The following is a 72,089-nucleotide window of genomic DNA, read 5'->3' as shown; positions in this document are numbered from 1 at the left end:
CATACACCAACATACAAGCACCTGCATCTATATATACACGCGCTGACAAATGGACATACACCGACGTACCCACACTTGCATCTATACATATATGCACTGACATCTGGACATACAAGCACCTGCATCTATACATACACGCGCTGACACCTGAACCTACACTGACGTTCCCACACCTGCATCTATACATACACATTCTGACACCTGGACATACACAGACGTACCCACACCTGCATCTATACATACACGCGTTGACACCTGGACGTACACTGACGTACACACACCTACATCTATATATGCATGGATGCAAATGTGGGTACGTCTGTATACGTCCAGTTGTTAGCATGTGTATGTATAGATGTTAGGTGTGGGTACATCAGTGTATGTCCAGGTGTCAGCACATGTATGTATAGATTCACATGTGGGTACGTTGGTGTACGTTTAGGGGTCAGCGTGTTTATGTATAGATGTTGGTGTGTGTATGTCAGTGTACGTACAGATATAGGTGTGTGTATTAGAGATGAGCGCCGGAAATTTTTCGGGTTTTGTGTTTTGGTTTTGGGTTCGGTTCCGCGGCCGTGTTTTGGGTTCGACCGCGTTTTGGCAAAACCTCACCGAATTTTTTTTGTCGGATTCGGGTGTGTTTTGGATTCGGGTGTTTTTTTCAAAAAACCCTAAAAAACAGCTTAAATCATAGAATTTGGGGGTAATTTTGATCCCAAAGTATTATTAACCTCAAAAAACATAATTTACACTCATTTTCAGCCTATTCTGAACACATCACACCTCACAATATTATTTTTAGTCCTAAAATTTGCACCGAGGTCGCTGTGTGAGTAAGATAAGCGACCCTAGTGGCCGACACAAACACCGGGCCCATCTAGGAGTGGCACTGCAGTGTCACGCAGGATGTCCCTTCCAAAAAACCCTCCCCAAACAGCACATGACGCAAAGAAAAAAAGAGGCGCAATGAGGTAGCTGTGTGAGTAAGATTAGCGACCCTAGTGGCCGACACAAACACCGGGCCCATCTAGGAGTGGCACTGCAGTGTCACGCAGGATGTCCCTTCCAAAAAACCCTCCCCAAACAGCACATGACGCAAAGAAAAAAAGAGGCGCAATGAGGTAGCTGACTGTGTGAGAAAGATAAGCGACCCTAGTGGCCGACACAAACACCGGGCCCATCTAGGAGTGGCACTGCAGTGTCACGCAGGATGTCCCTTCCAAAAAACCCTCCCCAAACAGCACATGACGCAAAGAAAAAAAGAGGCGCAATGAGGTAGCTGACTGTGTGAGAAAGATAAGCGACCCTAGTGGCCGACACAAACACCGGGCCCATCTAGGAGTGGCACTGCAGTGTCACGCAGGATGTCCCTTCCAAAAAACCCTCCCCAAACAGCACATGACGCAAAGAAAAAAAGAGGCGCAATGAGGTAGCTGTGTGAGTAAGATTAGCGACCCTAGTGGCCGACACAAACACCGGGCCCATCTAGGAGTGGCACTGCAGTGTCACGCAGGATGTCCCTTCCAAAAAACCCTCCCCAAACAGCACATGACGCAAAGAAAAAAAGAGGCGCAATGAGGTAGCTGACTGTGTGAGAAAGATAAGCGACCCTAGTGGCCGACACAAACACCGGGCCCATCTAGGAGTGGCACTGCAGTGTCACGCAGGATGTCCCTTCCAAAAAACCCTCCCCAAACAGCACATGACGCAAAGAAAAAAAGAGGCGCAATGAGGTAGCTGTGTGAGAAAGATAAGCGACCCTAGTGGCCGACACAAACACCGGGCCCATCTAGGAGTGGCACTGCAGTGTCACGCAGGATGTCCCTTCCAAAAAACCCTCCCCAAACAGCACATGACGCAAAGAAAAATAAAAGAAAAAAGAGGTGCAAGATGGAATTGTCCTTGGGCCCTTCCCACCCACCCTTATGTTGTATAAACAAAACAGGACATGCACACTTTAACCAACCCATCATTTCAGTGACAGGGTCTGCCACACGACTGTGACTGAAATGACGGGTTGGTTTGGACCCCCACCAAAAAAGAAGCAATTAATCTCTCATTGCACAAACTGGCTCTACAGAGGCAAGATGTCCACCTCATCATCATCCTCCGATATATCACCGTGTACATCCCCCTCCTCACAGATTATCAATTCGTCCCCACTGGAATCCACCATGTCAGCTCCCTGTGTACTTTGTGGAGGCAATTGCTGCTGGTCAATGTCTCCGCGGAGGAATTGATTATAATTCATTTTAATGAACATCATCTTCTCCACATTTTCTGGATGTAACCTCGTACGCCGGTTGCTGACAAGGTGAGCGGCGGCACTAAACACTCTTTCGGAGTACACACTTGTGGGAGGGCAACTTAGGTAGAATAAAGCCAGTTTGTGCAAGGGCCTCCAAATTGCCTCTTTTTCCTGCCAGTATAAGTACGGACTGTGTGACGTGCCTACTTGGATGCGGTCACTCATATAATCCTCCACCATTCTATCAATGGTGATAGAATCATATGCAGTGACAGTAGACGACATGTCCGTAATGGTTGTCAGGTCCTTCAGTCCGGACCAGATGTCAGCATCAGCAGTCGCTCCAGACTGCCCTGCATCACCGCCAGCGGGTGGGCTCGGAATTCTGAGCCTTTTCCTCGCACCCCCAGTTGCGGGAGAATGTGAAGGAGGAGATGTTGACAGGTCGCGTTCCGCTTGACTTGACAATTTTCTCACCAGCAGGTCTTTGAAACCCAGCAGACTTGTGTGCGCCGGAAAGAGAGATCCAAGGTAGGTTTTAAATCTAGGATCGAGCACGGTGGCCAAAATGTAGTGCTCTGATTTCAACAGATTGACCACCCGTGAATCCTTGTTAAGCGAATTAAGGGCTCCATCCACAAGTCCCACATGCCTAGCGGAATCGCTCTGTCTTAGCTCCTCCTTCAATGTCTCCAGCTTCTTCTGCAAAAGCCTGATGAGGGGAATGACCTGACTCAGGCTGGCAGTGTCTGAACTGACTTCACGTGTGGCAAGTTCAAAAGGTTGCAGAACCTTGCACAACGTTGAAATCATTCTCCACTGCGCTTGAGACAGGTGCATTCCACCTCCTATATCGTGGTCAGTTGTATAGGCTTGAATGGCCTTTTGCTGCTCCTCCAACCTCTGAAGCATATAGAGGGTTGAATTCCACCTCGTTACCACCTCCTGCTTCAGATGATGGCAGGGCAGGTTCAGGCGTTTTTGGTGGTGCTCCAGTCTTCTGTACGTGCTGCCTGTACGCCGAAAGTGTCCCGCAATTTTTCTGGCCACCGACAGCATCTCTTGCACGCCCCTGTCGTTTTTTAAAAAATTCTGCACCACCAAATTCAAGGTATGTGCAAAACATGGGACGTGCTGGAATTTGCCCAGATGTAATGCACGCACAATATTGCTGGCGTTGTCCGATGCCACAAATCCACAGGAGAGTCCAATTGGGGTAAGCCATTCCGCGATGATCTTCCTCAGTTACCGTAAGAGGTTTTCAGCTGTGTGCGTATTCTGGAAACCGGTGATACAAAGCGTAGCCTGCCTAGGAACGAGTTGGCGTTTGCGAGATGCTGCTACTGGTGCCGCCGCTGCTGTTCTTGCGGCGGGAGTCCATACATCTACCCAGTGGGCTGTCACAGTCATATAGTCCTGACCCTGCCCTGCTCCACTTGTCCACATGTCCGTGGTTAAGTGGACATTGGGTACAGCTGCATTTTTTAGGACACTGGTGACTCTTTTTCTGAGGTCTGTGTACATTTTCGGTATCGCAACCCTAGAGAAATGGAACCTAGATGGTATTTGGTACCGGGGAAACAGTACCTCCAACAAGTCTTTAGTTGGCTCTGCAGTAATGATGGATACCGGAACCACGTTTCTCACCACCCAGGATGTCAAGGCCTCAGTTATCCGCTTTGCAGTAGGATGACTGCTGTGATATTTAATCTTCCTCGCAAAAGACTGTTGGACAGTCAATTGCTTGGTGGAAGTAGTAAAAGTGGTCTTACGACTTCCTCTCTGGGATGACCATCGACTCCCAGCAGCAACAACAGCAGCGCCAGCAGCAGTAGGCGTTACACGCAAGGATGCATCGGAGGAATCCCAGGCAGGAGAGGAATCGTCAGAATTGCCAGTGACATGGCCTGCAGGACTATTGGCATTCCTGGGGAAGGAGGAAATTGACACTGAGGGAGTTGGTGGGGTGGTTTGCGTGAGCTTGGTTACAAGAGGAAGGGATTTACTGGTCAGTGGAGTGCTTCCGCTGTCACCCAAAGTTTTTGAACTTGTCACTGACTTATTATGAATGCGCTGCAGGTGACGTATAAGGGAGGATGTTCCGAGGTGGTTAACGTCCTTACCCCTACTTATTACAGCTTGACAAAGGGAACACACGGCTTGACACCTGTTGTCCGCATTTCTGGTGAAATACCTCCACACCGAAGAGCTGATTTTTTTGGTATTTTCACCTGGCATGTCAACGGCCATATTCGTCCCACGGACAACAGGTGTCTCCCCGGGTGCCTGACTTAAACAAACCACCTCACCATCAGAATCCTCCTTGTCAATTTCCTCCCCAGCGCCAGCAACACCCATATCCTCCTCATCCTGGTGGACTTCAACACTGACATCTTCAATCTCACTATCAGGAACTGGACTGCGGGTGCTCCTTCCAGCACTTGCAGGGGGCGTGCAAATGGTGGAAGGCGCATGCTCTTCACATCCAGTGTTGGGAAGGTCAGGCATCGCAACCGACACAATTGGACTCTCCTTGTGGATTTGGGATTTCGAAGAACGCACAGTTCTTTGCTGTGCTTTTGCCAGCTTGAGTCGTTTCATTTTTCTAGCGAGAGGCTGAGTGCTTCCATCCTCATGTGAAGCTGAACCACTAGCCATGAACATAGGCCAGGGCCTCAGCCGTTCCTTGCCACTCCGTGTGGTAAATGGCATATTGGCAAGTTTACGCTTCTCCTCCGACAATTTTAGTTTAGGTTTTGGAGTCCTTTTTTTTCTGATATTTGGTGTTTTGGATTTGACATGCTCTGTACTATGACATTGGGCATCGGCCTTGGCAGACGACGTTGCTGGCATTTCATCGTCTCGGCCATGACTAGTGGCAGCAGCTTCAGCACGAGGTGGAAGTGGATCTTGATCTTTCCCTAATTTTGGAACCTCAACTTTTTTGTTCTCCATATTTTATAGGCAGAACTAAAAGGCACCTCAGGTAAACAATGGAGATGGATGGATTGGATACTAGTATACAATTATGGACGGACTGCCACGGTTAGGTGGTATAAAAAAACCACGGTTAGGTGGTATATATTATAATAATAATACAATTATGGATGGACGGACTGCCTGCCGACTGCCGACACAGAGGTAGCCACAGCCGTGAACTACCGCACTGTACACTGGTTGATAAAGAGATAGTAGTATACTCGTAACAACTAGTATGACACTATGACGACGGTATAAAGAATGAAAAAAAAACCACGGTTAGGTGGTATATATTATAATAATAATACAATTATGGATGGACGGACTGCCTGCCGACTGCCGACACAGAGGTAGCCACAGCCGTGAACTACCGCACTGTACACTGGTTGATAAAGAGATAGTAGTATACTCGTAACAACTAGTATGACACTATGACGACGGTATAAAGAAAGAAAAAAAAATACCACAGTTAGGTGGTATATATTATAATAATAATACAATTATGGATGGACGGACTGCCTGCCGACTGCCGACACAGAGGTAGCCACAGCCGTGAACTACCGCACTGTACACTGGTTGATAAAGAGATAGTAGTATACTCGTAACAACTAGTATGACACTATGACGACGGTATAAAGAATGAAAAAAAAACCACGGTTAGGTGGTATATATTATAATAATAATACAATTATGGATGGACGGACTGCCTGCCGACTGCCGACACAGAGGTAGCCACAGCCGTGAACTACCGCACTGTACACTGGTTGATAAAGAGATAGTAGTATACTCGTAACAACTAGTATGACACTATGACGACGGTATAAAGAAAGAAAAAAAAATACCACGGTTAGGTGGTATATATTATAATAATAATACAATTATGGATGGACGGACTGCCTGCCGACTGCCGACACAGAGGTAGCCACAGCCGTGAACTACCGCACTGTACACTGGTTGATAAAGAGATAGTAGTATACTCGTAACAACTAGTATGACACTATGACGACGGTATAAAGAAAGAAAAAAAAATACCACAGTTAGGTGGTATATATTATAATAATAATACAATTATGGATGGACGGACTGCCTGCCGACTGCCGACACAGAGGTAGCCACAGCCGTGAACTACCGCACTGTACACTGGTTGATAAAGAGATAGTAGTATACTCGTAACAACTAGTATGACACTATGACGACGGTATAAAGAATGAAAAAAAAACCACGGTTAGGTGGTATATATTATAATAATAATACAATTATGGATGGACGGACTGCCTGCCGACTGCCGACACAGAGGTAGCCACAGCCGTGAACTACCGCACTGTACACTGGTTGATAAAGAGATAGTAGTATACTCGTAACAACTAGTATGACACTATGACGACGGTATAAAGAATGAAAAAAAAACCACGGTTAGGTGGTATATATTATAATAATAATACAATTATGGATGGACGGACTGCCTGCCGACTGCCGACACAGAGGTAGCCACAGCCGTGAACTACCGCACTGTACACTGGTTGATAAAGAGATAGTAGTATACTCGTAACAACTAGTATGACACTATGACGACGGTATAAAGAAAGAAAAAAAAATACCACAGTTAGGTGGTATATATTATAATAATAATACAATTATGGATGGACGGACTGCCTGCCGACTGCCGACACAGAGGTAGCCACAGCCGTGAACTACCGCACTGTACACTGGTTGATAAAGAGATAGTAGTATACTCGTAACAACTAGTATGACACTATGACGACGGTATAAAGAATGAAAAAAAAACCACGGTTAGGTGGTATATATTATAATAATAATACAATTATGGATGGACGGACTGCCTGCCGACTGCCGACACAGAGGTAGCCACAGCCGTGAACTACCGCACTGTACACTGGTTGATAAAGAGATAGTAGTATACTCGTAACAACTAGTATGACACTATGACGACGGTATAAAGAATGAAAAAAAAACCACGGTTAGGTGGTATATATTATAATAATAATACAATTATGGATGGACGGACTGCCTGCCGACTGCCGACACAGAGGTAGCCACAGCCGTGAACTACCGCACTGTACACTGGTTGATAAAGAGATAGTAGTATACTCGTAACAACTAGTATGACACTATGACGACGGTATAAAGAATGAAAAAAAAACCACGGTTAGGTGGTATATATTATAATAATAATACAATTATGGATGGACGGACTGCCTGCCGACTGCCGACACAGAGGTAGCCACAGCCGTGAACTACCGCACTGTACACTGGTTGATAAAGAGATAGTAGTATACTCGTAACAACTAGTATGACACTATGACGACGGTATAAAGAATGAAAAAAAAACCACGGTTAGGTGGTATATATTATAATAATAATACAATTATGGATGGACGGACTGCCTGCCGACTGCCGACACAGAGGTAGCCACAGCCGTGAACTACCGCACTGTACACTGGTTGATAAAGAGATAGTAGTATACTCGTAACAACTAGTATGACACTATGACGACGGTATAAAGAATGAAAAAAAAACCACGGTTAGGTGGTATATATTATAATAATAATACAATTATGGATGGACGGACTGCCTGCCGACTGCCGACACAGAGGTAGCCACAGCCGTGAACTACCGCACTGTACACTGGTTGATAAAGAGATAGTAGTATACTCGTAACAACTAGTATGACACTATGACGACGGTATAAAGAATGAAAAAAAAACCACGGTTAGGTGGTATATATTATAATAATAATACAATTATGGATGGACGGACTGCCTGCCGACTGCCGACACAGAGGTAGCCACAGCCGTGAACTACCGCACTGTACACTGGTTGATAAAGAGATAGTAGTATACTCGTAACAACTAGTATGACACTATGACGGTATAAAGAATGAAAAAAAAACCACGGTTAGGTGGTATATATTATAATAATAATACAATTATGGATGGACGGACTGCCTGCCGACTGCCGACACAGAGGTAGCCACAGCCGTGAACTACCGCACTGTACACTGGTTGATAAAGAGATAGTAGTATACTCGTAACAACTAGTATGACACTATGACGACGGTATAAAGAAAGAAAAAAAATACCACGGTTAGGTGGTATATATTGTAATACAATTATGGATGGACGGACTGCCTGCCGAGTTCCGACTGCCGACACAGAGGTAGCCACAGCCGTGAACTACCGCACTGTACTGTGTCTGCTGCTAATATAGACTGGTTGATAAAGAGATAGTATACAATACATACAACAATATACTACTATACTGGTGGTCAGGCACTGGTCACCACTAGTCACACTGGCAGTGGCACTCCTGCAGCAAAAGTGTGCACTGTTTAATTTTAAATTAATATAATATTATGTACTCCTGGGGGCTCCTGCTATAACAACCTGCAGTGCTCCCCAGTCTCCCCCACAATTATTATAAGCTTTGCCTTTTATACATTGATGTGCAGCACACTGGGCTGAGCTGAGTGCACACAGACTGAGTCACACTGTGTGACTGGCTGCTGCTGTGTATCGTTTTTTTTCAGGCAGAGAACGGATATAGCAGAGAACGGATATATTATATTAAAATAAATAAAAGTTAACTAACAACAACTGCAGTGGTCACTGTGGTAAACTCTGTCTGACTCTGCACAATCTCTCTCTCTCTTCTAATCTAATTTCTAATGGAGAGGACGCCAGCCACGTCCTCTCCCTATCAATCTCAATGCACGTGTGAAAATGGCGGCGACGCGCGGCTCCTTATATAGAATCCGAGTCTCGCGAGAATCCGACAGCGTCATGATGACGTTCGGGCGCGCTCGGGTTAACCGAGCAAGGCGGGAGGATCCGAGTCTGCTCGGACCCGTGAAAAAAACATGAAGTTCGTGCGGGTTCGGTTTCAGAGAAACCGAACCCGCTCATCTCTAGTGTGTATGTATGTATGTATGTATGTATATGTATAGAGGAAGGTGTGATACATACATATAACACATACATGATAGATACATACATATATCACACACACGATAGATAGATAGATAGATAGATAGATAGATAGATAGATAGATAGATAGATAGATAGATAGATAGATAGATAGAACACATACCTACAAGATAGATACATACATACATACATGATAGATACATATATACACACACATACGATAGATAGATAGATAGATAGATAGATAGATAGATAGATAGATAGATAGATAGATAGACAGATAGATAGATAGATACATATATATATATATATCAAAAAATAGGGGAGAGTTTATTGCGCCACTTGTGTACAACACCAAATAATCTAGAATCCACGTAAGAATTAACGACACTCCCTAGGAATTAGCACAGGGCGTCAGCTGTCCCCCAGAAAACACAGGGATGGTAGTTCCCTGAAACAACGAGTAATGCACACAGGGGGGTGGGGGATATAGCGACCGTCGGTGTCTTAAAAATAGTTCAGAAATTGTGGAGTTAAAATCGTATCTAAAATGAGTAACCAGATCTAGAAATTATTTAAAAAAGGGGGGTGATGTTTATTTAAACACTAAAACAGACAAATTAATTACATACAATCTCTAAAATTTAAGCAGCAACAATTCTTAAAAAATGGGATAAAAACAATAAACACAATGCTATAAATACCAGTTAAAAGATATAAAACAATTTTAACTTAACTTGGTATGAGGTCACTGCCAGGTAGCGACCTCATACCAAGTTAAGTTAAAATTGTTTTATATCTTTTAACTGGTATACTATTTATAGCATTGTGTTTATTGTTTTTATCCCATTTTTTAAGAATTGTTGCTGCTTAAATTTTAGAGATTGTATGTAATTAATTTGTCTGTTTTAGTGTTTAAATAAACATCACCCCCCTTTTTTAAATAATTTCTAGATCTGGTTACTCATTTTAGATACGATTTTAACTCCACAATTTCTGAACTATTTTTAAGACACCGACGGTCGCTATATCCCCCACCCCCCTGTGTACATATATATATATATATATATATATATATATATATATGTATCTATCACAAACATATATGATTCATACATATATCACACACACATACATGATACATACATGAGAAAGACCTGGGATGGTGATGAGGCCCGGGCCCCCTGCTGATGTTGCGTTGAGGAAGGCAGTGTTCCAGGGCGGATGCCAGTCGGGGAGAGCGCCGCGCAGCCCGGGAAAAATACTGCTGAGGAGCTACATCTGGAAGAGCCCCAGGGAGGGAGAGTGTCACATGCCCCATCCTGCGCGGCACACTCTGCAGGCCTGCACATGGGAAGGGAGGTCTCTGGCCACACATACTCACCCTGCTGCTGAAGCCCCGCTGCTGTCCCCATCAGCGCTCTCCAGCGGGGAGCGGGGCCAGGATGAACCTCAACCTGTGAGAACTATCTTCATGATCAAGAGATCTCATATGCAAGATAAGTATGTGTTGGGAAAGGGCTGGGGAGGGCGGCTGCTCGGGCACACCCTCGTCAAGTTAAGGAGATTTAACTGAGGAAGCACAAGGGAACTCTCGTCTGGGGACAACAACTGCAGGGAGACCACATCTTTTCAGATGAACATGGGAGGGCGGAAGGCTGCCTAATACTGAAGCACCCTCAGACATTAAACCATATGCAACAACTATTGCAAGCATTCCTGGGGGAAGGTCTGCAGCAGACGGATTTGCATTCGGTGATGTCATCCAAGCAGTGGGCCAAAGTTGGCTGGAACCCTCATCTGTATATGAAAAGAGAAAAGGGGCATGCGGGGCATGGCGGTCTTTTGCGGCGCTTGGATAACCCCAAGTTTGCATTAAACACCCCCACCCTCCTTCGGTGTGGGGCTCATGTTGGCCATGCCCAAGCCCCTGAAGCATTCAAGCTGATTTCTTGCAGCAGCTGGGCACTGTAACAGCTTCAGAGCTGCTCTACAAGACAAGTAAAAGGGTGTGGGCCCTGCAGCACCACCGGTAGTTTGCATACACACATATATAGGACAGCATCTCTTATATGCCTCAGGGTCAATAAAATAGTATCCTTGTCTAGGCTATCCATCCCCTCAGATAAGGCATTTGTCCATGCCGCTACAGCACTACACACTAGAGATGAGCGCCTGAAATTTTTCGGGTTTTGTGTTTTGGTTTTGGGTTCGGTTCCGCGGCCGTGTTTTGGGTTCGAACGCGTTTTGGCAAAACCTCACCGAATTTTTTTTGTCGGATTCGGGTGTGTTTTGGATTCGGGTGTTTTTTTCAAAAAACACTAAAAAACAGCTTAAATCATAGAATTTGGGGGTCATTTTGATCCCAAAGTATTATTAACCTCAAAAACCATAATTTACACTCATTTTCAGTCTATTCTGAATACCTCACACCTCACAATATTATTTTTAGTCCTAAAATTTGCACCGAGGTCGCTGTGTGAGTAAGATAAGCGACCCTAGTGGCCGACACAAACACCGGGCCCATCTAGGAGTGGCACTGCAGTGTCACGCAGGATGTCCCTTCCAAAAAACCCTCCCCAAACAGCACATGACGCAAAGAAAAAAAGAGGCGCAATGAGGTAGCTGTGTGAGTAAGATTAGCGACCCTAGTGGCCGACACAAACACCGGGCCCATCTAGGAGTGGCACTGCAGTGTCACGCAGGATGGCCCTTCCAAAAAACCCTCCCCAAACAGCACATGACGCAAAGAAAAAAAGAGGCGCAATGAGGTAGCTGACTGTGTGAGTAAGATTAGCGACCCTAGTGGCCGACACAAACACCGGGCACATCTAGGAGTGGCACTGCAGTGTCACGCAGGATGTCCCTTCCAAAAAACCCTCCCCAAACAGCACATGACGCAAAGAAAAAAAGAGGCGCAATGAGGTAGCTGTGTGAGTAAGATTAGCGACCCTAGTGGCCGACACAAACACCGGGCCCATCTAGGAGTGGCACTGCAGTGTCACGCAGGGTGTCCCTTCCAAAAAACCCACCCCAATCAGCACATGATGCAAAGAAAAAGAAAAGAAAAAAGAGGTGCAAGATGGAATTATCCTTGGGCCCTCCCACCCACCCTTATGTTGTATAAACAAAACAGGACATGCACACTTTAACCAACCCATCATTTCAGTGACAGGGTCTGCCACACGACTGTGACTGATATGACGGGTTGGTTTGGACCCCCCCCCCAAAAAAAAGAAGCAATTAATCTCTCCTTGCACAAACTGGCTCTACAGAGGCAAGATGTCCACCTCATCTTCACCCTCCGATATATCACCGTGTACATCCCCCTCCTCACAGATTATCAATTCGTCCCCACTGGAATCCACCATCTCAGCTCCCTGTGTACTTTGTGGAGGCAATTGCTGCTGGTCAATGTCTCCGCGGAGGAATTGATTATAATTCATTTTAATGAACATCATCTTCTCCACATTTTCTGGATGTAACCTCGTACGCCGATTGCTGACAAGGTGAGCGGCGGCACTAAACACTCTTTCGGAGTACACACTTGTGGGAGGGCAACTTAGGTAGAATAAAGCCAGTTTGTGCAAGGGCCTCCAAATTGCCTCTTTTTCCTGCCAGTATAAGTACGGACTGTGTGACGTGCCTACTTGGATGCGGTCACTCATATAATCCTCCACCATTCTATCAATGTTGAGAGAATCATATGCAGTGACAGTAGACGACATGTCCGTAATCGTTGTCAGGTCCTTCAGTCCGGACCAGATGTCAGCATCAGCAGTCGCTCCAGACTGCCCTGCATCACCGCCAGCGGGTGGGCTCGGAATTCTGAGCCTTTTCCTCGCACCCCCAGTTGCGGGAGAATGTGAAGGAGGAGATGTTGACAGGTCGCGTTCCGCTTGACTTGACAATTTTGTCACCAGCAGGTCTTTCAACCCCAGCAGACCTGTGTCTGCCGGAAAGAGAGATCCAAGGTAGGCTTTAAATCTAGGATCGAGCACGGTGGCCAAAATGTAGTGCTCTGATTTCAACAGATTGACCACCCGTGAATCCTTGTTAAGCGAATTAAGGGCTGCATCCACAAGTCCCACATGCCTAGCGGAATCGCTCCGTGTTAGCTCCTCCTTCAATGCCTCCAGCTTCTTCTGCAAAAGCCTGATGAGGGGAATGACCTGACTCAGGCTGGCAGTGTCTGAACTGACTTCACGTGTGGCAAGTTCAAAGGGCATCAGAACCTTGCACAACGTTGAAATCATTCTCCACTGCACTTGAGACAGGTGCATTCCACCTACTATATCGTGCTCAATTGTATAGGCTTGAATGGCCTTTTGCTGCTCCTCCAACCTCTGAAGCATATAGAGGGTTGAATTCCACCTCGTTACCACTTCTTGCTTCAGATGATGGCAGGGCAGGTTCAGTAGTTTTTGGTGGTGCTCCAGTTTTCTGTACGTGGTGCCTGTACGCCGAAAGTGTCCCGCAATTCTTCTGGCCACCGACAGCATCTCTTGCACGCCCCTGTCGTTTTTTAAAAAATTCTGCACCACCAAATTCAAGGTATGTGCAAAACATGGGACGTGCTGGAATTGGCCCAGATTTAATGCACACACAATATTGCTGGCGTTGTCCGATGCCACAAATCCACAGGAGAGTCCAATTGGGGTAAGCCATTCCGCGATGATCTTCCTCAGTTGCCGTAAGAGGTTTTCAGCTGTGTGCGTATTCTGGAAAGCGGTGATACAAAGCGTAGCCTGCCTAGGAACGAGTTGGCGTTTGCGAGATGCTGCTACTGGTGCCGCCGCTGCTGTTCTTGCGGCGGGAGTCCATACATCTACCCAGTGGGCTGTCACAGTCATATAGTCCTGACCCTGCCCTGCTCCACTTGTCCACATGTCCGTGGTTAAGTGGACATTGGGTACAGCTGCATTTTTTAGGACACTGGTGACTCTTTTTCTGAGGTCTGTGTACATTTTCGGTATCGCCTGCCTAGAGAAATGGAACCTAGATGGTATTTGGTACCGGGGACACAGTACCTCCAACAAGTCTCTAGTTGGCTCTGCAGTAATGATGGATACCGGAACCACGTTTCTCACCACCCAGGATGCCAAGGCCTCAGTTATCCGCTTTGCAGTAGGATGACTGCTGTGATATTTCATCTTCCTCGCAAAGGACTGTTGAACAGTCAATTGCTTACTGGAAGTAGTACAAGTGGGCTTACGACTTCCCCTCTGGGATGACCATCGACTCCCAGCGGCAACAACAGCAGCGCCAGCAGCAGTAGGCGTTACACGCAAGGATGCATCGGAGGAATCCCAGGCAGGAGAGGACTCGTCAGACTTGCCAGTGACATGGCCTGCAGGACTATTGGCATTCCTGGGGAAGGAGGAAATTGACACTGAGGGAGTTGGTGGGGTGGTTTGCGTGAGCTTGGTTACAAGAGGAAGGGATTTACTGGTCAGTGGACTGCTTCCGCTGTCACCCAAAGTTTTTGAACTTGTCACTGACTTATTATGAATGCGCTGCAGGTGACGTATAAGGGAGGATGTTCCGAGGTGGTTAACGTCCTTACCCCTACTTATTACAGCTTGACAAAGGGAACACACGGCTTGACACCTGTTATCCGCATTTGTGGTGAAATACCTCCACACCGAAGAGCTGATTTTTTTGGTATTTTCACCTGGCATGTCAACGGCCATATTCCTCCCACGGACAACAGGTGTCTCCCCGGGTGCCTGACTTAAACAAACCACCTCACCATCAGAATCCTCCTGGTCAATTTCCTCCCCAGCGCCAGCAACACCCATATCCTCCTCATCCTGGTGTACTTCAACACTGACATCTTCAATCTGACTATCAGGAACTGGACTGCGGGTGCTCCTTCCAGCACTTGCAGGGGGCATGCAAATAGTGGAAGGCGCATGCTCTTCACGTCCAGTGTTGGGAAGGTCAGGCATCGCAAACGACACAATTGGACTCTCCTTGTGGATTTGGGATTTCAAAGAACGCACAGTTCTTTGCGGTGCTTTTGCCAGCTTGAGTCTTTTCAGTTTTCTAGCGAGAGGCTGAGTGCTTCCATCCTCATGTGAAGCTGAACCACTAGCCATGAACATAGGCCAGGGCCTCAGCCGTTCCTTGCCACTCCGTGTGGTAAATGGCATATTGGCAAGTTTACGCTTCTCCTCCGACAATTTTATTTTAGGTTTTGGAGTCCTTTTTTTTCTGATATTTGGTGTTTTGGATTTGACATGCTCTGTACTATGACATTGGGCATCGGCCTTGGCAGACGACGTTGCTGGCATTTCATCGTCTCGGCCATGACTAGTGGCAGCAGCTTCAGCACGAGGTGGAAGTGGATCTTGATCTTTCCCTAATTTTGGAACCTCAACTTTTTTGTTCTCCATATTTTATAGGCAGAACTAAAACGCACCTCAGGTAAACAATGGAGATGGATGGATTGGATACTAGTATACAATTATGGACGGACTGCCACGGTTAGGTGGTATAAAAAAACCACGGTTAGGTGGTATATATTATAATAATAATACAATTATGGATGGACGGACTGCCTGCCGACTGCCGACACAGAGGTAGCCACAGCCGTGAACTACCGCACTGTACACTGGTTGATAAAGAGATAGTAGTATACTCGTAACAATTAGGATGACACTATGACGGTATAAAGAATGAAAAAAAAACCACGGTTAGGTGGTAGGTATATAATAATAAATAATACAATTCTGGTCGGACGGACTGCCTGCCGTGTGCCGACACAGAGGTAGCCACAGCCGTGAACTACCGCACTGTACACTGGTTGATAAAGAGATAGTAGTATACTCGTAACAATTAGGATGACACTATGACGGTATAAAGAATGAAAAAAAAAACCACGGTTAGGTGGTAGGTATATAATAATAAATAATACAATTCTGGTCGGACGGACTGCCTGCCGTGTGCCGACACAGAGGTAGCCACAGCCGTGAACTACCGCACTGTACACTGGTTGATAAAGAGATAGTAGTATACTCGTAACAATTAGGATGACACTATGACGGTATAAAGAATGAAAAAAAAACCACGGTTAGGTGGTAGGTATATAATAATAAATAATACAATTCTGGTCGGACGGACTGCCTGCCGTGTGCCGACACAGAGGTAGCCACAGCCGTGAACTACCGCACTGTACACTGGTTGATAAAGAGATAGTAGTATACTCGTAACAATTAGGATGACACTATGACGGTATAAAGAATGAAAAAAAAACCACGGTTAGGTGGTAGGTATATAATAATAAATAATACAATTCTGGTCGGACGGACTGCCTGCCGTGTGCCGACACAGAGGTAGCCACAGCCGTGAACTACCGCACTGTACACTGGTTGATAAAGAGATAGTAGTATACTCGTAACAATTAGGATGACACTATGACGGTATAAAGAATGAAAAAAAAACCACGGTTAGGTGGTAGGTATATAATAATAAATAATACAATTCTGGTCGGACGGACTGCCTGCCGTGTGCCGACACAGAGGTAGCCACAGCCGTGAACTACCGCACTGTACACTGGTTGATAAAGAGATAGTAGTATACTCGTAACAATTAGGATGACACTATGACGGTATAAAGAATGAAAAAAAAACCACGGTTAGGTGGTAGGTATATAATAATAAATAATACAATTCTGGTCGGACGGACTGCCTGCCGTGTGCCGACACAGAGGTAGCCACAGCCGTGAACTACCGCACTGTACACTGGTTGATAAAGAGATAGTAGTATACTCGTAACAATTAGGATGACACTATGACGGTATAAAGAATGAAAAAAAAAACCACGGTTAGGTGGTAGGTATATAATAATAAATAATACAATTCTGGTCGGACGGACTGCCTGCCGTGTGCCGACACAGAGGTAGCCACAGCCGTGAACTACCGCACTGTACACTGGTTGATAAAGAGATAGTAGTATACTCGTAACAATTAGGATGACACTATGACGGTATAAAGAATGAAAAAAAAAACCACGGTTAGGTGGTAGGTATATAATAATAAATAATACAATTCTGGTCGGACGGACTGCCTGCCGTGTGCCGACACAGAGGTAGCCACAGCCGTGAACTACCGCACTGTACACTGGTTGATAAAGAGATAGTAGTATACTCGTAACAATTAGGATGACACTATGACGGTATAAAGAATGAAAAAAAAAACCACGGTTAGGTGGTAGGTATATAATAATAAATAATACAATTCTGGTCGGACGGACTGCCTGCCGTGTGCCGACACAGAGGTAGCCACAGCCGTGAACTACCGCACTGTACACTGGTTGATAAAGAGATAGTAGTATACTCGTAACAATTAGGATGACACTATGACGGTATAAAGAATGAAAAAAAAAACCACGGTTAGGTGGTAGGTATATAATAATAAATAATACAATTCTGGTCGGACGGACTGCCTGCCGTGTGCCGACACAGAGGTAGCCACAGCCGTGAACTACCGCACTGTACACTGGTTGATAAAGAGATAGTAGTATACTCGTAACAATTAGGATGACACTATGACGGTATAAAGAATGAAAAAAAAACCACGGTTAGGTGGTAGGTATATAATAATAAATAATACAATTCTGGTCGGACGGACTGCCTGCCGTGTGCCGACACAGAGGTAGCCACAGCCGTGAACTACCGCACTGTACACTGGTTGATAAAGAGATAGTAGTATACTCGTAACAATTAGGATGACACTATGACGGTATAAAGAATGAAAAAAAAACCACGGTTAGGTGGTAGGTATATAATAATAAATAATACAATTCTGGTCGGACGGACTGCCTGCCGTGTGCCGACACAGAGGTAGCCACAGCCGTGAACTACCGCACTGTACACTGGTTGATAAAGAGATAGTAGTATACTCGTAACAATTAGGATGACACTATGACGGTATAAAGAATGAAAAAAAAAACCACGGTTAGGTGGTAGGTATATAATAATAAATAATACAATTCTGGTCGGACGGACTGCCTGCCGTGTGCCGACACAGAGGTAGCCACAGCCGTGAACTACCGCACTGTACACTGGTTGATAAAGAGATAGTAGTATACTCGTAACAATTAGGATGACACTATGACGGTATAAAGAATGAAAAAAAAAACCACGGTTAGGTGGTAGGTATATAATAATAAATAATACAATTCTGGTCGGACGGACTGCCTGCCGTGTGCCGACACAGAGGTAGCCACAGCCGTGAACTACCGCACTGTACACTGGTTGATAAAGAGATAGTAGTATACTCGTAACAATTAGGATGACACTATGACGGTATAAAGAATGAAAAAAAAACCACGGTTAGGTGGTAGGTATATAATAATAAATAATACAATTCTGGTCGGACGGACTGCCTGCCGTGTGCCGACACAGAGGTAGCCACAGCCGTGAACTACCGCACTGTACTGTGTCTGCTGCTAATATAGACTGGTTGATATTTAAAGAGATATTAGTAGTATACAACAATACTATACTGGTGGTCAGGCACTGGTCACCACTCCTGCAGCAAAAGTGTGCACTGTTAATTAATATAATTGTACTCCTGGCTCCTGCTAACAACCTGCAGTGCTCCCCAGTCTCCCCCACAATTAATTATAAGCTTTTAATTTATACATTGATGACTGTGCAGCACACTGGGTTGAGCTGAGTGCACACAGACTGAGTCACACTGTGTGACTGACTGTGCTGTGTATCGTTTTTTTTTTCAGGCAGAGAACGGATATAGCAGAGAGAAGTGAACGGATATATTATATTAAATAAAAGTTAACTAGCAACTGCACTGGTCACTGACTGTGGTAAACTAACTCTGTCTGCGACTCTGCACAATCTCTCTCTCTCTATCTAATCTATCTCTATTCTAATGGAGAGGACGCCAGACACGTCCTCTCCCTATCAATCTCAATGCACGAGTGAAAATGGCGGCGACGCGCGGCTCCTTATATAGAATCCGAGTCTCGCGATAGAATCCGAGCCTCGCGAGAATCCGACAGCGTCATGATGACGTTCGGGCGCGCTCGGGTTAACCGAGCAAGGCGGGAAGATCCGAGTCGCTCGGACCCGTGAAAAAAAACATGAAGTTCGGGCGGGTTCGGATTCCGAGGAACCGAACCCGCTCATCTCTACTACACACCCTGGTCGACGCAATTGCCGGTCTGAGTAAGGTACCTGAATGTGTATAAATGGACTTCAGGGTAATCTCCTGTTTGCGGTCAGCACACTCTTTGAGGGTAGCCGTATCCTGGGACGGGAGGGCTACCTTCTTGGATAAGCGTGTTAATGCTTTGTCCACCCTAGGGGAGGATTCCCATCGTAACCTATCCGTTGATGGGAAAGGATACGCCATAAGAATCCTTTTGGAAATCTGCAGTCTTTTATCTGGAGATTTCCAAGCTTTTTCACATAACTCGTTCAGCTCGTGTGAGGGGGGAAAGGTTACCTCAGGCTTCTTTCCCTTGTACATATGTACCCTCTTGTCAGCGACAGGGGGTTACTCTGTGATGTGCAAAACCTTTTTTATTGCCATAATCATAAATCGAATGGATTTTGCCAATTTTGGCTGTAACTTTGCATCATCGTAATCGACACTGGAGTCAGAATCCGTGTCGGTATCTGTGTCAACAAACTGGGATAGTGGGCGCTTATGAGACCCTGACAGTCCCTGCAACATAGGATCAGGCATGGGTTGAGACCCTGACTGTCCCAAAGCTTCTGCCTTGTCTAATCTTTTGTGCAATGAGTTTACACTAGCATTTAAAACATTCCACATATCCATCCAATCAGCTGTCGGCGGAGACACCACATTCATTTGCTCCCGCTCCTCTCTAATATAGCCTTCTTCCTCAGACATGTCGACACACGTGTACCGACACACCACACACACAGGGAATGCTTTTTCTGAAGACAGTTTCCCCACAAGGCCCTTTGGAGAGACAGAGAGGGAGTATGCCAGCACACACCCCAGCGCTATATAACCCAGGAATAAAACAGTAACTTAATGTTTGCCCAGTAGTGCTGCTGTATGTAATTTGCGAATTATGTGCCCCCCCCCCCCCCCTCTTTTCAACCCTCTTGTCTAACGTGGTATAAGCAGGGTAGAGTCCGGGGAGCTTCCTCTCAGCGGTGCTGTGGAGAAAAAATGGCGCTGGTGAGTGCTGAGGGAGAAGCCCCGCCCCCTCAGAGGCGGGCTTCTGTCCCGCTTAAACTGTAAAATTGGTGGGGGCTCATACATATATACAGTGCCCAGCTGTATATATGTTATATTTTTGCGAAAGAGGTTTATATTGCTGCCCAGGGCGCCCCCCCTGCGCCCTGCACCCTTACAGTGACCGGAGTATGTGAGGTGTATGGGAGCAAAGGCACACAGCTGCAGTGCTGTGCGTTACCTCAGTGAAGATCATGAAGTCTTCTGCCGCCTCTGAAGTCTTCTTTTCTTCTCATACTCACCCGGCTTCTATCTTCCGGCTCTGCGAGGGGGACGGAGGCGCGGCTCTGGGACGGACGGCGAGGGTGAGATCCTGCGTACCAATCCCTCTGGAGCTAATGGTGTCCAGTAGCCTAAGAAGCAGGACCTTGCAACTCAGAGAGTAGGGCTGCTTCTCTCCCCTCAGTCCCTCGATGAGGGAGTCTGTTGCCAGCAGTGCTCCCTGAAAATTAAAAACCTAACAAAATACTTTCTGTCAGAAAGCTCAGGAGAGCTCATGAAAAGCACCCAGTCTCCACTGGGCACAGTATCAAACTGAGGTCTGGAGGAGGGGCATAGAGGGAGGAGCCAGTGCACACCCAGAACTAAAGTCTTTCTTAAAGTGCCCATGTCTCCTGCGGAGCCCGTCTATCCCCATGGTCCTTACGGAGTCCCCAGCATCCTCTAGGACTTTAGAGAAAATAGGATTTTAATACCTACTGGTAAATCCTTTTCTCTTAGTCCGTAGAGGATGCTGGGCACCCGTCCCAGTGCGTACTGTGTCTGCAGTTATTAAATGGCCCTTAACTCCAGAACATTTATGTGGAGACAACTTTCCTGACTTGACCATCTTCCTTGGATGTTTTCCCCCTGTGTGACCGCTCCCCAGCCTCGGAGGGTTGCATCCGTGGTCCCTAGGATCCCGTCCTGGATCCCAAACCATCGCCCCTCTAGGTGGTGAGAACTGTGCAGCCACCAATGGAGTGAGATTCTGGTCTTGGAAGACAGGATTATCCTCCGGTGCATGTGTAGGTGGGATCCGGACCACTTGTCCAACAGGTCCCACTGGAACACTCTGGCATGGAGCCTGCCAAACTGAATGGCCTCGTAGGCCGCAACCATCTTCCCCAGCAACCGAATGCATTGATGGATTAACACTCTTGCTGGTTTCAGAATTTGTTTGACCAGACTCTGGATCTCCAGAGCCATTCCACTAGAAGAAAACCTCTTCTGTGTCCAGTATCACTCCCAAAAACAACAACCGCGTCATTAGGACCAACTGCGATTTTGGCAAGTTTAGGAGCCAACCATGTTGTTAAAGAACTGTCAGGGAGAGTAGATGTTTTGCACCAACTGGTACCTGGATCTCGCCTTTATCAGGAGATCATCCAAGTACGGGATAATTGTGACTCCTTGCTTGCGAAGGAGAACCATCATTTCCGCCATCACCCTGGTGAAAATCCTCGGAGCCGTGGACAGACCAAACGGCAACGTCTGAAATTGGTAATGACAATCCTGAATTGCAAACCTCAGGTAGCTTGATGCAGTGGCTAAATGGGAACATGTAAGTAGGCATCCTTTATGTCTACCAAAACCAGGAAATCTCCTTTATCCCCCGGACTGGAGATCACTACCCTGAGAGATTCCATCTTGAAATTGAATTTCTTTAGGTAGAAATTAAGGGATTTCAGATTTAAGATTGGTCTGACTGAGCCGTCCGGCTTCGGGACCACGAATAGGCTTGAATAAAAACCTTCTCCCTGCTGACTAAGGCTGATTTGAACAATCGGTGAGGGGGAACTTCTTGAAACCCCAGTTTGTACCCTTGGGACACTATTTGTAAAACCCACGAGTCCAGGTCCGAATGAATCCAGAACTGACTGAAGAGTTTTAGACGTGCCCCCCAGTGGTGGAACTAGCGAGCAGTGGGCCCATGTGCGACAAAATGGCTTGGGCCCCCCCCCCCCCATCCCTTCCCATCCAAGTCCACCCCCTCACCCCTGGAGAGGATCTGGTGAGGGGGGCCTGCTCAGGGAAGTGGATACCTAGCAACAGTGCCGTAACTAGACATTTTAGCAGTGTGTGCAAGAAACTGCATTGGAGCCCCACCCCTGCATGCAAAACAGGGGCAGTGCGCGCTGTAGGCGCGCGCAAAAAAACATAGTGGCGTGGCTTCGTGGTTAAGGGGTGTGGCCACAAAATAATACCAATTCATAAAACGGTGCACAGTAGTCTCCATTATTCAAATTACGCCGCACAGTAGCACCACTACACCAGGTAGAGACCCTTTTACACCTCACGGCGGACAGATTCCTCTTTTTACACATTACAGCAGACAGCGTCCTCTTTTTACACATTACAGCAGACAGCGTCCCCTTTTTACACATTACGGCAGACAGCATCCCCCTTTTTTACACAACGGCAGACAGCGTGCCCTTGTTACACATAGCGGCAGACAGCGTACATTTTTTTCACATAACGGCAGACAGCCTGCCCTTGTTAAACATAGCGGCAGACAGCGTACACTTTTTACACATAACGGCAGACAGCCTGCCCTTGTTAAACATAGCGGCAGACAGCGTACACTTTTTTCACATAACAGCAGTCAGCCTGCCCTTGTTACACATAATGGCAGACATCGTACACTTTTTACACATTACAGCAGACAGCTTGCCCTTGTTACACATTACAGCAGACAGCTTGCCCTTGTTACACATTATGGCAGACAGCGTGCCCTTGTTACACATTACGGCAGACAGCATCCCCCTTGTTACACATTACGGCAGGCAGATTCCCCCTTGTTACACATTGCGGCAAGCAGATTCCCCCTTTTTACACATTGCGGCAAGCAGCTTCCCCCTTTTTACACATTGCGGCTGGCAGATTCCCCCTTTTTACACATTGCGGCAGGCAGTCCCCCTTTTTACACATAGCTGCAGGCAGATTCCCCCTTTTTACACATAGCGGCAGGCAGATTCCCCCTTTTTACACATTGCGGCAGGCAGTCCCCCTTTTTACACATAGCTGCAGGCAGATTCCCCCTTTTAACACATAGCTGCAGGCAGATTCCCCCCTTTTACACATAGCTGCAGGCAGATTCCCCCTTTTTACACATAGCGGCAGGCAGATTCCCCCTTTTTACACATAGCGGCAGGCAGATTCCCCCTTTTTACACATAGCGGCAGGCAGATTCCCCCTTTTTACACATAGCGGCAGGCAGTCCCAACAAAGAAAGAAAGAGTAGAAAGAAAGAAAGAAAGAAAGAAAGAAAGAAAGAAAGAAAGAAAGAAAGAAAGAAAGAAAGAAAGAAAGAAAGAAAGAAAGAAAGAAAGAAGAATTATACTTACCCTCTCCGCTGGCTCAGGCTTCTCGTGCAGCTTGACGATTCCCGGGCAGTAGAGAAGGAGGAGGAGGGAGGTGGAGGAGGGAGCCGCAGCAGCGCTGTCTTATTGGTGGAGGCGCTGCTGCTGCTGCCCCTCTGCTTCACTATAGGCTGTTCTCGGAAGACAGCCTATAGTGAAGCAGAGGGGCAGCAGCAGCAGCGCCTCCACCAGTAACAAAGCGCTGCTGCGGCTCCTTCCTTCACCTCCCTCCTCCTCCTCCTCCCACCCGTGCCGCTGCTCCTCTCATCTCCAAGCGACCCTCCTCCCTCTTCGTGTGTTACAGAGGCGGCAGCGTGTCTGGTGCTGCGGCTGCTGCCCGTAGTGCCCTGGCCTGATCTGTTCGTTACGACGGGCGGGCGGCGGGAGTCGCAGGACGCATACCTGACGGGAGCGCTGGTGTGCGGCTGCGGCATGATACAATGAGTCATTGTGACTCATTGTAATGCCGGCGGCTGTGGGCCCTTGAGTGCGGCGGGGCCCCAGTGCAATGCACTGCCTGCCCTGCCAGTAGTTTCGCCCCTGGTGCCCCCCACTGGTGTGGGCTCCTGCAAGAGAGCCCCAGCGTCATGCAGTGGATTTGGCAGAAGCAGAGGACTCTGCTCCTGCGATCTTGAAGAGGCTTCTTGGAGTCAGCATCAGCATTCCCTTGGTGAATCCACAATGCCCTCCTATCCGAGACTGCCATGAAATTGGCCCGTGAGCACTTGTGCCCGGTGTAGGATTTTTAAATATGTGTAGTTTACTGTATGCAAGGGTTTAAAACCTTTTAGGAACTGAGATCTAAGGTGTATTACATGTAGTTTAAAAAAAACAAAAAAGGTTTATTTTATGGCAGTAGTTTCCAAACTGGGGTTCTTGCACTGGTAGCATAGTTTGGTGGTCCAGGACCAATTAAAATTATTTATACTTTATTAAATTGGCAAAACCATTCCCTCACAACATAACTGAACCTGAGGATGACATGCTATAAACACAATTTACTTAATTTTATATTTTTTTCTGAATTTCTCAATAAAAAAAACTTTGGCCTAGGGGTGCCGTGAAACAAATTTTGATACTATTTATTTATATAGTGCTCTTTCTCCAACAGGACTTGAGATATGGCTTCTGGAACTGAACACAGGATTCTAAATGTGGCTGTACCAAGGACCTATACAGTGGCATTACAGGTTGAGTATCCCTTATCCAAAATGCTTGGGACCAGAGGAATTTTGGATATCGGATTTTTCTGTATTTTGGAATAATTGCATACCATAACGAGATATTATGGTGATGGGACCTAAATCTAAGCACAGAATGCATTTATGTTTCATATATACCATATACACACAGCCTGAAGGTCATTTTAGCCAATATTTTTTATAACTTTGTGCATTAAACAAAGTGTGTGTACATTCACAGAATTCATTTATGTGTCATATACACCTTATACACACAGTCTGAAGTTCATTTAATACAATATTTTTAATAACTTTGAGTATTAAACAAAGTTTGTGTACACTGAGCCATCAAAAAACAAAGGTTTCACTATCTCAGTCTCACTCAAAAAAGTCCGTATTTCGGAATATTCCGTATTTCGGAATATTTGGATATGGGATACTCAACCTGTATTACTTTTTTCTGCTACTGGTTCTTTACCTATGCAAACAAGCATCTGACTTGCCTTTCCTATTGCTTTGTTACATTGCTCACCTGAAATAGTAATACTTAGATAGCTTTCCTCTTGCCATTATAATGCCCTTAATATTATAGTTAGCCTTTGTATTTTTGAGACGTGTATGATTTTGCATTTTTTGGCATTAAATGTTGCCATGTTCTTGACCATTCCTCTAGTCCAGGGGCGGAACTGCCAGAGACAACGGAGTCAGTTGCCGCCGGGCTCCAGCCCTAAAGGGGCTTCCTCCATTGCCCTCCGGCTGTTACGTGCCCTTCCTACTAAATAGACAAAGGCGCTACCAGCAGGGTCTCGCAGTTTGTACATTCCATGCCGTAACACCCTTCTTTCCACCTTTTTCAAGACCCAGCCCAGCAGCCTCGCCGCTGCCACCACCGCTAGCTGCAGCACTGCCAGCGGTGGGGTGCCCCTGCTTCTTCTCACACCACAGATAGCTGGGCAGCACTGCAACTGCCTGCCTGATTGCTCCGCCCCCTTCCGGCTCCCAAGCACCTCTGCTGCCCAGTGATCCAGGAGCCTGCTGCTAGGAAGAAGTGGCCGAGCTTCAGCAAGCGAGTCTGGACACTGGCGGAGGAAGCCATGATAACCAGATAATGGGGAGTGGAGAGCCAGTTCCAAGGTAATACTTTATACAGCTGGTTGAGATCCTGGTCGGTGGATATGGATTCCAAGAAAACCCTGGAGGTGCTTCCTTTCAAGGGAGACACTCTCTTTGGAGAAGACCTCAATAAGATTGTAGCTGATCTGGCTACTGCTAAAACAGCTTGCCTACCTAGTATGACTCCTACCACGCAGAAGGCTAAAAGTACTTTCCCTTGGCCCTTTCATCCTCAAGGTAAAGCGTACCCAAGGTCAGGCATACCCAAAGCAAGCTCATGCTTCCAGACCTGCCAAGCCCAGACTGAAGCAAGCCTGGGCTGCCCATCAGCCTGCTTCCAAAACGGACAAGCCTGCCGCATGACGGTGCAGGCCTCCCTCTGGGGGATCCCAGGGTGGGGGGCCCGACTTCTAGGTTTGGCATAATTCTAAGCTAGAGAATTCTGTTTGGAGCTCACCTTGTACTTTGTGAAGAAATAATCAGCATTGTGGCTGAGCAGATACATGTAGTGTGTGGCTGCAAACTGCATGGATCTCCTGCGTTGTAATGCTGATACTTTTTTTTTCAAAGTACCAATAGCTTCATATAATGTTCACAATTTTTATGCAGGATCAAATAGCTCAATAGGTAGGGTGTTTGATTAGAATTCAACAGGTTATAGGTTTGAATCCTGGGTATGGTAGTTTGAGATGTGTTATTTAATAAAGTATGTTGTTCTGACTGCCGGCATCCTATCACCTGGGATATCATACTAAATAAATGGAGTTGATCAATTTTTTTTTATTTTTTTTTTAAACTAGGGACAATTTCCAGATACTTTTCTTTATAACTGAGATTGCCCCCTGGAACTTCACATCAGTTGACAACTATGCATGAGTGAGCAGTGCTTGCTCTGGATCTGCCCACCCATTTATGTGCCGTCATAAAAGAAAGCACAACTGACAGTTATCCTGGGCGTACACTACACAATTATCTGTCAGGCTATCTATCCAGTCTGGATGGATGGAATGAAAATCTGGTAATGTATAGGAGCAAATGTCAATTAACCATTTGCTCCCAAACACTAGAAAAGTGGTCAAAAATGGTCATTACACAAATTGGTTAAACCCAAAATTTAACCAATTTGTTTAGGGGACCATTTTTGTCCATTTTCTAGTGTTTGAGAGTAAATCGTTGATGGTCATTTGCTCACATAGATAACCGGATTTCTATTCCAACCAGCCAGTGTTGGAGATATGGTCTGCCAGATTACATAATGCATACCAGAGCCATAACTAGACTTTTTGGTGCCCTGTGACAGATAATTATATGCCCCCCCCCCCCTCCCCATTTTTGCAATATGGACAAAAGGCGCATGCCTTGTGGGGAAGGGGCATAACAAGATTGGTCTCAGAGAAAGCACATGAGATATGAAGATATATCTAGTATACTTGACACTCAATGGTTTGTGGTATTGCCGGGGTGCCCTCCTTAAATGCATATACAGTCACACATGGCGTGTTTGTGCAAATGGCATATCAGCAGTCAGCACTAACTGGTGACATGCCATTTGTACAAGTAAGCCATGTGTGACTAATATATAAACATACTTTATTAAATAACACCTCAAACTATCATACCCAGGATTCAAACCTATAACCTGTTGAATTCTAATCAAATACCCTACCCATTGAGCTACTTGATCATGCATCTATTCTAACCTCCAAAAACAGATTCAGTTGCATTTTCCAGCGTGTTTTGTTTGCGCCTTTGCAAATGTCTTACATCGACAAACTTATTTAGTACTATTTTGCAAATAGGGTTACATTGTCGCAACATTGTGTTCCCTAATTGCTTGATTTTTTTAAATGCAACAATTGATAAAGACACCTGATAATTGCTCTGTGGAGTCTTATTTTGTGTCTACTTCTTATCTACATTTAATCAAGGCATTTTTAAATGCTGGGGGCTGCCAGGACGTGAGGCCTACCTAGACTTTAGATCTGAATTTGAATGTACTTGTGAACTAACTTAATTTCCTACTTCTAAATTCATTCCTAAATTCACTACTTACATGAATCCTGTAGTTGGGCATTTTGGGACTTCGATTGTGGGCATTGTTTTGTGTCCAGACCAGCAGCAGGTGGTGTGCATTTGCTGGAAAGGCATCGAAGACCTCCGATATGCTGCATCTCCTGATGTGTGTCTCCCTCAAGTGGCTGTCAGCAAATGCCTGCTAGACACCCCATTCCAAGCTGATTGTGACATCACGGTACATGCATCATAGAACAGGCATGCTAGAACATGGGTCTTCAACCTGCGACCCTCCAGCTGCTGTGGAACTACACATCCCAGCATGCCCTGCCTCAGTTTTAGCATACCTTAATAGCAAAACTGTGGCAGGGCATGCTGGGATGTGTAGTTTCACAGCAGCTGGAGGGCCACAGGATGAAGACCCATGTGCTAGAGCCAAGCCGCAGGTACATTGAATGCTAGCAAGCTGAATATTTAAATCCTTTTTGTTCCGCAGCATTCCAATGTGGAAGATTCCATGGAACCAGAGATCCTTCCATTGAGAAGGACATGCTGCCTGGATGACTACACTGTGCAAATTAAATCACGGAGCCAGTTGGTTTGTGGGTGGCTCTGGTGACTGGGTGGTTGGGTGGGTGGTGTGTCGGAGGTGGAGCACATGCAAATGATTGTGTATCATCCAGCTAGTGAGAGAGAAAACTCATGCAGGAGTGTGCCTGCTTGTCAGTGGGTTATGCACCTTGCCAGACGTCAAATCTACATAGAGCAGCTGGAGGGGACAAGAGCAGGTTTGCAAAATATAGATAGAAGAGCATATATGCTGGCACATTCTCCATGATTGTGTCAGCTTATGTTTTGGTGCACTGCACTTTCCTCCACTAAGTTTTAGCCATTTTTGTTAAGCTCAAGTGTAGTTGCTTCTCGGCCTTTTGGCTGTGATCTTGTATCGTGGTTGAAGGGTCTGCTGGAGGGAGGGATTGTTTTCTTCATTGGCGAAAAACCAAAGATATTCCAGGATGGAAGGCTATCCGTTTTTCAGTTGTGGAAGAGCACAGAGGTCGGATTAGACTACATTCTATAGTAAAGGATACCTTTCTATTTATTGCCCCTCCCCTTATATGTGTCTGTGTTACAATAAAGCTTCGGTCTTGTGATTCCCTCACCCTCTTACACTCCACACACATAGCCTTATTAACTGTTGTATTATTGTATAGTTTAAATGTATAGTGCAGTTCATGATTTATAGTGTAGGCTGGCCTGTGCTGTAGTTCTTGAACTGTACTATACCGACAGCATTTGTATTGTGTTTTATCTGTGCTGCAACACAGTACTTATGTGTGTAATGTTTATGTATGTTTTTTTGCTTCTTTATGTCAATAAAGACTGCTTTTTCAATCCAATATCTGAAAACAATCAATGTTTATCTTTGATGGCAATAGAAGTGGTATGATATTTGCTGCTTTTGAAAGGCAATATCTGATATGTCCCCTATCTGGGAACCATATATTAAATGGCTTTTCAGAAAAGGGAGATGGTAGAAGAGCTTTCAGTACTTGTAGGACCGATGCACATTTCCTATTCTAGCCTCCAAAAACAGATTCAGTTGCATTTTCCAGCGTGTTTTGGATGCGCCTTTGCAAATGTCTTACATCGACAAACTTATTCAGTACTATTTTGCAAATAGGGTTACATTGTTGCAACATTGTGTTCCCTAATTGCTTGATTTTTTAAATGCAACAATTGATAAAGACACCTGATAACTGCTCTGTGGAGTCTTATTTTGTGTCTACTTTTTATCTACATTGAATTCTCTACCTCTAATCAAGGCATTTTTAAGTGCTGGGGGCTGCCAGGACGTGAGGCCTACCTAGACTTTAGATCTGAATTTGAATGTACTTGTGAACTAACTTAATTTCCTACTTCTAAATTCATTCCTAAATTCACTACTTACATGAATCCTGTAGTTGGGCATTTTGGGACTTCGATTGTGGGCATTGTTTTGTCTCCAGACCAGCAGCAGGTGGTGTGCATTTGCTGGAAAGGCATCGAAGACCTCCGATATGCTGCATCTCCTGATGTGTGTCTCCCTCAAGTGGCTGTCAGCAAATGCCTGCTAGACACCCCATTCCAAGCTGATTGTGACATCACGGTACATGCATCATAGAACAGGCATGCTAGAACATGGGTCTTCAACCTGCGACCCTCCAGCTGCTGTGGAACTACACATCCCAGCATGCCCTGCCTCAGTTTTAGCATACCTTAATAGCAAAACTGTGGCAGGGCATGCTGGGATGTGTAGTTTCACAGCAGCTGGAGGGCCACAGGATGAAGACCCATGTGCTAAAGCCAAGCCGCAGGTACATTGAATGCTAGCAAGCTGAATATTTAAATCCTTTTTATTCCGCAGCATTCCAATGTGGAAGATTCCATGGAACCAGAGATCCTTCCATTGAGAAGGACATGCTGCCTGGATGACTACACTGTGCAAATTAAATCACGGAGCCAGTTGGCTTGTGGGTGGCTCTGGTCACTGGGTGGTTGGGTGGGTGGTGTGTCGGAGGTGGAGCACATGCAAATGATTGTGTATCATCCAGCTAGTGAGAGAGAAAACTCATGCAGGAGTGTGCCTGCTTGTCAGTGGGTTATGCACCTTTCCAGACGTCAAATCTACATGGAGCAGCTGGAGAGGACAAGAGCAGGTTTGCAAAATATAGACAGAAGAGCTCTCCAGCCTAGTTTGCTGTCTGTTTCCACTTCTCTTTTCTTGAGCCGCTCCCTTCTATGCCCTTGCGCACTATCCTGACTTCTCACATCTGCTTACTTTGTGCCTTCCAACGCACAATGCGAATTACAGGTAGTGCTGCAGGGCCCACACCCTTTTACTTGCCATACAGAGCAGCTCTGGAGCTGTTACAGTGCCCAGCTTCTGCAAGAAATCAGCTTGAATGCTTCAGGGGCTGGGGCATAGCCAACATGAGCCCCACACCGAAGGAGGGTGGAGGTGTTTAATGCAAACTATAGGTCATCCAAGCGCCGCAAAAGGCCGCCATGCCCTGCACGCCCCTTTTCTCTTTTCATATGCAGACGAGGGTTGAAGCCAACTTTGACCCACTGCTTGGATGACATCACCATATGCAAATCCATCTGCTGCAGGCCTTCCCGCAGGAATGCTTGCACTAGTTGTTGCATTTGGTTTGTTGTTTGGGGGTGCTTCAGTATTAGGCAGCCTTCTGCCCTCCCATGTTCATCTGAAAATATGTGTTCTCCCTGCAGTTGTTGTCCCCAGATGAGAGTTCCCTTGTGCTGCCTAATGATTTTGAATTGAAGTGGTTCATGTAGGTGCTATTTTAATCTGATTTTATATATGCATTTTAGTATATTTTTTTTTTTGCTTTACCATATTTATCTTTTTATTCTAGAACCACTATTTGTCTGATCAGTTATTTAATATTGGAACCAGTAGATATAAGGTGGATTTTATATATTAATTAAACACTTTTAATTGACTGTAAAGAAGTCTACGCCAGCTTATCTCTGATTACGGACATTGGAATAGAAGTATACTGAAGAGAGATGAGCGTTGTGCGGCAAGTTGTCATGACAACGGACTCCAAGACGACGTAACCGGAAGTGACGTATCGCTAGACCTAGCGACTACGAGAAAAAGATCTAGGACTCCGGAGGCGGAAGTGACGGAGTGGGAGTTCAGGTTGCTATGGTAACCCGGCGGTTTCCGAACATGACGCCAGGTGGAATCAATTTGGAATCTGGCTGTGATTTGCTATTTAAATCTGGATGTGTGGTGCAGTGAGTATTCAGCCTCGAAAAAGACTCCAGGAATAGGAGTTGAAACGCGTCGGCGTATTCCATCTGTGACTGGCATTTACGGTGGTCTGCACTTCTAAGAACCAGAGGACTTTCCAGCTCCAGCCCGGGCGGTTTTGGGATTTAAAAGAACTTGTTTGAGAACTTTTTTGGGTTCTCAAACCCTCTGGTAATTGCTCTGCATATCTCTTTGTGGCTGTCACATTTTGGAGAATCATTCTGCACATTTTTACCCTACCTGTTTATTGTGTTATGTCCATGTTCCCCGATATGTGTCATTAAAAAACTTTATTGCACATGTGGTTCCCCTCTCCCCTCTGTTTTACATGCTACTACATTGAGAGGAGGAGGAGTGAGGAGTAAGAACCTGGACTTTCACGGTGACCTTAAGGGTTGTATGTTTTGTTTTTTTATTGCATGCAAGCACTTTATGCATTCATTTATGCACTGTTACTAGGCGCCTGTTGGTACCCGCAGCCTAATTTGTTTATTGTTCATTCATTTCTGGTGCTCTGGAGAGGCACTTATCCTGGTTGCGGGGGCTATTGTGCAGCCTTGTTTTAGACTGCGCGACACGTGGATAAAACTAGACAGATTCTTTGTTATACATTCCCTGCATACCCCTTTTCTCTTTTCATATGCAGATGAGGGTTCCAGCCAACTTTGGCCCACTGCTTGGATGACATCACTGTATGCAAATCCATCTTCTGCAGACCTTCCCCCAGGAATGCTTGTACTAGTTGTTGCATTTGGTTTGTTGTTTGGGGGTGCTTCAGTATTAGGCAGCCTTCTGCCCTCCCATGTTCATCTGAAAATATGTGTTCTCCCTGCAGTTGTTGTCCCCAGATGAGAGTTCCCTTGTGCTGCCTCAGTTGAATCTCCTTTACTTGACAGAGATGTGCCTGAGCAGCGGCCCTCCCCAGCCCTATCCCAAATCATACTTATTTTGCATAGGAGATATCATGGTAATGAAGACTGTTATCCCAGGGTGAGGTTCATTCATTGCATTCTGGGTATGCTGACCCCTGTGATTTCCCCAAATGTGGGAAACTTGACTGCATTATTTGTGGTAGTGGGGGACTGTGTTTGTGCTTTCCTCTGGTCAGCTCTGGTAAAAGTCAGATTTCTTTGTCTCAGATCTTCCTCTAGCCTTGTTCTTCTTTCGAGAGTTCCCTTGTGCTGACTCAGTTGGATCTCCTTCACTTGACAGGGAAGTGCCCGAGCAGCGACCCTACCCAGCTCTAGCCCAACTCCTACTTACCTGCCAGGTGAGATACTATGATCATGAAGGTGTTCTCCCAGGGCAAGGCTCACCCATTGCACTCTGGGTGTGCTGCTCTTGCGATTTCCCCAAATGTGGGAAACTTGACTGCATAATTTGTGTTTCCCCTGGTCGGCTCTCGTATAATTCAGATCTCTTTGTCTCAGGTCTCTCTCCAGCCTAGTTTGCTGTCTGTTTCCACTTCTCTTTTCTTGAGCCGCTCCCTTCTATGCCCTTGCGCACTATTATGACCTCTCCTGTCTGCTTACTTTGTGCCTTCCAACGTCAATGCAAACTACAGGTAGTGCTGCAGGGCCCACACCCTTTTACATGCTTTACAGAGCAGCTCTGGAGCTGTTACAGTGCCCAGCTGCTGCAAGAAATCAGCTTGAATGCTTCAGGGGCTGGGGCATAGCCAACATGAGCCCCACACCGAAGGAGGGTGGAGGTGTTTAATGTGAATTAGGGGTCATCCAAGCGCCGCAAAAGGCCGCCATGCCCTGCACATCCCTTTTTTCTTTTCATATGCAGACGAGGGTTGAAGCCAACTTTGACCCACTGCTTGGATGACATCACCATATGCAAATCCATCTGCTGCAGGCCTTCCCCCAGGAATGCTTGCACTAGTTGTTGCATTTGGTTTGTTGTTTGGGGGTGCTTCAGTATTAGGCAGCCTTCTGCCCTCCCATGTTCATCTGAAAATATGTGTTCTCCCTGCAGTTGTTGTCCCCAGATGAGAGTTCCCTTGTGCTGCCTCAGTTGAATCTCCTTTACTTGACAGAGATGTGCCTGAGCAGCGGCCCTCCCCAGCTCTATCCCAAATCATACTTATTTTGCATAGGAGATACCATGGTCATGAAGATTGTTCTCCCAGGTTGAGGTTCATTCATTGCATTCTGGGTATGCTGACCCCTGTGATTTCCCCAAATGTGGGAAACTTGACTGCATTATTTGTGGTAGTGGGGGACTGTGTTTGTGCTTTCCTCTGGTCAGCTCTGGTAAAAGTCAGATTTCTTTGTCTCAGATCTTCCTCTAGCCTTGTTCTTCTTTCGAGAGTTCCCTTGTGCTGCCTCAGTTGGATCTCCTTCACTTGACAGGGGGGTGCCCGAGCAGCGACCCTCCCCAGCTCTAGCCCAACTCCTACTTACCTGCCAGGTGAGATACTATGATCATGTAGGTGCTTCTCCCAGGGCAAGGCTCACCCATCGCACTCTGGGTGTGCTGCCCCTGTGATTTCTCCAAATGTGGGAAACTTGACTGCATAATTTGTGTTTCCCCTGGTCGGCTCTCGTATAATTCAGATGTCTTTGTCTCAGGTCTCTCTCCAGCCTAGTTTGCTGTCTGTTTCCACTTCTCTTTTCTTGAGCCGCTCCCTTCTATGCCCTTGCGCACTATCCTGACTTCTCCCGTCTGCTTACTTTGTGCCTTCCAACGCACAATGCGAACTACAGGTAGTGCTGCAGGGCCCACACCCTTTTACTTGCCTTACAGAGCAGCTCTGGAGCTGTTACAGTGCCCAGCTGCTGCAAGAAATCAGCTTGAATGCTTCAGGGGCTGGGGCATAGCCAACATGAGCCCTACACTGAAGGAGGGTGGAGGTGTTTAATGCGAACTAGGGGTCATCCAAGCGCCGCAAAAGGCCGCCATGCCCTGCACGCCCCTCTTCTCTATTCATATGCAGATGAGGGTTGAAGCCAACTTTGACCCACTGCTTGGATGACATCACCATATGCAAATCCATCTGCTGCAGGCCTTCCCCCAGGAATGCTTGCACTAGTTGTTGCATTTGGTTTGTTGTTTGGGGGTGCTTCAGTATTAGGCAGCCTTCTGCCCTCCCATGTTCAACTGAAAATATGTGTTCTCCCTGCAGTTGTTGTCCCCAGATGAGAGTTCCCTTGTGCTGCCTCAGTTGAATCTCCTTTACTTGACAGAGATGTGCCTGAGCAGCGGCCCTCCCCAGCTCTATCCCAAATCATACTTATTTTGCATAGGAGATACCATGGTCATGAAGATTGTTTTCCCAGGGTGAGGTTCATTCATTGCATTCTGGGTATGCTGACCCCTGTGATTTCCCCAAATGTGGGAAACTGGACTGCATTATTTGTGGTAGTGAGGGATTGTGTTTGTGCTTTCCTCTGGTCAGCTCTGGTAAAAGTCAGATTTCTTTGTCTCAGATCTTCCTCTAGCCTTGTTCTTCTTTCGAGTTGCTCCCTCGGTGTGGGGCTCATGATGGCTATGCCCCAGCCCCTGAAGCATTCAAGCTGATTTCTTGCAGCAGCTGGGCACTGTAACAGCTCCAAAGCTGCTCTGTAAGGCAAGTAAAAGGGTGTGGGCCCTGCAGCACTACCTGTAGTTTGCATTGTGCGTTGGAAGGCACAAAGTAAGCAGACAGGAGAAGTCAGGATAGTGCGCAAGGGCATAGAAGGGAGCAACTCAAGAAAAGAGAAGTGGAAACAGACTGCAAATTAGGCTGGAGAGAGACCTGAGACAAAGAGATCTGAATTATACGAGAGCCGACCAGGTGAAACACAAATTATGCAGTCAAGTGTCCAACATTTGGGGAAACCGCAGGAGTAGCACACCCAGAGTGCAATGGGTGAGCCTTGCCCTGGGAGAAGCACCTTCATGATCATAGTATCTCACCTGGCAGGTAAGTAGGAGTTGGGCTAGAGCTGGGGAGGGTCGCTGCTCGGGCACCCCCCTGTCAAGTGAAGGAGATCCAACTGAGGCAGCACAAGAGAACTCTCGAAAGAAGAACAAGGCTAGAGGAAGATCTGAGACAAAGAAATCTGACTTTTACCAGAGCTGACCAGAGGAAAGCACAAACACAGTCCCTCACTACCACAAATAATGCAGTCCAGTTTCCCACATTTGGGGAAATCACAGGGGTCAGCATACCCAGAATGCAATGAATGAACCTCACCCTGGGAAAACAATCTTCATGACCATGGTATCTCCTATGCAAAATAAGTATAATTTGGGATAGAGCTGGGGAGGGCCGCTGCTCAGGCACATCTCTGTCAAGTAAAGGAGATTCAACTGAGGCAGCACAAGGGAACTCTCATCTGGGGACAACAACTGCAGGGAGAACACATATTTTCAGATGAACATGGGAGGGCAGAAGGCTGCCTAATACTGAAGCACCCCCAAACAACAAACCAAATGCAACAACTAGTGCAAGCATTCCTGGGGGAAGGCCTGCAGCAGATGGATTTGCATATGGTGATGTCATCCAAGCAGTGGGTCAAAGTTGGCTTCAACCCTCATCTGCATATGAATAGAGAAGAGGGGCGTGCAGGGCATGGCGGCCTTTTGCGGCGCTTGGATGACCCCTAGTTCGCATTAAACACCTCCACCCTCCTTCGGTGTGGGGCTCATGTTGGCTATGCCCCAGCCCCTGAAGCATTCAAGCTGATTTCTTGCAGCAGCTGGGCACTGTAACAGCTCCAGAGCTGCTCTGTAAGGCAAGTAAAAGGGTGTGGGCCCTGCAGCACTACCTGTAGTTCGCATTGTGCGTTGGAAGGCACAAAGTAAGCAGACGGGAGAAGTCAGGATAGTGCGCAAGGGCATAGAAGGGAGCGGCTCAAGAAAAGAGAAGTGGAAACAGACAGCAAACTAGGCTGGAGAGAGACCTGAGACAAAGACATCTGAATTATACGAGAGCCGACCAGGGGAAACACAAATTATGCAGTCAAGTTTCCCACATTTTGGGAAATCACAGGGGCAGCACACCCAGAGTGCGATGGGTGAGCCTTGCCCTGGGAGAAGCACCTACATGATCATAGTATCTCACCTGGCAGGTAAGTAGGAGTTGGGCTAGAGCTGGGGAGGGTCACTGCTCGGGCACCCCCCTGTCAAGTGAAGGAGATCCAACTGAGGCAGCACAAGGGAACTCTCGAAAGAAGAACAAGGCTAGAGGAAGATCTGAGACAAAGAAATCTGACTTTTACCAGAGCTGACCAGAGGAAAGCACAAACACAGTCCCCCACTACCACAAATAATGCAGTCAAGTTTCCCACATTTGGGGAAATCACAGGGGTCAGCATACCCAGAATGCAATGAATGAACCTCAATCTGGGAGAACAATCTTCATGACCATGGTATCTCCTATGCAAAATAAGTATGATTTGGGATAGAGCTGGGGAGGGCCGCTGCTCAGGCACATCTCTGTCAAGTAAAGGAGATTCAACTGAGGCAGCACAAGGGAACTCTCATCTGGGGACAACAACTGCAGGGAGAACACATATTTTCAGATGAACATGGGAGGGCAGAAGGCTGCCTAATACTGAAGCACCCCCAAACAACAAACCAAATGCAACAACTAGTGCAAGCATTCCTGGGGGAAGGCCTGCAGCAGATGGATTTGCATATGGTGATGTCATCCAAGCAGTGGGTCAAAGTTGGCTTCAACCCTCGTCTGCATATGAAAAGAAAAAAGGGATGTGCAGGGCATGGCGGCCTTTTGCGGCGCTTGGATGACCCCTAATTCACATTAAACACCTCCACCCTCCTTCGGTGTGGTGCTCATGTTGGCTATGCCCCAGCCCCTGAAGCATTCAAGCTGATTTCTTGCAGCAGCTGGGCACTGTAACAGCTCCAGAGCTGCTCTGTAAAGCATGTAAAAGGGTGTGGGCCCTGCAGCACTACCTGTAGTTTGCATTGACGTTGGAAGGCACAAAGTAAGCAGACAGGAGGAGAAGTCAGGATAGTGCACAAGGGTATAGAAGGGAGGGGCTCAAAAAAAAAGAAGTGGAAACAGACTGCAAACTAGGCTGGAGAGAGACCTGAGACAAAGAGATCTGAATTATATGAAAGCCAACCAGTGGAAACACAAATTATGCAGTCAAGTTTCCCACATTTGGGGAAATCACAGGGGCAGCACACCCAGAGTGCAATGGGTGAGCCTTGCCCTGGGAGAAGCACCTTCATGATCATAGTATCTCACCTGGCAGGTAAGTAGGAGTTGGGCTAGAGCTGGGGAGGGTCGCTGCTTGGGCACCCCCCTGTCAAGTAAAGGAGATCCAACTGAGGCAGCACAAGGGAACTCTCGAAAGAAGAACAAGGCTAGAGGAAGATCTGAGACAAAGAAATCTGACTTTTACCAGAGCTGACCAGAGGAAAGCACAAACACAGTCCCCCACTACCACAAATAATGCAGTCAAGTTTCCCACATTTGGGGAAATCACAGGGGTCAGCATACCCAGAATGCAATGAATGAACCTCACCCTGGGAGAACAATCTTCATGACCATGGTATCTCCTATGCAAAATAAGTATGATTTGGGATAGGGCTGGGGAGGGCCGATGCTCAGGCACATCTCTGTCAAGTAAAGAAGATTCAACTGAGGCAGCACAAGGGAACTCTCATCTGGGGACAACAACTGCAGGGAGAACACATATTTTCAGATGAACATGGGAGGGCAGAAGGCTGCCTAATACTGAAGCACCCCCAAACAACAAACCAAATGCAACAACTAGTGCAAGCATTCCTGGGGGAAGGCCTGCAGCAGATGGATTTGCATATGGTGATGTCATCCAAGCAGTGGGTCAAAGTTGGCTTCAACCCTCGTCTGCATATTAAAAGAGAAAAGGGGCATGCAGGGCATGGCGGCCTTTTGCGGCGCTTGGATGACCTATAGTTCGCATTAAACACCTCCACCCTCCTTCGGTGCGGGGCTCATGTTGGCTATGCCCCAGCCCCTGAAGCATTCAAGCTGATTTCTTGCAGAAGCTGGGCACTGTAACAGCTCCAGAGCTGCTCTGTATGGCAAGTAAAAGGGTGTGGGCCCTGCAGCACTACCTGTAGTTCGCATTGTGCGTTGGAAGGCACAAAGTAAGCAGATGGGAGAAGTCAGGATAGTGCGCAAGGGCATAGAAGGGAGCGGCTCAAGAAAAGAGAAGTGGAAACAGACATCAAACTAGGCTGGAGAGCTCTTCTGTCTATATTTTGCAAACCTGCTCTTGTCCTCTCCAGCTGCTCCATGTAGATTTGACGTCTGGAAAGGTGCATAACCCACTGACAAGCAGGCACACTCCTGCATGAGTTTTCTCTCTCACTAGCTGGATGATACACAATCATTTGCATGTGCTCCACCTCCGACACACCACCCACCCAACCACCCAGTGACCAGAGCCACCCACAAGCCAACTGGCTCCGTGATTTAATTTGCACAGTGTAGTCATCCAGGCAGCATGTCCTTCTCAATGGAAGTATCTCTGGTTCCATGGAATCTTCCACATTGGAATACTGCGGAATAAAAGGATTTAAATATTCAGCTTGCTAGCATTCAATGTACCTGCGGCTTGGCTTTAGCACATGGGTCTTCATCCTGTGGCCCTCCAGCTGCTGTGAAACTACACATCCCAGCATGCCCTGCCACAGTTTTGCTATTAAGGTATGCTAAAACTGAGGCAGGGCATGCTGGGAAGTGTAGTTCCACAGCAGCTGGAGGGTCGCAGGTTGAAGACCCATGTTCTAGCATGCCTGTTCTATGATGCATGTACCGTGATGTCACAATCAGCTTGGAATGGGGTGTCTAGCAGGCATTTGCTGACAGACACTTGAGGGAGACACACATCAGGAGATGCAGCATATCGGAGGTCTTCGATGCCTTTCCAGCAAATGCACACCACCTGCTGCTGGTCTGGACACAAAACAATGCCCACAATCGAAGTCCCAAAATGCCCAACTACAGGATTCATGTAAGTAGTGAATTTAGGAATTAATTTAGAAGTAGGAAATTAAGTTAGTTCACAAGTACATTCAAATTCAGATCTAAAGTCCAGGTAGGCCTCACGTCCTGGCAGCCCCCAGCACTTAAAAATGCCTTGATTAGAGGTAGAGAATTAAATGTAGATAAAAAGTAGACACAAAATAAGACTCCACAGAGCAGTTATCAGGTGTCTTTATCAATTGTTGCATTTAAAAAAATCAAGCAATTAGGGAACACAATGTTGCAACAATGTAACCCTATTTGCAAAATAGTACTGAATAAGTTTGTCGATGTAAGACATTTGCAAAGGCGCATCCAAAACACGCTGGAAAATGCAACTGAATCTGTTTTTGGAGGCTAGAATAGGAAATGTGCATCGGTCCTACAAGTACTGAAAGCTCTTCTACCATCTCCCTTTTCTGAAAAGCCATTTAATATATGGTTCCCAGATAGGGGACATATCAGATATTGCCTTTCAAAAGCAGCAAATATCATACCACTTCTATTGCCATCAAAGATAAACATTGATTGTTTTCAGATATTGGATTGAAAAAGCAGTCTTTATTGACATAAAGAAGCAAAAAAAACATACATAAACATTACACACATAAGTACTGTGTTGCAGCACAGATAAAACACAATACAAATGCTGTCGGTATAGTACAGTTCAAGAACTACAGCACAGGCCAGCCTACACTATAAATCATGAACTGCACTATACATTTAAACAATACAATAATACAACAGTTAATAAGGCTATGTGTGTGGAGTGTAAGAGGGTGAGGGAATCACAAGACCGAAGCTTTATTGTAACACAGACACATATAAGGGGAGGGGCAATAAATAGAAAGGTATCCTTTACTATAGAATGTAGTCCAATCCGACCTCTGTGCTCTTCCACAACTGAAAAACGGATAGTGTTCCCAAGCCTTCCATCCTGGAATATCTTTGGTCTTTCGCCAATGAAGAAAACAATCCCTCCCTCCAGCAGACCCTTCAACCACGATACAAGATCACAGCCAAAAAGCCGAGAAGCAACTACACTTGAGCTTAACAAAAATGGCTAAAACTTAGTGGAGGAAAGTGCAGTGCACCAAAACATAAGCTGACACAATCATGGAGAATGCGCCAGCATATATGCTCTTCTATCTATATTTTGCAAACCTGCTCTTGTCCCCTCCAGCTGCTCCATGTAGATTTGACGCCTGGCAAGGTGCATAACCCACTGACAAGCAGGCACACTCCTGCATGAGTTTTCACTCTCACTAGCTGGATGATACACATTCATTTGCATGTGCTCCACCTCCGACACACCGCCCACCCAACCACCCAGTCACCAGAGCCACCCACAAGCCAACTCGCTCCGTGATTTAATTTGCACAGTGCAGTCATCAAGGCAGCATGTCCTTCTCAATGGAATAATCTCTGGTTCCATGGAATCTTCCGCATTGGAATGCTGCGGAACAAAAATGATTTAAACATTCAGCTTGCTAGCATTCAATGTACCTGCGGCTTGGCTCTAGCACATGGGTCTTCATCCTGTGGCTCTCCAGCTGCTGTGAAACTACACATCCCAGCATGCCCTGCCACAGTTTTGCTATTAAGGTATGCTAAAACTGAGGCAGGGCATGCTGGTATATGTAGTTCCACAGCAGCTGGAGGGTCGCAGGTTGAAGACCCATATTCTAGCATGCCTGTTCTATGATGCATGTTCCGTGATGTCACAATCAGCTTGGAATGGGGTGTCTTGCATGCATTTGCTGACAGCCACTTGAGGGAGACACACATCAGGAGATGCAGCATATCGGAGGTCTTCGATGCCTTTCCAGCAAATGCACACCACCAGCTGCTGGTCTGGACACAAAACAATGCCCACAATTGAAGGCTCAAAATGCCCAACTACAGGATTAATGTAAGTAGTGAATTTAGGAATGAATTTAGAAGTAGGAAATTAAGTTAGTTCACAAGTACATTCAAATTCAGATCTAAAGTCTAGGTAGGCCTCACGTCCTGGCAGCCCCCAGCATTTAAAAATGCCTTGATTAGAGGTAGGGAATTAAATGTAGATAAGAAGTAGACACAAAATAAGACTCCAAAGAGCAATTATCAGGTGTCTTTATCAATTGTTGCATTTAAAAAAATCAAGCAATTAGGGAACACAATGTTGCGACAATGTAACCCTATTTGCAAAATAGTACTAAATAAGTTTGTCGATGTAAGATATTTGCAAAGGCGCAAACAAAACACGCTGGAAAATGCAACTGAATCTATTTTTGGAGGTTAGAATAGATGCAGGATCAAGTAGCTCAATGGGTAGGGTATTTGATTAGAATTCAACAGGTTATAGGTTTGAATCCAGGGTATGATAGTTTGAGGTGTTATTTAATAAAGTATGTTTATATATTAGTCACACATGGCTTACTTCAGTGGTTTCCAAACTTTTTTGAATCACGGCGCCCTAGAATATCAGAATTTTTTTCACGGCACCACTAGGCCAAAAATTTCTTATTGAGAAATTTAGAAAGAAATATTACATTAAGTTGATCACGTTTATATGTCATCCTAAAGGTCAGTTGTGTGGTGAGGGACAAGATTTGATTCTGTTTGGCCACATATTTTATGACTGGCAGCCACCAGCACTGGTTTTGCCTATTATATTGACCATGAATAATTTGAATTGGTCCTGGACCACCAACCCAGGGCACCCCTGCAAGTGTCCCGAGGCACCCCAGGGAGCCACGGCACACAGTTTGGGAACCTCTGGCTTACTTGTACAAATGGCATGTCACCAGTTAGTGCTGACTGCTGATATGCCATTTGCACAAACACGCCATGTGTGACTGTATATGCATTTAAGGAGGGCACCCCGGCAATACCACAAACCATTGAGTGTCAAGTATACTAGATATATCTTCATATCTCATGTGCTTTCTCTGAGACCAATCTTGTTATGCCCCTTCCCCACAAGGCATGCGCCTTTTGTCCATATTGCAAAAATGGGGAGGGGGGGGGGCATATAATTATCTGTCACAGGGCACCAAAAAGTCTAGTTATGGCTCTGGTATGCATTATGTAATCTGGCAGACCATATCTCCAACACTGGCTGGTTGGAATAGAGATCCGGTTATCTATGTGAGCACATGACCATCAACGATTTACTCTCAAACACTAGAAAATGGACAAAAATGGTCCCCTAAACAAATTGGTTAAATTTTGGGTTTAACCAATTTGTGTAATGACCATTTTTGACCACTTTTCTAGTGTTTGGGAGCAAATGGTTAATTGACATTTGCTCCTATACATTACCAGATTTTCATTCCATCCATCCAGACTGGATAGATAGCCTGACAGATAATTGTGTAGTGTACGCCCAGGATAACTGTCAGTTGTGCTTTCTTTTATGACGGCACATAAATGGGTGGGCAGATCCAGAGCAAGCACTGCCCACTCATGCATAGTTGTCAACTGATGTGAAGTTCCAGGGGGCAATCTCAGTTATAAAGAAAAGTATCTGGAAATTGTCCCTAGTTTAAAAAAAAAATAAAAAAAAATTGATCAACTCCATTTATTTAGTATGATATCCCAGGTGATAGGATGCCGGCAGTCAGAACAACATACTTTATTAAATAACACATCTCAAACTACCATACCCAGGATTCAAACCTATAACCTGTTGAATTCTAATCAAACACCCTACCTATTGAGCTATTTGATCCTGCATAAAAATTGTGAACATTATATGAAGCTATTGGTACTTTGAAAAAAAAAGTATCAGCATTACAACGCAGCAGATCCATGCAGTTTGCAGCCACACACTACATGTATCTGCTCAGCCACAATGCTGATTATTTCTTCACAAAGTACAAGGTAAGCTCCAAACAGAATTCTCTAGCTTAGAATTATGCCAAACCTAGAAGTCGGGCCCCCCACCCTGGGATCCCCCAGAGGGAGGCCTGCACCGTCATGCGGCAGGCTTGTCCGTTTTGGAAGCAGGCTGATGGGCAGCCCAGGCTTGCTTCAGTCTGGGCTTGGCAGGTCTGGAAGCATGAGCTTGCTTTGGGTATGCCTGACCTTGGGTACGCTTTACCTTGAGGATGAAAGGGCCAAGGGAAAGTACTTTTAGCCTTCTGCGTGGTAGGAGTCATACTAGGTAGGCAAGCTGTTTTAGCAGTAGCCAGATCAGCTACAATCTTATTGAGGTCTTCTCCAAAGAGAGTGTCTCCCTTGAAAGGAAGCACCTCCAGGGTTTTCTTGGAATCCATATCCACCGACCAGGATCTCAACCAGCTGTATAAAGTATTACCTTGGAACTGGCTCTCCACTCCCCATTATCTGGTTATCATGGCTTCCTCCGCCAGTGTCCAGACTCGCTTGCTGAAGCTCGGCCACTTCTTCCTAGCAGCAGGCTCCTGGATCACTGGGCAGCAGAGGTGCTTGGGAGCCGGAAGGGGGCGGAGCAATCAGGCAGGCAGTTGCAGTGCTGCCCAGCTATCTGTGGTGTGAGAAGAAGCAGGGGCACCCCACCGCTGGCAGTGCTGCAGCTAGCGGTGGTGGCAGCGGCGAGGCTGCTGGGCTGGGTCTTGAAAAAGGTGGAAAGAAGGGTGTTACGGCATGGAATGTACAAACTGCGAGACCCTGCTGGTAGCGCCTTTGTCTATTTAGTAGGAAGGGCACGTAACAGCCGGAGGGCAATGGAGGAAGCCCCTTTAGGGCTGGAGCCCGGCGGCAACTGACTCCGTTGTCTCTGGCAGTTCCGCCCCTGGACTAGAGGAATGGTCAAGAACATGGCAACATTTAATGCCAAAAAATGCAAAATCATACACGTCTCAAAAATACAAAGGCTAACTATAATATTAAGGGCATTATAATGGCAAGAGGAAAGCTATCTAAGTATTACTATTTCAGGTGAGCAATGTAACAAAGCAATAGGAAAGGCAAGTCAGATGCTTGTTTGCATAGGTAAAGAACCAGTAGCAGAAAAAAGTAATACAGGTTGAGTATCCCATATCCAAATATTCCGAAATACGGAATATTCCGAAATACGGACTTTTTTGAGTGAGACTGAGATAGTGAAACCTTTGTTTTTTGATGGCTCAGTGTACACAAACTTTGTTTAATACTCAAAGTTATTAAAAATATTGTATTAAATGAACTTCAGACTGTGTGTATAAGGTGTATATGACACATAAATGAATTCTGTGAATGTACACACACTTTGTTTAATGCACAAAGTTATAAAAAATATTGGCTAAAATGACCTTCAGGCTGTGTGTATATGGTATATATGAAACATAAATGCATTCTGTGCTTAGATTTAGGTCCCATCACCATAATATCTCGTTATGGTATGCAATTATTCCAAAATACAGAAAAATCCGATATCCAAAATTCCTCTGGTCCCAAGCATTTTGGATAAGGGATACTCAACCTGTAATGCCACTGTATAGGTCCTTGGTACAGCCACATTTAGAATCCTGTGTTCAGTTCCAGAAGCCATATCTCAAGTCCTGTTGGAGAAAGAGCACTATATAAATAAATAGTATCAAAATTTGTTTCACGGCACCCCTAGGCCAAAGTTTTTTTTATTGAGAAATTCAGAAAAAAATATAAAATTAAGTAAATTGTGTCTATAGCATGTCATCCTCAGGTTCAGTTATGTTGTGAGGGAATGGTTTTGCCAATTTAATAAAGTATAAATAATTTTAATTGGTCCTGGACCACCAAACTATGCTACCAGTGCAAGAACCCCAGTTTGGAAACTACTGCCATAAAATAAACCTTTTTTGTTTTTTTTAAACTACATGTAATACACCTTAGATCTCAGTTCCTAAAAGGTTTTAAACCCTTGCATACAGTAAACTACACATATTTAAAAATCCTACACCGGGCAAAAGTGCTCACGGGCCAATTTCATGGCAGTCTCGGATAGTAGGGCATTGTGGATTCACCAAGGGAATGCTGATGCTGACTCCAAGAAGCCTCTTCAAGATCGCAGGAGCAGAGTCCTCTGCTTCTGCCAAATCCACTGCATGACGCTGGGGCTCTCTTGCAGGAGCCCACACCAGTGGGGGGCACCAGGGGCGGAACTACTGGCAGGGCAGGCAGTGCATTGCACTGGGGCCCCGCCGCACTCAAGGGCCCACAGCCGCCGGCATTACAATGAGTCACAATGACTCATTGTATCATGCCGCAGCCGCACACCAGCGCTCCCGTCAGGTCTGCGTCCTGCGACTCCCGCCGCCCGCCCGTCGTAACGAACAGATCAGGCCAGGGCACTACGGGCAGCAGCCGCAGCACCAGACACGCTGCCGCCTCTGTAACACACGAAGAGGGAGGAGGGTCGCTTGGAGATGAGAGGAGCAGCGGCACGGGCGGGAGGAGGAGGAGGAGGGAGGTGAAGGAAGGAGCCGCAGCAGCGCTTTGTTACTGGTGGAGGCGCTGCTGCTGCTGCCCCTCTGCTTCACTATAGGCTGTCTTCCGAGAACAGCCTATAGTGAAGCAGAGGGGCAGCAGCAGCAGCGCCTCCACCAATAAGACAGCGCTGCTGCGGCTCCCTCCTCCACCTCCCTCCTCCTCCTTCTCTACTGCCCGGGAATCGTCAAGCTGCACGAGGAGCCTGAGCCAGCGGAGAGGGTAAGTATAATTCTTCTTTCTTTCTTTCTTTCTTTCTTTCTTTCTTTCTTTCTTTCTTTCTTTCTTTCTTTCTTTCTTCTCTTTCTTTCTTTGTTGGGACTGCCTGCCGCTATGTGTAAAAAGGGGGAATCTGCCTGCCGCTATGTGTAAAAGGGGGGAATCTGCCTGCCGCTATGTGTAAAAAGGGGGAATCTGCCTGCCGCTATGTGTAAAAAGGGGGAATCTGCCTGCAGCTATGTGTAAAAGGGGGGAATCTGCCTGCAGCTATGTGTTAAAAGGGGGAATCTGCCTGCAGCTATGTGTAAAAAGGGGGACTGCCTGCCGCAATGTGTAAAAAGGGGGAATCTGCCTGCCGCTATGTGTAAAAAGGGGGAATCTGCCTGCAGCTATGTGTAAAAAGGGGGACTGCCTGCCGCAATGTGTAAAAAGGGGGAATCTGCCTGCCGCAATGTGTAAAAAGGGGGAAGCTGCTTGCCGCAATGTGTAAAAAGGGGGAATCTGCTTGCCGCAATGTGTAACAAGGGGGAATCTGCCTGCCGTAATGTGTAACAAGGGGGATGCTGTCTGCCGTAATGTGTAACAAGGGCACGCTGTCTGCCATAATGTGTAACAAGGGCAAGCTGTCTGCTGTAATGTGTAACAAGGGCAAGCTGTCTGCTGTAATGTGTAAAAAGTGTACGATGTCTGCCATTATGTGTAACAAGGGCAGGCTGACTGCTGTTATGTGAAAAAAGTGTACGCTGTCTGCCGCTATGTTTAACAAGGGCAGGCTGTCTGCCGTTATGTGTAAAAAGTGTACGCTGTCTGCCGCTATGTTTAACAAGGGCAGGCTGTCTGCCGTTATGTGAAAAAAATGTACGCTGTCTGCCGCTATGTGTAACAAGGGCACGCTGTCTGCCGTTGTGTAAAAAAGGGGGATGCTGTCTGCCGTAATGTGTAAAAAGGGGACGCTGTCTGCTGTAATGTGTAAAAAGAGGACGCTGTCTGCTGTAATGTGTAAAAAGAGGAATCTGTCCGCCGTAAGGTGTAAAAGGGTCTCTACCTGGTGTAGTGGTGCTACTGTGCGGCGTAATTTGAATAATGGAGACTACTGTGCACCGTTTTATGAATTGGTATTATTTTGTGGCCACACCCCTTAACCACGAAGCCACGCCACTATGTTTTTTTGCGCGCGCCTACGGCGCGCACTGCCCCTGTTTTGCATGCAGGGGTGGGGCTCCAATGCCGTTTCTTGCACACACTGCTAAAATGTCTAGTTACGGCACTGTTGCTAGGTATCCACTTCCCTGAGCAGGCCCCCCTAACCAGATCCTCTCCAGGGGTGAGGGGGTGGACTTGGATGGGAAGGGAAGGGGGGGGGGCCCAAGCCATTTTGTCGCACATGGGCCCACTGCTCGCTAGTTCCACCACTGGGGGGCACGTCTAAAACTCTTCAGTCAGTTCTGGATTCATTCGGACCTGGACTCGTGGGTTTTACAAATAGTGTCCCAAGGGTACAAACTGGGGTTTCAAGAAGTTCCCCCTCACCGATTGTTCAAATCAGCCTTAGTCAGCAGGGAGAAGGTTTTTATTCAAGCCTCTTCGTGGTCCCGAAGCCGGACGGCTCAGTCAGACCAATCTTAAATCTGAAATCCCTTAATTTCTACCTAAAGAAATTCAATTTCAAGATGGAATCTCTCAGGGTAGTGATCTCCAGTCCGGGGGATAAAGGAGATTTCCTGGTTTTGGTAGACATAAAGGATGCCTACTTACATGTTCCTGACACAGAAGAGGTTTTCTTCTAGTGGAATGGCTCTGGAGATCCAGAGTCTGGTCAAACAAATTCTGAAACCAGCAAGAGTGTTAATCCATCAATGCATTCGGTTGCTGGGGAAGATGGTTGCGGCCTACGAGGCCATTCAGTTTGGCAGGCTCCATGCCAGAGTGTTCCAGTGGGACCTGTTGGACAAGTGGTCCGGATCCCACCTACACATGCACCGGAGGATAATACTGTCTTCCAAGACCAGAATCTCACTCCATTGGTGGCTGCACAGTTCTCACCACCTAGAGGGGCGATGGTTTGGGATCCAGGACGGGATCCTAGGGACCACGGATGCAACCCTCCGAGGCTGGGGAGCGGTCACACAGGGGGAAAACATCCAAGGAAGATGGTCAAGTCAGGAAAGTTGTCTCCACATAAATGTTCTGGAGTTAAGGGCCATTTAATAACTGCAGACACAGTACGCACTGGGACGGGTGCCCAGCATCCTCTACGGACTAAGAGAAAAGGATTTACCAGTAGGTATTAAAATCCTATTTTCTCTAAAGTCCTAGAGGATGCTGGGGACTCCGTAAGGACCATGGGGATAGACGGGCTCCGCAGGAGACATGGGCACTTTAAGAAAGACTTTAGTTCTGGGTGTGCACTGGCTCCTCCCTCTATGCCCCTCCTCCAGACCTCAGTTTGATACTGTGCCCAGTGGAGACTGGGTGCTTTTCAGGAGCTCTCCTGAGCTTTCTGACAGAAAGTATTTTGTTAGGTTTTTAATTTTCAGGGAGCACTGCTGGCAACAGACTCCCTCATCGAGGGACTGAGGGGAGAGAAGCAGCCCTACTCTCTGAGTTGCAAGGTCCTGCTTCTTAGGCTACTGGACACCATTAGCTCCAGAGGGATTGGTACGCAGGATCTCACCCTCGCCGTCCGTCCCAGAGCCGCGCCTCCGTCCCCCTCGCAGAGCCGGAAGATAGAAGCCGGGTGAGTATGAGAAGAAAAGAAGACTTCAGAGGCGGCAGAAGACTTCATGATCTTCACTGAGGTAACGCACAGCACTGCAGCTGTGTGCCTTTGCTCCCATACACCTCACATACTCCGGTCACTGTAAGGGTGCAGGGCGCAGGGGGGGCGCCCTGGGCAGCAATATAAACCTCTTTCGCAAAAATATAACATATATACAGCTGGGCACTGTATATATGTATGAGCCCCCACCAATTTTACAGTTTAAGCGGGACAGAAGCCCGCCTCCGAGGGGGCGGGGCTTCTCCCTCAGCACTCACCAGCGCCATTTTTTCTCCACAGCACCGCTGAGAGGAAGCTCCCCGGACTCTACCCTGCTTATACCACGTTAGACAAGAGGGTTGAAAAGAGGGGGGGGGGGGGGCACATAATTCGCAAATTACATACAGCAGCACTACTGGGCAAACATTAAGTTACTGTTTTATTCCTGGGTTATATAGCGCTGGGGTGTGTGCTGGCATACTCCCTCTCTGTCTCTCCAAGGGGCCTTGTGGGGAAACTGTCTTCAGAAAAAGCATTCCCTGTGTGTGTGGTGTGTCGGTACACGTGTGTCGACATGTCTGAGGAAGAAGGCTATATTAGAGAGGAGCGGGAGCAAATGAATGTGGTGTCTCCGCCGACAGCTGATTGGATGGATATGTGGAATGTTTTAAATGCTAGTGTAAACTCATTGCACAAAAGATTAGACAAGGCAGAAGCTTTGGGACAGTCAGGGTCTCAACCCATGCCTGATCCTATGTTGCAGGGACTGTCAGGGTCTCATAAGCGCCCACTATCCCAGTTTGTTGACACAGATACCGACACGGATTCTGACTCCAGTGTCGATTACGATGATGCAAAGTTACAGCCAAAATTGGCAAAATCCATTCGATTTATGATTATGGCAATAAAAAATGTTTTGCACATCACAGAGTAACCCCCTGTCGCTGACAAGAGGGTACATATGTACAAGGGAAAGAAGCCTGAGGTAACCTTTCCCCCCTCACACGAGCTGAACGAGTTATGTGAAAAAGCTTGGAAATCTCCAGATAAAAGACTGCAGATTTCCAAAAGGATTCTTATGGCGTATCCTTTCCCATCAACGGATAGGTTACGATGGGAATCCTCCCCTAGGGTGGACAAAGCATTAACACGCTTATCCAAGAAGGTAGCCCTCCCGTCCCAGGATACGGCTACCCTCAAAGAGTGTGCTGACCGCAAACAGGAGATTACCCTGAAGTCCATTTATACACATTCAGGTACCTTACTCAGACCGGCAATTGCGTCGACCTGGGTGTGTAGTGCTGTAGCGGCATGGACAAATGCCTTATCTGAGGGGATGGATAGCCTAGACAAGGATACTATTTTATTGACCCTGGGGCATATAAGAGATGCTGTCCTATATATGTGTGTATGCAAACTACCGGTGGTACTGCAGGGCCCACACCCTTTTACTTGTCTTGTAGATCAGCTCTGAAGCTGTTACAGTGCCCAGCTGCTGCAAGAAATCAGCTAGAATGCTTCAGGGGCTTGGGCATGGCCAACATGAGCCCCACACCGAAGGAGGGTGGGGGTGTTTAATGCAAACTTGGGGTTATCCAAGCGCCGCAAAAGACCACCATGCCCCACATGCCCCTTTTCTCTTTTCATATACAGATGAGGGTTCCAGCCAACTTTGGCCCACTGCTTGGATGACATCACCGAATGCAAATCCGTCTGCTGCAGACCTTCCCCCAGGAATGCTTGCAATAGTTGTTGCATATGGTTTAATGTCTGAGGGTGCTTCAGTATTAGGCAGCCTTCCGCCCTCCCATGTTCATCTGAAAAGATGTGGTCTCCCTGCAGTTGTTGTCCCCAGACGAGAGTTCCCTTGTGTTCCTCAGTTAAATCTCCTTAACTTGACGAGGGTGTGCCCGAGCAGCCGCCCTCCCCAGCCCTTTCCCAACACATACTTATCTTGCATATGAGATCTCTTGATCATGAAGATAGTTCTCACAGGTTGAGGTTCATCCTGGCCCCGCTCCCCGCTGGAGAGCGCTGATGGGGACAGCAGCGGGGCTTCAGCAGCAGGGTGAGTATGTGTGGCCAGAGACCTCCCTTCCCATGTGCAGGCCTGCAGAGTGTGCCGCGCAGGATGGGGCATGTGACACTCTCCCTCCCTGGGGCTCTTCCAGATGTAGCTCCTCAGCAGTATTTTTCCCGGGCTGCGCGGCGCTCTCCCCGACTGGCATCCGCCCTGGAACACTGCCTTCCTCAACGCAACATCAGCAGGGGGCCCGGGCCTCATCACCATCCCAGGTCTTTCTCATGTATGTATCATGTATGTGTGTGTGATATATGTATGAATCATATATGTTTGTGATAGATATATATATATATATATATGTATCTATCTATCTATTTATCTATCTATCGTATGTGTGTGTATATATGTATCTATCATGTATGTATGTATGTATGTATCTATCTTGTATGTATGTGTTCTATCTATCTATCTATCTATCTATCTATCTATCTATCTATCGTGTGTGTGATATATGTATGTATCTATCATGTATGTGTTATATGTATGTATCACACCTTCCTCTATACATATACATACATACATACATACATACATACATACATACACACACCTATATCTGTACGTACACTGATATACACACACCAACATCTATACATAAACACGCTGACCCCTAAACGTACACCAACGTACCCACATGTGAATCTATACATACATGTGCTGACACCTGGACATACACTGATGTACCCACACCTAACATCTATACATACACATGCTAACAACTGGACGTATACAGACGTACCCACATTTGCATCCATGCATATATAGATGTAGGTGTGTGTACGTCAGTGTACGTCCAGGTGTCAACGCGTGTATGTATAGATGCAGGTGTGGGTACGTCTGTGTATGTCCAGGTGTCAGAATGTGTATGTATAGATGCAGGTGTGGGAACGTCAGTGTAGGTTCAGGTGTCAGCGCGTGTATGTATAGATGCAGGTGCTTGTATGTCCAGATGTCAGTGCATGTATGTATAGATGCAAGTGTGGGTACGTCGGTGTATGTCCATTTGTCAGCGCGTGTATATATAGATGCAGGTGCTTGTATGTTGGTGTATGTCCAGGTGTCAGCATGTGTATGTATAGATGCAGGTGTGGGAATGTTGGTGTATGTCCAGGTGTCAGGGCGTGTATGTATGGATATTAGGTGTGGGTACATCAGTGTATGTCCAGGTGTTAGCGCATGTATGTATAGATGCAAAATAATAATCGCACAGCGTGCCCCCCGCCAACCACAAACCTCCCCCACCCCCCTGTATGACATAAACACCGCTAATTCCACTTACACACAATAATTTCAGTTTGCGACCAGGAGCCGGCAATGTATGTGCACCCAAATGAAGCCACTGTACATGCCCTGCAGGCTGCTATGTACTGCACAGGTGCAACAAATTTAAATGCCCTATCTTTAAAATGGGGCATATTTTACTAAATTAAAAAAACCTGTAACTTTCTGTAAAACCTTAACCCCAAAAGGCACTACACTAACATCGGGGTGTAGAGTTGGATGTTGATCCAAGGCACCAACAGGCTAAAGCTTTGACTGTTCCCAGGATGCCTTGCACCGCCTCCTCTATAACCCTGCCCAGTGGCGTAACTAGACCTTTGTGGGCCCCATAGCAAAATTCTGAATGGGCCCACCAGCACTCAACAAGAATGAGTGGCGTTTGGGGTCAGAAAAGTAGAGGGGAAGGGGTCTGACAGAGTAGGGGGCAGGACATGAATGAATAGAAACTGAGGTGTCCATTATATAAAGAAATACAGTATGTGTGTCTGTGTGTATATCACACACACACATATAAGGGAAATTCAAATGCATTCAATTATTGCGCCCATTACACTCTGGTTTAGGTGCACAAAGCACCTAAACCTGAATAAAGTAATGGGCGCGATCGTGAAAAGACACCGTTTGGTTGCCCAAATGGGTCTCTTTGCACACATTTCAGCTTGTTTCCCCTGGGGGTAGCGAGCTGAAATAAACATGTCGCACCCGTTGGCAGCAACATTAGAATAGCTGCTGACGGGCACGATTGAGGGAGGAAAGGGACATTTGAATCCAGCCCATAGATGCAATGTGAATATGTAATTTGTACCTTCCTATCTTAAAATGTATATAGTAGTGTATACACTAGAGGTCTTTCCGAACCCCCTAATCCTAACATTGTAATTTGCTTTAGGGCGCACCTCCAATTAGTCTAGTGTTTCGTATTTTCACATTAAATACTTTCTTGCATTGGTTGGTTAAAGATTAGATCGTATATTTTTCTAGATATAGCTGTGCATAGTCTACAAGGCTACATGCTTCTCCCCTAACTAGAGATGTGCAGCGGGCATTTTTCGTGTTTCATGTTTTGGTTTTGGTTTCGGATCCGCAGTTGTGTTTTGGATACGGACGCGTTTTGGCAAAACCACACTTTCGGGTTTTGGATTCGGGTGATTTTTTTTTAAAACCTCAAACAGCTAAAATCATAGAATTTGGGGGTAATTTTGATCCTATAGTATTAAGCTCAATAACCAATTTCTACTCCTTTCCAGTCTATTCTGAACACCTCACACCTCCCAATATTATTTTTAGTCCTAAAATTTGCACCAAGGTCCCTGGATGACTAAGCTAAGCGACCCAAGTGGGCAGCACAAACACCTGGCCCATCTAGGAGTGGCACTGCAGTGTCAGACAGGATGGCACTTAAAAAAATAGCCCCAAACAGCACATGATGCAAAGATAAATAAAAAAAGAGGCGCAAGATGAAATTGTAGTGTGTCTCTCCTGCTCAGTGTCAGTTCTCAGTAGTATCCTCATCAGTGCTCAGTATCACTGCTCATTGTCTTGTGCTGCATTGTGGTGCTCAGTATACTAGAGTACATTACTAATAGTCCAGTACTGCATCTTGCTGCTCAGTGTCAGTTCTAGTATCCTCATCAGTGCTCAGTATCACTGCTCATTGTTTTGTGCTGCATTGTGGTGCTCAGTATACTACAGAACATTACTAATAGTCCAGTGCTGCATCTGGCTGCTCTGTGTCAGTTCTAGTAATCTCATCAGTGCTCCGTATCACTGCTCATTGTCTTGTGGTGCTCAGTATACTACAGTACATTACTAATACTCCAGTGTCTTGTGCCGCATATGGCTGCTGTAGGGTGCTGTGGTAGTGTCCTGTCACTGTGCATATGTCATCATTCCAGTCACAGTGACATACCCTCCAACTGTACCTTTTTAATAGGTATTTTCTCTGACGTCCTAGTGGATGCTGGGACTCCGTAAGGACCATGGGGAATAGCGGCTCCGCAGGAGACAGGGCACAAGAATAAAAGCTTTAGGATCAGGTGGTGTGCACTGGCTCCTCCCCCTATGACCCTCCTCCAAGCCCCAGTTAGATTTTTGTGCCCGAACGAGAAGGGTGCAGGCTAGGTGGCTCTCCTGAGCTGCTTAGAATAAAAGTATATTTTAGGTTTTTTATTTTCAGTGAGTCCTGCTGGCAACAGGCTCACTGCATCGTGGGACTAAGGGGAGAAGAAACGGACTCACCTGCGTGCAGAGTGGATCGGGTTTCTTAGGCTACTGGACATTAGCTCCAGAGGGACGATCACAGGTTCAGCCTGGATGGGTCCCGGAGCCGCGCCGCCGGCCCCCTTACAGAGCCAGAAGAGCGAAGAGGTCCGGTGAAATCGGCGGCAGAAGACGATCCTGTCTTCAGACTAAGGTAGCGCACAGCACCGCAGCTGTGCGCCATTGCTCTCAGCACACTTCACACTCCGGTCACTGAGGGTGCAGGGCGCTGGGGGGGAGCGCCCTGAGACGCAATATAACATGATATACCTTAGATTGGCTAAAGAATACATCACATATAGCTCTGGGGCTATATGGATGTATTTTAACCCCTGCCATTTTTTACAGAAAAAGCGGGAGATAAGGACGTCGTGAAGGGGCGGAGCCTATCTCCTCAGCACACAAGCGCCATTTTCCCTCACAGCTCCGCTGGAAGGACGGCTCCCTGACTCTCCCCTGCAGACTTGCTACTGAATCAGGGTAAAAAAGAGAAGGGGGGGCACTATTGGCAGCTAAAAACTATATAAACAGCAGCTATAAGGGATTAACACTTATATAAGGTTATCCCTGTATATATATATAGCGCTTGGTGTGTGCTGGCAGACTCTCCCTCTGTCTCTCCAAAGGGCTTGTGGGGTCCTGTCCTCTATCAGAGCATTCCCGGTGTGTGTGCTTTGTGTCGGTACGTGTGTGTCGACATGTATGAGGAGGAAAATGATGTGGAGGCGGAGCAATTGCCTGGGTTAGTGATGTCACCCCCTAGGGAGTCGACACCTGACTGGATGATCGTATTTAAAGAATTAAGTGATAATGTCAGCACTTTGCAAAGAACGGTTGATGACATGAGACAGCCGGCAAATCAATTAGTGCCTGTCCAGGCGTCTCAGACACCGTCAGGGGCCCTAAAACGCCCGTTACCTCAGTGGGTCGACACAGATCCAGACACAGATACTGAGTCTAGTGTCGTCGGTGAGGAGACAAACGTAATGTCCAGTAGGGCCACACGTTACATGATCACGGCAATGAAGGAAGCATTGAACATTTCTGACACTACAAGTACCACAAAGAAGGGTATTATGTGGGGTGTGAAAAAACTACCAATAGTTTTCCCTGAGTCAGATGAGTTAAATGAGGTGTGTGATAAAGCGTGGGTTTCCCCCGACAAAAAACTGCTAATTTCTAAAAAATTATTGGCACTATATCCTTTCCCGTTAGAGGTTAGGACACGTTGGGAAACACCCCCTAGGGTAGATAAGGCGCTCACACGTTTATCTAAACAAGTAGCGTTACCATCTCCTGATACGGCCACCCTCAAAGAACCAGCAGATAGAAGGCTGGAAAATATTCTTAAAAGTATATACACACATACTGGTGTTATACTGCGACCAGCAATCGCTTCAGCCTGGATGTGCAGTGCTGGCGTCGCGTGGTCGGATTCCCTGACTGAAAATATTGATACCCTGGATAGGGACAATATACTGTTAACTATAGAGCATTTGAAGGATGCATTACTATATATGCGTGATGCACAGAGGGATATTTGCACCCTGGCATCAAGAGTAAGTGCTATGTCCATTTCTGCCAGAAGAGCGTTATGGACGCGACAGTGGTCAGGCGATGCGGATTCCAAACGACATATGGAAGTATTGCCGTATAAAGGGGAGGAGTTATTTGGGGCTGGTCTATCGGACCTGGTGGCCACGGCAACGGCTGGAAAATCCACCTTTTTACCCCAGGTCACTTCACATCAGCAGAAAAAGACACCGTCTTTTCAAACTCAGTCCTTTCGTTCCCATAAGTACAAGCGAGCTAAAGGCCATTCCTTCCTGCCCCGGGGCAGAGGAAGGGGAAAAAGACTGCACCATGCAGCCGCTTCCCAGGAGCAGAAGCCATCCCCTGCTTCTGCCAAGTCTTCAGCATGACGCTGGGGCTTTACAAGCAGACTCAGACATGGTGGGGGCCCGTCTCAAGAATTTCAACGCGCAGTGGGCTCACTCGCAAGTGGACCCCTGGATTCTACAGGTGGTATCGCAGGGGTACAAACTGGAATTCGAGGCGTTTACCCCTCGCCGGTTCCTGAAGTCTGCTCTACCAAAGTCTCCCTCCGACAGGGAGGCAGTTTTGGAAGCCATTCACAAGCTGTATTCCCAGCAGGTGATAATCAAGGTACCCCTCCTACAACAGGGAAAGGGGTATTATTCCACGCTGTTTGTGGTACCGAAGCCGGACGGCTCGGTGAGACCAATTTTAAATCTAAAATCCCTGAACACTTACATAAAGAGGTTCAAATTCAAGATGGAATCACTCAGAGCGGTGATAGCAAACCTGGAAGAAGGGGACTATATGGTGTCTCTGGACATCAAGGATGCTTATCTCCACGTCCCAATCTACCCGTCTCACCAAGGGTACCTCAGGTTTGTAGTACAAAACTGTCATTATCAGTTTCAGACGCTGCCGTTTGGGTTGTCCACGGCACCTCGGGTCTTTACCAAGGTAATGGCCGAAATGATGATTCTTCTTCGAAGAAAAGGCATCTTAATTATCCCTTACTTGGACGATCTCCTGATAAGGGCAAGGTCCAGGGAACAGTTAGAAGTCGGAGTAGCACTATCTCAGGTAGTGTTACGTCTGCACGGGTGGATCCTAAATATTCCAAAATCGCAGCTGATTCCAACGACACGTCTACTGTTCCTAGGAATGATTCTGGACACAGTCCAGAAAAAGGTGTTTCTCCCGGAGGAGAAGGCCAGGGAGTTATCCGAGCTAGTCAGGAACCTCCTAAAACCAGACCAGGTGTCAGTGCATCAGTGCACGAGGGTCCTGGGAAAAATGGTGGCTTCTTACGAAGCGATTCCATTCGGAAGATTCCATGCAAGAACGTTTCAGTGGGATCTACTGGACAAATGGTCCGGATCGCATCTTCAGATGCATCAGCGGATAACCCTGTCGACAAGGACAAGGGTGTCTCTTCTGTGGTGGCTGTAGAGTGCTCATCTACTAGAGGGCCGCAGATTTGGCATTCAGGATTGGGTCCTGGTGACCACGGACGCCAGCCTGAGAGGCTGGGGGGCAGTCACACAGGGAAAAAATTTCCAGGGCTTGTGGTCAAGCATGGAAACATCTCTTCATATAAACATTCTGGAACTAAGGGCCATTTACAATGCCCTAAGTCAAGCGAAACCCCTTCTTCAGGGTCAGGCGGTATTGATCCAATCGGACAACATCACGTCAGTCGCCCACGTAAACAGACAGGGCGGCACGAGAAGCAGGAGGGCAATGGCAGAAGCTGCAAGGATTCTTCGCTGGGCGGAAAATCATGTGGTAGCTCTGTCAGCAGTGTTCATTCCGGGAGTGGACAACTGGGAAGCAGACTTCCTCAGCAGACACGACCTTCACCCGGGAGAGTGGGGACTTCACCCAGAAGTCTTCCACCTGATTGTAAACCGTTGGGAAAAACCAAAGGTGGACATGATGGCGTCACGTCTAAACAAAAAACTAGACAGATATTGCGCCAGGTCAAGGGACCCTCAGGCAATAGCGGTGGACGCTCTGGTGACACCGTGGGTGTACCAGTCAGTGTATGTGTTCCCTCCTCTGCCTCTCATACCAAAAGTACTGAGAATCATAAGAAGGAGAGGAGTAAGAACGATACTCGTGGTTCCGGATTGGCCAAGAAGGACTTGGTACCCGGAACTTCAAGAGATGCTCACGGAAGACCCGTGGCCTCTACCTCTAAGAAAGGACCTGCTCCAACAGGGGCCTTGTCTGTTCCAAGACTTACCGCGGCTGCGTTTGACGGCATGGCGGTTGAACGCCGGATCCTGAAGGAAAAAGGCATTCCAGATGAAGTCATCCCTACCCTGGTCAAAGCCAGGAAGGATGTAACCGCAAAACATTATCACCGCATTTGGCGAAAATATGTTGCGTGGTGTGAGGCCAAGAAGGCCCCTACAGAGGAATTTCAACTGGGTCGTTTCCTCCATTTCCTGCAAACAGGACTGTCTATGGGCCTAAAATTAGGGTCCATTAAGGTTCAAATTTCGATTTTTGTAACAATAACTATGTACAAGTATTGCAGACAATCCGCACTTGGGATGGGCGCCCAGCATCCACTACGGACTACGAGAAATAGAATTATCGGTAAGTAAATTCTTATTTTCTCTGACGTCCTAAGTGGATGCTGGGGACTCCGTCAGGACCATGGGGATTATACCAAAGCTCCCAAACGGGCGGGAGAGTGCGGATGACTCTGCAGCACCGAGTGAGAGAACTCCAGATCCTCCTCAGCCAGGGTGTGCCCCTGACCAAGTAGCAGCTCGGCAAAGTTGTAAAGCCGAGACCCCTCGGGCAGCCGCCCAAGATGAGCCCACCTTCCTTGTGGAATGGGCATTTACATATTTTGGCTGTGGCAGGCCTGCCACAGAATGTGCAAGCTGAATTGTACTACACATCCAACTAGCAATCGTCTGCTTAGAAGCAAGAGCACCCAGTTTGTTGGGTGCATACAGAATAACAGCAAGTCAGTTTTCCTGACTCCAGCCGTCCTGGAAACCTATATTTTCAGGGCCCTGACAACATCTAGCAACTTGGAGTCCTCCAAGTCCCTAGTAGCCGCAGGTACCACAATAAGCTGGTTCAGGTGAAACGCTGACACCACCTTAGGGAGAAACTGGGGACGAGTCCGCAGCTCTGCCCTGTCCGAATGGACAATCAGATATGGGCTTTTGTGAGACAAAGCCGCCAATTCTGACACTCGCCTGGCCGAGGCCAGGGCCAACATCATGGTCACTTTCCATGTGAGATATTTCAAATCCACAGATTTGAGCGGTTTAAACCAATGTGATTTGAGGAATCCCAGAACTACGTTGAGATCCCACAGTGCCACTGGAGGCACAAAAGGGGGTTGTATATGCAGTACTCCCTTGACAAACTTCTGGACTTCAGGAACTGAAGCCAATTCTTTCTGGAAGAAAATCGACAGGGCCGAAATTTGAACCTTAATGGACCCCAATTTGAGGCCCATAGACACTCCTGTTTGCAGGAAATGCAGGAATCGACCGAGTTGAAATTTCTTCGTGGGGCCTTCCTGGCCTCACACCACGCAACATATTTTCGCCACATGTGGTGATAATGTTGTGCGGTCACCTCCTTCCTGGCTTTGACCAGGGTAGGAATGACCTCTTCCGGAATGCCTTTTTCCCTTAGGATCCAGCGTTCAACCGCCATGCCGTCAAACGCAGCCGCGTTAAGTCTTGGAACAGACATGGTACTTGCTGAAGCAAGTCCCTTCTTAACGGCAGAGGCCATGAGTCCTCTGTGAGCATCTCTTGAAGTTCCGGGTACCAAGTCCTTCTTGGCCAATCTGGAGCCACGAGTATAGTTCTTACTCCTCTACGTCTTATAATTCTCAGTACCTTAGGTATGAGAAGCAGAGGAGGGAACACATACACCGACTGGTACACCCACGGTGTTACCAGAACGTCCACAGCTATTGCCTGAGGGTCTCTTGACCTGGCGCAATACCTGTCCAGTTTTTTGTTCAGGCGGGACGCCATCATGTCCACCTTTGGTCTTTCCCAACGGTTCACAATCATGTGGAAGACTTCCCGATGAAGTCCCCACTCTCCCGGGTGGAGGTCGTGCTGAGGAAATCTGCTTCCCAGTTGTCCACTCCCGGAATGAACACTGCTGACAGTGCTATCACATGATTTTCCGCCCAGCGAAGAATCCTTGCAGTTTCTGCCATTGTCCTCCTGCTTCTTGTGCCGCCCTGTCTGTTTACGTGGGCGACTGCCGTGATGTTGTCCCACTGGATCAATACCGGCTGACCTTGAAGCAGAGGTCTTGCTAAGCTTAGAGCATTGTAAATTGCTCTTAGCTCCAGTATATTTATGTGGAGAGAAGTCTCCAGACTTGATTACACTCCCTGGAAATTTTTTCCTTGTGTGACTGCTCCCCAGCCTTTCAGGCTGGCATCCGTGGTCACCAGGACCCAGTCCTGAATGCCGAATCTGTGGCCCTTTAGTAGATGAGCACTCTGCAGCCACCACAGAAGAGACACCCTTGTCCTTGGAGACAGGGTTATCCGTTGATGCATCTGAAGATGCGATCCGGACCATTTTTCCAGCAGATCCCACTGAAAAGTTCTTGCGTGAAATCTGCCGAATGGAATCGCTTCGTAAGAAGCCACCATTTTTCCCAGGACCCTTGTGCAATGATGCACTGACACTTTTCCTGGTTTTAGGAGGTTCCTGACTAGCTCGGATAACTCCCTGGCTTTCTCCTCCGGGAGAAACACCTTTTTCTGGACTGTGTCCAGAATCATCCCTAGGAACAGCAGACGTGTCGTCGGAGACAGCTGCGATTTTGGAATATTTAGAATCCACCCGTGCTGTCGTAGAACTACTTGAGATAGTGCTACTCCGACCTCCAACTGTTCTCTGGACCTTGCCCTTATCAGGAGATCGTCCAAGTAAGGGATAATTAAGACGCCTTTTCTTTGAAGAAGAATCATCATTTCGGCCATTACCTTGGTAAAGACCCGGGGTGCCGTGGACAATCCAAACGGCAGCGTCTGAAACTGATAGTGACAGTTTTGTACCACGAACCTGAGGTACCCTTGGTGAGAAGGGCAAATTGGGACATGGAGGTAAGCATCCTTGATGTCCAGGGACACCATATAGTCCCCTTCTTCCTGGTTCGCTATCACTGCTCTGAGTGACTCCATCTTGATTTGAACCTTTGTATGTAAGCGTTCAAATATTTCAGATTTAGAATAGGTCTCACCGAGCCGTCTGGCTTCAGTACCACAATATAGTGTGGAATAATACCCCTTTCCTTGTTGTAGGAGGGGTACTTTGATTATCACCTGCTGGGAATACAGCTTGTGAATTGTTTCCAATACTGCCTCCCTGTCGGAGGGAGACGTTGGTAAAGCAAACTTCAGGAACCTGCGAGGGGGAGACGTCTCGAATTTCCAATCTGTACCCCTGGGATACTACTTGTAGGATCCAGGGGTCCACTTGCGAGTGAGCCCACTGCGTGTTGAAACTCTTGAGACGACCCCCCACCGCACCTGTTTGTACGGCCTCAGCGTCATGCTGAGGACTTGGCAGAAGCGGTGGAAGGCTTCTGTTCCTGGGAATGGGCTGCCTGCTGCAGTCTTCTTCCCTTACCTCTATCCCTGGGCAGATATGACTGGCCTTTTGCCCGCTTGCCCTTATGGGGACGAAAGGACTGAGGCTGAAAAGACGATGTCTTTTTCTGCTGAGATGTGACTTGGGGTAAAAAAGGTGGATTTTCCAGCTGTTGCCGTGGCCACCAGGTCCGATGGACCGACCCCAAATAACTCCTCCCCTTTATACGGCAATACTTCCATGTGCCGTTTGGAATCTGCATCACCTGACCACTGTCGTGTCCATAAACATCTTCTGGCAGATATGGACATCGCACTTACTCTTGATGCCAGAGTGCAATTATCCCTCTGTGCATCTCGCATATATAGAAATGCATCCTTTAAATGCTCTATAGTCAATAAAATACTGTCCCTGTCAAGGGTATCAATATTTCCAGTCAGGGAATCCGACCAAGCCACCCCAGCGCTGCCCATCCAGGCTGAGGCGATCGCTGGTCGCAGTATAACACCAGTATGTGTGTATATACTTTTTAGGATATTTTCCAGCCTCCTATCAGTTGGCTCCTTGAGGGCGGCCGTATCTGGAGACGGTAACGCCACTTGTTTTGATAAGCGTGTGAGCGCCTTATCCACCCTAAGGGGTGTTTCCCAACGCGCCATAACTTCTGGCGGGAAAGGGTATACCGCCAATAATTTTCTATCGGGGGAAACCCACGCATCATCACACACTTCATTTAATTTATCTGATTCAGGAAAAACCACATGTATTTTTTTCACACTCCACATAATACCCTTTTTTGTGGTACTTGTAGTATCAGAAATATGTAACATCTCCTTCATTGCCCTTAACAAGTAACGTGTGGCCCTAAAGGAAAAATACGTTTGTTTCTTCACCGTCGACACTGGAGTCAGTGTCCGTGTCTGTGTCTGTGTCGACCGACTGAGGTAAAGGACGTTTTAACGCCCCTGACGGTGTTTGAGACGCCTGGACAGGTACTAATTGGTTTGCCGGCCGTCTCATGTCGTCAACCGACCTTGCAGCGTGTTGACATTATCACGTAATTCCTTAAATAAGCCATCCATTCCGGTGTCGACTCCCTAGAGAGTGACATCACCATTACAGGCAATTGCTCCGCCTCCTCACCAACATCGTCCTCATACATGTCGACACACACGTACCGACACACAGCACACACACAGGGAATGCTCTGATAGAGGACAGGACCCCACTAGCCCTTTGGGGAGACAGAGGGAGAGTTTGCCAGCACACACCAAAAACGCTATAATTATACAGGGACAACCTTTATATAAGTGTTTTTCCCTTATAGCATTTTAATATATATAGTCATATCGCCAAATAAGTGCCCCCCCTCTCTGTTTTAACCCTGTTTCTGTAGTGCAGTGCAGGGGAGAGCCTGGGAGCCTTCCCACCAGCATTTCTGTGAGGGAAAATGGCGCTGTGTGCTGAGGAGAATAGGCCCCGCCCCCTTTTCGGCGGGCTTCTTCTCCCGTTTTTCTGAGACCTGGCAGGGGTTAAATACATCCATATAGCCCCCAGGGGCTATATGTGATGTATTTTTAGCCAGAATAAGGTACTATCATTGCTGCCCAGGGCGCCCCCCCCCAGCGCCCTGCACCCTCAGTGCTGACAACAATGGCGCACAGCTGCAGTGCTGTGCGCTACCTTATGAAGACTGAAAAGTCTTCTGCCGCCGGTTTCTGGACCTCTTCACTTTTCGGCATCTGCAAGGGGGTCGGCGGCGCGGCTCCGGGACGAACCCCAGGGTGAGACCTGTGTTCCGACTCCCTCTGGAGCTAATGGTGTCCAGTAGCCTAAGAAGCCAATCCATCCTGCATGCAGGTGAGTTCACTTCTCTCCCCTAAGTCCCTCGATGCAGTGAGCCTGTTGCCAGCAGGACTCACTGAAAATAAAAAAACCTAACAAAACTTTTACTCTAAGCAGCTCTTTAGGAGAGCCACCTAGATTGCACCCTTCTCGGCCGGGCACAAAAATCTAACTGAGGCTTGGAGGAGGGTCATAGGGGGAGGAGCCAGTGCACACCACCTGATCCTAAAGCTTTTACTTTTGTGCCCTGTCTCCTGCGGAGCCGCTATTCCCCATGGTCCTGACGGAGTCCCCAGCATCCACTTAGGACGTCAGAGAAAATAGGGAAAGATCAAGATCCACTTCCACCTAGTGCTGAAGCTGCTGCCACTAGTCAAGGCAGAGACAATTCAATGCCATCAACATTATGTAATGATTATACGATACATTATATATCATATCATTGTATGGTTGTAAAATACAACTTAAAAACTTTAATGAATAAATACATAAAGTAGCTTTTATGTAACCTTTTTAAACCTATTAGCAAAGACCGAATCTCATCGTGTGTATAGGCCTTTAGTTCAACAACAGCATGGGACCAGTTAGTGTGTTTTGACCACTGCACAGCACCTGGTGTTATATAGTAAGCACCACTATGGCATAGTATACAGCATTATGGGCCTGATATGAGTGTGACCAGCGGTGATGTGGAATGCAGTAGGAGGTGCTGTTTAGTAAGCACCACTTCTATATTCACCATGCAGTATATTGTGTGAATATAGAAGTGTTGGCTGTGTTATGTATTAGAGTAATTATTGCAGCTCCCAGCTAAAATTGCAACAATGTAATTTCGTGACAAGTTGCAGAGATTAACCCTTTCTGTGGCTGCTGCACAACCTCTATTCATATCGCTGAATTCAATTAGGGAGATGTTCTCACCCCGCGAGCAAGCGCAGGTATATGCCACACTTATGGTAACATTGGATTTGCAGATATTTTCTTGCAGGGGTGTTTCTAAACAATTTGGCTTCAAATGCGTGCCCCCCGCCACCATTGGCATTAAAAATTGTGCCCCTCCCCCATATATATATATATATAAAAAACTATATTTGCGTGAGCGCTCCGGACGGGATGGGGGGGCGTGACCTCGCAAAAATGGGTATGGTCTCCATAAAATGGGCGTAGCCTTGCAGGCAAAGACTACCTTACACCCCAGTTCTTGACCCTGCACCAACAGACCTCGGCCACCACAGGGAAAAAAGTACAGTAATTTCCACCATGTTAAGCCCCACACATTAATGCCCTTTGGAACATATTATGTCACTCACCACAATATCTGTGATACACTATGCCCTACAGTAAAGCTTCTAATTACTTTTACAAAAACTGCTCAATGCCAAGAGTTTCACGTGCTGGGTGTCATGCTCATTGCCAGGGGTTTCACTCTCTGGGTGTCATGCTCATTGCCAGGGGGAACGCAGTAGGAGGTGTTATATAGTAAGCACCACTATGGCATAGTATATAGCATTATATATATTGTGAGCACTGGTGATGTTGAGTGCAGTAGAGCTGCTGCTGGGTAATTACAATTGACTACAACCACCAATATATTCTGCTGCACTATATATATGCAAAGCTAATTCTGCTGGGTAATTACAACTGACTACAACCACCAATATATTCTGCTGCACTATATCTATATTTGCAAAGCTAATTCTGCTGGGTAATTACAATTGACTACAACCACCAATATATTCTGCTGCACTATATCTATATATGCAAAGCTAATTCTGCTGAGTAATTACAATTGACTACAACCACCAATATATTCTGCTGCACTATATCTATATATGCAAAGCTAATTCTGCTGGGTAATGCAAATTGAAACATTATTGCATAGTATGTGATTTTGAAGTACTTTTTTAAAGTTTTGAATGATATAGACCCAGTTTAATCTTTGTGGAATGCCTGGTTGTTGTTTTTAAGGTAATTTATTGCCTGGCATTTGAGGGGGTGGGGTGTGGTTACAGATTTCAATTATTGGTTTCACTTGTAATAGTCTTCTACTTAAGTCCAATGGTGTAGGCTGTGCAAAGCCGTTTGGCTGTGCATTTATTGATCTAAGCGTGCATTTTTATCAAAGCGTGATAAAATTGACACATAACAGCAGCGTTCAATCAGCGTTAATTTATCTTCAGCTGATATTGATTGTGAATTGACGTTTCTTCTCTTCTTGTTACCTACAGGTAATTACAATTGACTACAACCACCAATATATTCTGCTGCACTATATCTATATATGCAAAGCTAATTCTGCTGGGTTATGCAAATTGAAACATTATTGCATAGTATGTGATTTTGAAGTACTTTTTTAAAGTTTTGAATGATATAGACCCAGTTTAATCTTTGTGGAATGCCTGGTTGTTGTTTTTACGGTAATTTATTGCCTGGCATTTGAGGGGGTGGGGTGTGGTTACAGATTTCAATTATTGGTTTCACTTGTGATAGTCTTCTACTTAAGTCCAATGGTGTAGGCTGTGCAAAGCCATTTGGCTGTGCATTTATTGATCTAAGCGTGCATTTTTATCAAAGCGTGATAAAATTGACACATAACAGCAGTGTTCAATCAGCGTTCAATCGAAGTGAAAAAGAAGGAAAACAGAAGCACACCAATCTAACAAAACAAAGAAAACTGAAGAACTAATAACAAATGTGAGTCACTTACTCCTCAGATCACTCACCTCCTGATTGTTGCATCTGATTACATAGCACAGAACTACCTTAGTTGGACATTTCATAAACCATCCATTTCACCTACAAATGCCTGTATCTGTATTATTGTAATTTTGTTTTTTAAGCACAGCTGCACCAATGCAATTTTACCTGCAAACACTTAAAACATCTAACATAATTACCATTGCTTCTTAAACCTCTCACAATCCTTTCATTTCTTACACTCCAAATACTTTTCTGCACCCACTTTATCTACGCTTTTGACTCATTTCATACTAAATCTACACCCCTTGAGCCTACACTGCTTTTCTCACCTGCATTTCTGCAATTCTTCTGCTCGGATTGCCTTACAGTCTCCTCTCCTACTTCCACTTTCCCTCAACCTATTTACCTACTTAACACTATGTCAAGGTTTTCTTATACTCCCCACATCACTCAGTGTCTACCTAATAATGTATCTTTAGCCTTCCCCCCTAGTCTCCTCCACCTCCTCCTCTCTCCCCTCCTCTGTCTCCCCTCCATCCCTCTGTTTTCTTCCCCCACCTTTCCTGTTACCCCACTTTCATTCACCTCTGCCCCATGGTCCTGCTACCCCACAACTCAGCCCTGCTCCCTCTCTCCCTTCCCTGTCACCTCCCCACACCCCCATCCACATCACACTGACCTCCCTCCCTGCCCACCTCCTGCAGTTTCCCCTCCTAGCTCAGGCACCCGTACCATCACTACTCTCTCATCATCCCTGCCCTCAAAGTTAATCCCACCTCATCGCTACAGCAACCCTGAAAATCTAATTCACATCTCTCCCACAAACTCATACCCCCTATCCTGTGCCCTCTGGAATGCCAGATCTGTTTATAACAAACTGGTCCCCACTCATGACCTTTTCATTTCCAACTCCCTACACCTACTAGCCATTACTGAAACTTGGATTACGCCCTCTGACACTACTTCTGCTGCTGCTCTCTCTGCTGGGGGCCTTACATTCACACACACACCCCGACCTGGGGGTCGCCATGGGGGTGGTGTTGGGGTCCTTTTACCTTCTAGTTACTCCTACCAACTCATACCACCAGAACCATCCCTTATATTCTCTACATTTGAGGTCCACGCCATATGCCTCTTCCAACCAGTCCATCTTAGAGTAGCTGTCATTTACCGCCCCCCTGGCACTGCTTCCAAATTAATCGACAACTTTGCTTCCTGGCTTCCTCACTTCCTCTCTTCTGACATTCCCACCATTATCCTAGGCGATTTCAACATCCCTATTGACATCCCCACACAATCCCCTGCCTCTAAACTCCTTAACCTCACCTCTTCACTTGGTCTCTCCCAGTGGACCTCCTCACCCTCCCATGTGAATGGGAGCTCACTGGATCTGGTCTTCACTCACCGCTGTGATATTTCTGATTTTTCCAACTCCCCATTTCCCCTCTCTGACCACCACCTGCTCTCCTTCAACCTATCTCTCTCGACTTCCCCATCTCTACCTCCTAAGGCTACCATCACTAAGCGTAACATTGAAGCTATTGACACCACATTCCTTTCCTCCCTGTTTGACTCACTTCTCTCTCCTATTCTCTCTCTCTCATGCCCTGAACAAGCCACTTCCACATACAATGCTTCCCTTACTTCTGCTCTTGACTCTGTTGCTCCACCAACCACTATTCACCCTCACAAATTAACCTAGAGATGAGCGCCAGAAATTTTTCGGGTTTTGTGTTTTGGTTTTGGGTTCGGTTCCGCGGCCGTGTTTTGGGTTCGAACGCGTTTTGGTAAAACCACACCGAATTTTTTTTGTCGGATTCGGGTGTGTTTTGGATTCGGGTGTTTTTTTCAAAAAACACTAAAAAACAGCTTAAATCATAGAATTTGGGGGTCATTTTGATCCCAAAGTATTATTAACCTCAAAAACCATAATTTACACTCATTTTCAGTCTATTCTGAATACCTCACACCTCACAATATTATTTTTAGTCCTAAAATTTGCACCGAGGTCGCTGTGTGAGTAAGATAAGCGACCCTAGTGGCCGACACAAACACCGGGCCCATCTAGGAGTGGCACTGCAGTGTCACGCAGGATGTCCCTTCCAAAAAACCCTCCCCAAACAGCACATGACGCAAAGAAAAAAAGAGGCGCAATGAGGTAGCTGTGTGAGTAAGATTAGCGACCCTAGTGGCCGACACAAACACCGGGCCCATCTAGGAGTGTCACTGCAGTGTCACGCAGGATGGCCCTTCCAAAAAACCCTCCCCAAACAGCACATGACGCAAAGAAAAAAAGAGGCGCAATGAGGTAGCTGTGTGAGTAAGATTAGCGACCCTAGTGGCCGACACAAACACCGGGCCCATCTAGGAGTGGCACTGCAGTGTCACGCAGGATGTCCCTTCCAAAAAACCCTCCCCAAACAGCACATGACGCAAAGAAAAAAAGAGGCGCAATGAGGTAGCTGTGTGAGTAAGATTAGCGACCCTAGTGGCCGACACAAACACCGGGCCCATCTAGGAGTGGCACTGCAGTGTCACGCAGGATGTCCCTTCCAAAAAACCCTCCCCAAACAGCACATGACGCAAAGAAAAAAAGAGGCGCAATGAGGTAGCTGACTGTGTGAGTAAGATTAGCGACCCTAGTGGCCGACACAAACACCGGGCCCATTTAGGAGTGGCACTGCAGTGTCACGCAGGATGTCCCTTCCAAAAAACCCTCCCTAATCAGCACATGATGCAAAGAAAAAGAAAAGAAAAAAGAGGTGCAAGATGGAATTGTCCTTGGGCCCTCCCACCCACCCTTATGTTGTATAAACAAAACAGGACATGCACACTTTAACCAACCCATCATTTCAGTGACAGGGTCTGCCACACGACTGTGACTGATATAACGGGTTGGTTTGGACCCCCCCAAAAAAAGAAGCAATTAATCTCTCCTTGCACAAACTGGCTCTACAGAGGCAAGATGTCCACCTCATCATCACCCTCCGATATATCACCGTGTACATCCCCCTCCTCACAGATTATCAATTCGTCCCCACTGGAATCCACCATCTCAGCTCCCTGTGTACTTTGTGGAGGCAATTGCTGCTGGTCAATGTCTCCGCGGAGGAATTGATTATAATTCATTTTAATGAACATCATCTTCTCCACATTTTCTGGATGTAACCTCGTACGCCGATTGCTGACAAGGTGAGCGGCGGCACTAAACACTCTTTCGGAGTACACACTTGTGGGAGGGCAACTTAGGTAGAATAAAGCCAGTTTGTGCAAGGGCCTCCAAATTGCCTCTTTTTCCTGCCAGTATAAGTACGGACTGTGTGACGTGCCTACTTGGATGCGGTCACTCATATAATCCTCCACCATTCTATCAATGTTGAGAGAATCATATGCAGTGACAGTAGACGACATGTCCGTAATCGTTGTCAGGTCCTTCAGTCCGGACCAGATGTCAGCATCAGCAGTCGCTCCAGACTGCCCTGCATCACCGCCAGCGGGTGGGCTCGGAATTCTGAGCCTTTTCCTCGCACCCCCAGTTGCGGGAGAATGTGAAGGAGGAGATGTTGACAGGTCGCGTTCCGCTTGACTTGACAATTTTGTCACCAGCAGGTCTTTCAACCCCAGCAGACTTGTGTCTGCCGGAAAGAGAGATCCAAGGTAGGCTTTAAATCTAGGATCGAGCACGGTGGCCAAAATGTAGTGCTCTGATTTCAACAGATTGACCACCCGTGAATCCTTGTTAAGCGAATTAAGGGCTCCATCCACAAGTCCCACATGCCTAGCGGAATCGCTCCGTGTTAGCTCCTCCTTCAATGTCTCCAGCTTCTTCTGCAAAAGCCTGATGAGGGGAATGACCTGACTCAGGCTGGCAGTGTCTGAACTGACTTCACGTGTGGCAAGTTCAAAGGGCATCAGAACCTTGCACAACGTTGAAATCATTCTCCACTGCGCCTGAGACAGGTGCATTCCACCTACTATATCGTGCTCAATTGTATAGGCTTGAATGGCCTTTTGCTGCTCCTCCAACCTCTGAAGCATATAGAGGGTTGAATTCCACCTCGTTACCACTTCTTGCTTCAGATGATGGCAGGGCAGGTTCAGTAGTTTGTGGTGGTGCTCCAGTCTTCTGTACGTAGTGCCTGTACGCCGAAAGTGTCCCGCAATTCTTCTGGCCACCGACAGCATCTCTTGCACGCCCCTGTCGTTTTTTAAAAAATTCTGCACCACCAAATTCAAGGTATGTGCAAAACATGGGACGTGCTGGAATTTGCCCATATTTAATGCACACACAATATTGCTGGCGTTGTCCGATGCCACAAATCCACAGGAGAGTCCAATTGGGGTAAGCCATTCCGCGATGATCTTCCTCAGTTGCCGTAAGAGGTTTTCAGCTGTGTGCGTATTCTGGAAAGCGGTGATACAAAGCGTAGCCTGCCTAGGAAAGAGTTGGCGTTTGCGAGATGCTGCTACTGGTGCCGCCCTGCTGTTCTTGCGGCGGGAGTCCATACATCTACCCAGTGGGCTGTCACAGTCATATAGTCCTGACCCTGCCCTGCTCCACTTGTCCACATGTCCGTGGTTAAGTGGACATTGGGTACAACTGCATTTTTTAGGACACTGGTGAGTCTTTTTCTGACGTCCGTGTACATTCTCGGTATCGCCTGCCTAGAGAAGTGGAACCTAGATGGTATTTGGTAACGGGGGCACACTGCCTCAATAAATTGTCTAGTTCCCTGTGAACTAACGGCGGATACCGGACGCACGTCTAACACCAACATAGTTGTCAAGGCCTCAGTTATCCGCTTTGCAGCAGGATGACTGCTGTGATATTTCATCTTCCTCGCAAAGGACTGTTGAACAGTCAATTGCTTACTGGAAGTAGTACAAGTGGGCTTACGACTTCCCCTCTGGGATGACCATCGACTCCCAGCAGCAACAACAGCAGCGCCAGCAGCAGTAGGCGTTACACGCAAGGATGCATCGGAGGAATCCCAGGCAGGAGAGGAATCGTCAGAATTGCCAGTGACATGGCCTGCAGGACTATTGGCATTCCTGGGGAAGGAGGAAATTGACACTGAGGGAGTTGGTGGGGTGGTTTGCATGAGCTTGGTTACAAGAGGAAGGGATTTACTGGTCAGTGGACTGCTTCCGCTGTCACCCAAAGTTTTTGAACTTGTCACTGACTTATTATGAATGCGCTGCAGGTGACGTATAAGGGAGGATGTTCCGAGGTGGTTAACGTCCTTACCCCTACTTATTACAGCTTGACAAAGGGAACACACGGCTTGACACCTGTTGTCCGCATTTCTGGTGAAATACCTCCACACCGAAGAGCTGATTTTTTTGGTATTTTCACCTGGCATGTCAACGGCCATATTCCTCCCACGGACAACAGGTGTCTCCCCGGGTGCCTGACTTAAACAAACCACCTCACCATCAGAATCCTCCTGGTCAATTTCCTCCCCAGCGCCAGCAACACCCATATCCTCCTCATCCTGGTGTACTTCAACACTGACATCTTCAATCTGACTATCAGGAACTG

General features: G+C 46.8%; 11 non-coding genes across 11 annotated transcripts; 5 read left to right on the top strand and 6 right to left on the bottom strand.

Annotated features, from left to right (window-relative positions):
- Window positions 1-32,819: 32,819 nt before the first annotated feature.
- LOC134899113 (U1 spliceosomal RNA) lies at window positions 32,820-32,983 on the top strand. The gene has a single exon (XR_010172796.1). It is a non-coding gene; the product is annotated as a U1 spliceosomal RNA (small nuclear RNA).
- A 152-nt stretch (window positions 32,984-33,135) lies between these two features.
- LOC134899388 (U1 spliceosomal RNA) lies at window positions 33,136-33,297 on the top strand. The gene has a single exon (XR_010173064.1). It is a non-coding gene; the product is annotated as a U1 spliceosomal RNA (small nuclear RNA).
- A 670-nt stretch (window positions 33,298-33,967) lies between these two features.
- Window positions 33,968-34,131, top strand: LOC134898925 (U1 spliceosomal RNA). Its single transcript, XR_010172614.1, has one exon. It is a non-coding gene; the product is annotated as a U1 spliceosomal RNA (small nuclear RNA).
- Window positions 34,132-34,283: 152 nt separating this feature from the next.
- LOC134899595 (U1 spliceosomal RNA) lies at window positions 34,284-34,446 on the top strand. The gene has a single exon (XR_010173248.1). It is a non-coding gene; the product is annotated as a U1 spliceosomal RNA (small nuclear RNA).
- A 671-nt stretch (window positions 34,447-35,117) lies between these two features.
- LOC134898992 (U1 spliceosomal RNA) lies at window positions 35,118-35,281 on the top strand. The gene has a single exon (XR_010172680.1). It is a non-coding gene; the product is annotated as a U1 spliceosomal RNA (small nuclear RNA).
- Window positions 35,282-35,638: 357 nt separating this feature from the next.
- LOC134899536 (U1 spliceosomal RNA) lies at window positions 35,639-35,801 on the bottom strand. Its single transcript, XR_010173208.1, has one exon. It is a non-coding gene; the product is annotated as a U1 spliceosomal RNA (small nuclear RNA).
- A 152-nt stretch (window positions 35,802-35,953) lies between these two features.
- LOC134898968 (U1 spliceosomal RNA) lies at window positions 35,954-36,117 on the bottom strand. The gene has a single exon (XR_010172656.1). It is a non-coding gene; the product is annotated as a U1 spliceosomal RNA (small nuclear RNA).
- Window positions 36,118-36,788: 671 nt separating this feature from the next.
- LOC134899577 (U1 spliceosomal RNA) lies at window positions 36,789-36,951 on the bottom strand. The gene has a single exon (XR_010173231.1). It is a non-coding gene; the product is annotated as a U1 spliceosomal RNA (small nuclear RNA).
- Window positions 36,952-37,103: 152 nt separating this feature from the next.
- On the bottom strand, window positions 37,104-37,267 carry LOC134899043 (U1 spliceosomal RNA). The gene has a single exon (XR_010172729.1). It is a non-coding gene; the product is annotated as a U1 spliceosomal RNA (small nuclear RNA).
- A 673-nt stretch (window positions 37,268-37,940) lies between these two features.
- LOC134899315 (U1 spliceosomal RNA) lies at window positions 37,941-38,103 on the bottom strand. Its single transcript, XR_010172995.1, has one exon. It is a non-coding gene; the product is annotated as a U1 spliceosomal RNA (small nuclear RNA).
- Window positions 38,104-38,255: 152 nt separating this feature from the next.
- LOC134898812 (U1 spliceosomal RNA) lies at window positions 38,256-38,419 on the bottom strand. The gene has a single exon (XR_010172502.1). It is a non-coding gene; the product is annotated as a U1 spliceosomal RNA (small nuclear RNA).
- Window positions 38,420-72,089: the final 33,670 nt, after the last annotated feature.

Source organism: Pseudophryne corroboree, chromosome 3 (assembly GCF_028390025.1).
Source record: "Pseudophryne corroboree isolate aPseCor3 chromosome 3, aPseCor3.hap2, whole genome shotgun sequence".
In the NCBI taxonomy this organism is placed as follows: domain Eukaryota; kingdom Metazoa; phylum Chordata; class Amphibia; order Anura; family Myobatrachidae; genus Pseudophryne; species Pseudophryne corroboree.
Note: the sequence above shows the minus strand (reverse complement) of the source record. Positions and strands in the feature narration are given on the sequence as shown.